The 57,518-nt window shown below is 67.0% G+C and overlaps 1 protein-coding gene across 9 annotated transcripts; it reads right to left on the bottom strand.

Moving 5' to 3' along the window:
- Positions 1-288: 288 nt before the first annotated feature.
- Positions 289-45,222, bottom strand: KCP (kielin cysteine rich BMP regulator). Of its 9 annotated transcripts, none has more exons than XM_075124583.1 (45): positions 44,649-45,221; positions 40,427-40,983; positions 39,720-39,792; positions 37,204-37,376; positions 35,192-35,375; positions 31,311-31,387; positions 30,085-30,255; positions 29,630-29,726; positions 27,465-27,547; positions 26,570-26,663; positions 25,507-25,589; positions 24,652-24,745; positions 24,112-24,191; positions 23,125-23,210; positions 22,762-22,852; positions 22,198-22,297; positions 21,507-21,592; positions 21,104-21,197; positions 20,590-20,742; positions 19,426-19,532; positions 18,203-18,296; positions 17,375-17,548; positions 16,827-16,909; positions 16,182-16,275; positions 15,706-15,888; positions 14,633-14,803; positions 14,282-14,458; positions 13,289-13,371; positions 12,922-13,095; positions 12,275-12,457; positions 10,176-10,269; positions 9,692-9,859; positions 8,803-8,897; positions 7,339-7,459; positions 6,751-6,833; positions 5,739-5,838; positions 5,077-5,165; positions 4,403-4,505; positions 3,677-3,819; positions 3,170-3,342; positions 2,652-2,763; positions 2,350-2,451; positions 1,950-2,114; positions 1,125-1,419; positions 289-626 (listed from the first exon to the last, which is right to left on the bottom strand). In XM_075124583.1, the coding sequence occupies exons 1-45, from the start codon at positions 44,758-44,760 to the stop codon at positions 409-411; spliced, it is 6,072 nt and encodes a 2,023-aa protein (XP_074980684.1). In that variant the 5' UTR covers positions 44,761-45,221; the 3' UTR covers positions 289-408. The 9 variants fall into 9 exon arrangements, with proteins under 9 accessions (XP_074980684.1, XP_074980682.1, XP_074980683.1 ...); XM_075124581.1 differs by having other exon boundaries at positions 37,204-37,454; positions 44,649-45,220; XM_075124582.1 differs by having other exon boundaries at positions 8,803-8,885; positions 37,204-37,454; positions 44,649-45,220.
- Between the last annotated feature and the right edge of the window lie 12,296 nt (positions 45,223-57,518).

Genomic DNA, 57,518 nt, shown 5'->3' with positions numbered 1-57,518 from the left:
GCGTGGCCGGCCCCGGGGCCATGGCGGAGGACGCGGGCGTCCCAGGGGCTGTGGGAGGGAGCGTGGCCGGCCCTGGGGCCATGGCGGAGGACGCGGGCGTCCCAGGGGCTGTGGGAGGCAGCGTGGTTGGCCCCGGGGCCATGGCGGAGGACGCGGGCGTCCCAGGGGCTGTGGGAGGGAGCGTGGCCGGCCCCGGGGCCATCGCGGAGGACGCGGGCGTCCCAGGGGCTGTGGGAGGGAGCGTGGCTGGCCCTGGGGCCATGGCGGAGGACGCGGGCGTCCCAGGGGCTGTGGGAGGCAGCGTGGTTGGCCCCGGGGCCATGGCGGAGGACACGGGCGTCCCAGGGGCTGTGGGAGGGAGCGTGGCCGGTCCCGGGGCCATGGCGGAGGACGCGGGCGTCCCAGGGCTCAGAGGCTGTCGTAGATGACCCGGGGACAGGCCTCGGGCAGGACGCAGTGGGCCTCGTGCTCGACCCACCCGGCGGGGCACTGGCACCCGGGCACGCAGGGCGTGAAGCAGCGAGACTCGATGGCCCCCAGCGGCGCATCCTTGTTGTAACACGTCTTGGGGCAGGGCGGGCCGCACTCGTCGAACACGTAGCCCCGGTCCTTGGGGCAGCCGACAGCTGGAGGGAGATGGAGGGGTCAGTGCCAGGGCTCGGGGGGGGGGAAGAGGCAGTCCTGGGACCTGCCTCCCCCCTCAGCCCAGGCTCAGCCCCGAGGGTGAGAAGCCAGAACTGCCCCCGTGGCCATGGGGCTGGCCTGAATTTCCCCAGGGGGTTGGGGCTGTGCCCACCACCTGCCCCTTCTGCACCCCTGCATCTGGGCTAGCATAGGGCCTGCCCCCCTGCAGGGCTCCCCCACAATCTGAGCCAGCACAGGGCCTGCCCCCCCCCAGGTCCTGCCCCCCCCCCAATCTGAGCCAGCCCAGAACCTGCCCCCCAGGGACTCCCCCCACTGATCTGAGCCAGCCCGGGACCTTCCCCCTCCCCGGGGCTCCCCCGCTACCCCGATCTGAGCCAGCCCAGGGCCCGCCCCCCGACCAGTGGGGGTCATGGCCGGGCCCAGGGCTGCGAGGGTCCGGGTGGGAGGAGTGGGAAGCCCTGGCCCCCACCCCCCCTCACCGCAGAGCGTGGGCGAGCGCCAGCTCAATGCCAAGCCGGCCCGGCGGCACAGGGCGGCGTAGGCCTCCAGCGCGTCGCACAGGCAGGGCTCGGCCCCGGCCCCACACAGGTCGTAGACGCAGGCGGCGAAGAAGGGCTCCGGGGGCACCAGGGGGTGGCAGGGCTCGAACGCCCCCGACTTCAGCACCTTGCAGCGGGCGTTGGCCTCCTTGCGGGCGCGGTAGCCGGCCTCCTTGCAGGGATCCACATCCCGCCCGTCGGCACACGGCCCGCCTGTGCCGTTACCGCTCAGCACCTGCCCCAGAGACGCCATCAGCGCGGGGAGGGGGGATCGCCCCCAGCACCCACCCAGCCTGGAGACCCAGCAGAGCCCGGGGGCTGCAGGGAGGGAGGGAGGGAGGGCAGGGGCTGGGGGGCCAGCGCCCTATGGCGGTGATAGGGCGCGCTGTCCTGCAGTAAGGGGGGGGTTCAACAGGGGGCGTTCTCCCCTGGCAGTCAGTGCTGGCCCCAATGCCCTGGTGTGGCACTGGGGGGCGCTGCAGGGAGTAGGGCAAGGGGGGCTGCCCATGTCCTGGCTACCTCCTCCTCATGGCTGTCTCCCTTCCGCATACAATTCCCCCTAGTTGGGGGTCGCAGCCCTCACTCCAGGGCACTCGGGGGTCATGATGGGCACCCCAGAGGGATACCGAGGGGGAAGGGAGCCGGCTGGGGGGTGTGATGGTGGAGAAGGGAGCCGGGCGGGGGGGAAGTTATGGCGGGGAAGGGGGCTGGGCTGTGGGCAGCCGGAGGACCTGGCTTGCTGTCCCTGGGGTGGCCCCCGCTCACCCTCCAGCTGTTGCCGAAGGCGGCCTCGGAGCGGGCCAGCTGCCCCGAGCGCAGGCGGGTGTCGTCCTGCGGGTGGCCGTTGAAGTTGCCACACAGACCGCACGTGTGCCCCTTGTAGGTGCCGGGCACGCTGACCTCCAGCTGCGAGCGCCCGCTCCACAGGACCTGGGGGGAGAGGGGAGATGGGCAGCACCCCCCCAACGCGGGGCACAGGGCCCAGCCAGCCGCCGGTCACAGGTGCTGCTCTGCCTGCCAGGCCCCGGGCTGGATCACCAGCCAGGAGCGGTCTGAAATGCCTGCGTGACAATGCCCTCCCGCTGGCGCAGCCTGGATTGGGGGCCTGGGGGCGGCACCCCAGCGGGCAGCGGCAGGGCAGAGGACCCCCATGCCCAGCGGTTACCTTCACCCCGATGTTGGTGTTGAGCAGGACGGTGTTGGTTTGGCGCTCGACGTAGAGGTGGGGCTCCTTGAGGAAGGGCAAGGTCACCACCTGGCCGTCCACCTGGGAGGGAAGGGCAGGGGTTCAGCGGGCACCGGAAGACACCGGGGTCCCACCTGTGCGGCCTGGTTCCCTCCTGCCTCCAGGTGACCTCCCATAACCGCACCAGGGCCCTGCCCAGTGCAGGCTCCAGACCTGGCTCCGCCATGGGCAGAGGCTCGGGGTGCAGTGGGCGTCCGGCCTGGCACTGTTGCCCGTCTCACCCTGACCAGCCAGTCCTGCAACAGCTGCACCACGGTGTCCCCGACTCGCACTGTCACCTCCTTGGTCCAGGCCACACCCGGGCGCCCCCGGTCGTCGTTGGTCACGTGGATGCTGCGGGCAGGAGACGGGCACAGGGTTTGTGTGTGGGGGGAGGGCTTTCCTCGGTGGGCTAGGGACAAAGCTGGGAACAGAACCCAGGAGTCCGGGCTCCAAACCGCCAACCACTAGACCCCATTCCCCTCCCAGAGCTGGAGATAGAACCCAGGAGTCCTGGCCCCCAGCCCCCTGCTCTAACCCACTAGCCCCCACTCCCCTCCCAGAGCTGGGATAGAACCCAGGAGTCCTGGCCCCCAGCCCCCTGCTCTAACCCACTAGATCCCACTCCCCTCCCAGAGCTGGGATAGAACCCAGGAGTTCTGGCCCCCAGCCCCCTGCTCTCACTACTAGGCAGCCTTTCCCTTCCCCCCAGGCTCCCCTCCCTGGGGCTGCTGCCCATGTCTGCTGCGCCCCCTCTCACCTGAAGTCCTCCCGCTGGCAGTCCTGGGCCAGGACGTAGGTGCAGGTGCCCTGGAAGTGCAGGGTGCGCCCGTCGAAGGTGCGGTAGTGTGGGTCGCCGAAGGCCAGGCAGGTGGCGGGGCGGGGCAGGCAGCGAGGGCAGCAGGTGCCTGGCGCCAGGGCAGGTGTCTCATCCTGGGCACACAGGGGCCGTTACGGGGATGCGGGTGCCAGCCTCTGCCCCCGTAATGCCCACGGCTGGCTGCCCCTCTCCCATCCCCCTCCCGGCTTCCACCCTTCCCACCCTGTAACGCCCGGCGCTGGCTGCCATCCCCCCCAGCATGGCTATGGGACACCTCCCAGGGTAACGGGGTGGGCGCAATGGATCCTGGCAATGGGACAGTACTCACCCCCCAGTGGCCAAGGCAAGTCCTCAGGGGGGCCCCTGACCTGCCCCCCCATGGCTCAGCCAAGGAGCTCGACCAGCGGGGAGAGGGAGGGCAGGGGCCTAGCTGGGCCCCTCACTCACCGCGGCGCAGGCGGCCGGGGGGCAGGGCTGGATCTGGCAGTGCACCTCCCCGGAGACGCAGGTGCAGGTCGTACAGGTGTCCACCTGCCAGCGCTCGCTGGCCGGGTACCGCTGGCCCTGGTAGGAGCAGGAGCCCTCTGGGTCTGAGGGCAGAGGATGGAGCCAGCATTGTGGGGATCCCCCAGGCCCAGAAGACAGCGGCCTGGGGGCAGGCGCCGGGTCCTGCCAAGGTGGCAGGACTGGCATGGCGCAGGCAGGGCGCCAGGTCTGGCCCGCCCAGCGCGGGGCCGGTGTGCCGCCTGCCAGACGGTGCGGGAACGCGGAAGGCAGCGTGGCTGGTGATTCGAGCAGGGAGAATCAGGGGAGCCAGGACTCCTGGGTCTTACTCCCAGCACTGGTCTCTGTGCAGCGTGCAGAGGGCCCCCTTCCCCTGCTCGGTGCCTCAGTTTCCCCACCTGGGACGGAGGGCTGACACTGATCAGCCTCACCGCACAGGCTGTGAAGTTTGCCCTGTGCAGACTGGCACCTTCTGTGAGCAGCCCCTTTAACCTCTTCCGTGCCATCTTCCGGGATCTGCCAGCGAGGGGGTGGCACCGTACTGGGCACCCGCCCGGGGGAGCAGCACGCCCCTAGGGAGCCTGCCATTGCGGAGTCACTGGCCTGCCACCCCTCCCCTCCTGTGGCGTGGGCCCTGCACCCGGCCAGCCCGCCAGGAGCAGCGCCTACCTTGGCACTCGTAGCAGCAGGAGCCGGGCATCCGTACCCTCCGCAGGCTGCCCTGGCACTCGACGGGCTCGCACGCCGCGACGTGGCACTCCACGTGGCCGCGCTGCGTGGCAGAGACAACGGAGAGGAGTGGGAGCCCGGCTCCACCCGACAGCCCTCCGCCCCTCTCCCCCCAGCCGGGCAGCCCCAGGCACAGAGGGCACCGGTAGCCAGTCTGCACACGGCACGCCTGGAGCGGGGGGACTGATCCATCCTTTCCACACGGAGAGCCCTGCCCTCTGCCCCCCAAATGCAGCCCTTGGCCTCGTTGGCACACAGGTGGGCCTGCCCCCCGCCCCCCTGTTCCGTACCCCGCGCCCGCTGGCCCGGGAGGGGGCAGCCCAAGCAAGGTGCCATATGGCCTGTCCAGGGATCCCTGCCACAGAGCCAGGACTCCTGGGTTTCCCTCCAGGCCCTGCTGTGGGGCCCCAGGCGAAGCCCCTCCCTGCCCGGCGCCTGGGGAATCGCCGGTTGTTTGGGAAGCACTGGCTGGAGGGAGAGGGGTAGGGACACAGTCACGCCAGGCTGGGGGTGGGAACGGAGCCCCCAGGGCACAGACACACCAGGTGTGGGGGAGGGGATGCCCCAGGGCACAGCACCAGGCTGGGGTGGGGGCTGCCCCCGCTGGGGCTTACATGACAGGTGCAGCTGACACAGTCGTCCTCACTGTCCATCCAGCTCTCACCGTCCGACACCCGGCGCTCTCCAGCCTCTATCACACACTCTGCAAGGGAGGGTGGGGGTCAGCCGCTGCCCCAGACCTATGGGGATGGGCGCTGGGAACTGCGTGGGCAGACAGCCGCCCTGTGACCAGCAATGCCAATGATGGCGCAAGACAGTTCCTGGGGGGGCCACATGATGGGACAGGGGGGATTCTCACACAGTCAGCCCTGTGCTGACCGGCAGTTTGCCATCACTAGGCTTCAGAGTTATTAGCTCTGATCTAGCACTGTGCTGTCTGTCTGCAGGGACGGGTGCTTGACAGACAGACAGACCTGGGGGAAGCTAACCCAGCGTCACCGCCTCGGGGTCCCCCTCGCCCGCTTGGCCTCTGCTGCCACTGAAGGGACAACTGCCCTGTGGCCTCTGTGCGTGGCCAGCTCCGAGCACCCCAGCCACAGGGCTCCGTGCCCAGCTGGGTAGGGGGGGACTTGCTGCCTGGAACGCAGGGATCCCCAGATCCCAGCCCCCCGCTTCTTGGTGCCATGCCGCTCCCCCTCCCCCCCACAATGAAGCGTGCTCCAAGGGGCCCCTCGGCGAGGCCTCCGGGTGCGAGCAGGCGCTGGCCATACGTCACCGTCACAGATGGGGCAGCAGGCGCCCTGGGGGGTGAACTGCTCGGCGGGAGGGCAGCTGAGCTGCGGGCAGCCCTGGTGCACGCACACCCAGGTGAGATCCTGCAATGAGAAGAGCGGGGGCCGGGATGCAGCCAGGGCACAGGGGGCAACCCGGGATGGCAACATGGGCGCACAGAGACCCATGGGACGGGGTCGCGACTTGGGCACAGACACATGGGACGGGGCGGTGGCACGCCCCCCCCCCCACACACACACACCAGGGTCAGCTGTGGGTATGGAGGCCAGTGCCCGGAGCTGGGCACCCCTCACGATTCTCTCTCGGCCAGGCCTGCTGCTAATGGGATGAGAGGAACCTGGGGGGCCCGGAGAGGGGTCCAGCAGGGGAGCCATGGGGCGGACAGGCCACACCCAGCGTGCTCTCCATGGCTCCAAGGGGCCAGCCCCTAGAGGGTCACTGGAGGGAGAGCTGGAGCCTTCCCACTATGGGGGGCACCCTGAAAATCAAGGGCCATGGACTCCCCACTTCTCCCTGCTGGGCTCTGGCCCCACTTCACACCACGCGGGGCTGGCCCTGGTCACTCTTTGGATGGGAGACCTCCAAGGGAGGCCCAGGGTGCTGCAGGGAGCGGGGTGGGGGCCCAGCAGGGGGCACTCTCCCCTGCACTCTGCGCTGACCCGATGCCCCAGGGCGGTGGTGGGGGTGACATTAAACGTGGGCCATGGGGGGCAGGCCGTGGGCACACCCCAAGGCGCCGTGTGCGTCAGAGACGAGACTCTTCGTTCCCGGAATGACTGCGCCGTTCCACGGCTGCCCCGCCCCACCACAGAGGGGGCTGCACGGCACAGCCCGGGGGCGCAATCTTGGGACGCGAAGGGCTGAGGGCAGGAGGCGTCCGCACCCCCCTGGAGCAGGCGCCGGCATGGGGGTCTGATCACACAGCGGGGTCAGGCTCAGCTCAGCCCGGCAGCCGCTGCCCAGCGGAGGGACAGAGCCGGCCCCAGGGCTCGTACCTTGCACTGGCAGGTGTAACACGGGTCGTCAGCCGCCTGGAGCTCGTTCCCGGCCAGCTCGGCCGTGCAGTTACTCAAGGCCTCTGCAAGCCACAAAGGCAGTGGGGTGAGGGGTGGGGTGATGGGCCAAGGCACAAGGGACAGCCCCACCCCACCCTGCCCCGCCCTGCCGGGGGGAGCCAGGGCCAGACACCTGTGTGACGGGAACGGACTGACCAGTGAGACAGCCCAGCTCCGGCCTTGCCCGGAAGGGGGCACTATGGGGAGCAGGCGCTGGCCATGGGGGAGCTCCCAGCTGCTCTAGCCCCGGTCTGGCCCAGCAGGGGCTGCTGTGGGGAGCGCAGTGGGAGAACTGGCCGTGGGGGCACTCGCAGCGACTTCAGCCCCGGCCTTGCCCAGCAGGGAGTGCTGTGGGGAGTGAGGTGCGGGCACTGGCCGTGGGGGGAGTTCCTGGAGACTCCAGCCCGGCCTTGCCCAGCAGGGGGCACTGTGGGTTGTGTGGGGTAGGCACAGGGCATTCCAGAGCAATGGCCGCCCCGTGCCAGGCCCTGGCTGAGCAGCCCTGGCGTGTGCCCGCAGGGTACTCACGGGCACAGGTGGGGCAGCAGTGCTGTGGCCCGGGCGGCTGGATCTGGCTCCTGGGGCAGCCGACCAGGCTGGGGCACTGCCTGCGGTAGCAGCGCACATGAGGCCCCCCGACCGCCAGCCGCTGGAACGAAAGGCAGAGACCAGGCTGGTTACTGCCCCGTCCCCCCGACCCCTCACAGCACAGACCCTGTCACGTTATTGACAGAATCTGGGACCGTACAGATCATTGGTGCAACCAAGGTCCTATAGTGGCACCAAATCTGGTACAAAGGAGGTCACGTGGGGTGTCTCAGACAAGGCTGTGATTGGCTGGGTAGGATTATGCTGTCTGCATGTGTGTGTCATTTCTGTAGTTGAAGTTATGAACATTGGCTCTCTACTGTCTGTAGCTCAAACTTGTGCTCTGCTTCTGGGGGACACCCCGGACACGCTGGTGTCAGCTCTGCCTAGCCGGCCGGATGGCCCATGAAGGACCATCAGCGACACACCTGACCCACTGAGAGAAGGCAGATACGCCTTGCGACTCAGCCAGGCACGCAGGGACTTGCCCATATGACTCTAAACTCCATTTTGCTGTAATTTTCCACAGTACGAACAAAGAGGGGACCTGCCACCTGGAGGAGACTATAAAAGGCTGATGCCTCATCTCCACATGGTCTTCAGTCCTGCTTCCTGCCTCTGGAGGGACCTTGCTACAAACTGAAGCTCTGAACCAAGGACTGAACGACCCATCCCAGCTGGGGACGTTCTCCAGAGACTGGATTTGAACCTGCCGTTTATTCCATCACTGCCACAAGCCTGAACCAAGAACTTGGCCATCACTGGATGTCATTGATTCCATCTCACCGATTCTAGCTCTCGTCTGTATCTTTTTCCTTTTATGAATAAACCTTTAGATTTTAGATTCTAAAGGATTGGCAACAGCGGGATTTGTGGGTGAGATCTGACTTGTATATTGACCTGGGTCTGGGGTTTGGGTCCTTTGGGATCAGGAGAACCGTTTTCCTTTTTCTTTCACTGGGGTCTTGGTTTTCATAACCATTTGTCCCATAACCAGTGGCCTGGTGGTGATACTGGGGAACTGGAGTGTCTGAGGGAATTGCTTGTGTGACTTGTGGTCAGCCAGTGGGTGAGACCGAAGTCCTCTCTGTCTGGCTGGTTTGGTGCCTTAGAGGTGGAAAAACCCCAGCCTGGGGCTGTAACTGCCCTGTTTTCAGCAATTTGTCCTGAATTGACACTCCGTTGGGTCCCGCCAGATCCAGCATTGTTACATCCTGCCAATCCAGGGGCAGGGGTCAGAATAGCCCCCCTCCCTGATGAGTCTCCCACAAGACTCCAGATGGGAGAGCAGACCCCCAAAGCCGCGGCACCCCCAGGACGAGTGCACAGTGTGGGAGGCCTGGGGGTGTCCCCAGCCCGCCGCCTGGGAGGAGGGGGAGCAGTGTTTGCTCCCTGTCCGCTTACCTCACAGGTGCAGATCTCACAGGGATCCAGTGACGGCTGGAAGCTCTCCCCGGGGCTGTACGGCTGGCCCTCGAACATGCAATCTGGGGAGAAACCTGTCAGGGCAGTGGGGGGAGTCCCCATTCCTCTCCCAGAGCCGGGGACAAACCCAGGAGTCCTGGCTCCCAGCCCTGCCCACTCTAACCACGAAACCCCACTCCCCTCCCAGAGCCGCGGAAGAACCCAGGAGTCCTGGCTCCCAGATCAGCCACCAGTCATAGAAACAGTAAATGTAGAATCACTGTTGATAACACCTGCAGCCGACGCAAAGCCTGGGGGCGGGGAGGTAAATAATGCTGAGGAGGGGCCGTCCCATGGTGCCATCTGCCCTGCCTGGCATGCTGGGCCCGTTCAACCAAAAGGGTTCAGTGCAGCCGAATGCAAAGTCCCCCATGCAGGACCGAGGGACGCAGGTGCACAGAGCAGGGGCCTGTCCCCCGCAGAGCAGAGACGCTGGGTGGGATCCAGGGCTCGCAGTCGATAAGCGACTCCACACGTCCAGTGCCAGGCTGTGATCCTTGGGCACACACAGGGCCACCGGGCGTGAGGACGTCCCTCAGACACTAACGGGTGCACGGCCGGACACTCCCGTCGGAGCTCCGGCCCCCGGGGCCTCTCTGGGAGGTGCTTTGGTCGCAGGTCTCTGGGCTCGATACAGGGGTAACAGGGGCAGTTCTCTGGCCTGTGCCAGGCTGGGGGGGTCAGACAGTTCCGTCCAGCCTTTGACCCTACAACCCTACGGCTCAGCCCCGTGCCCTCTTCTGCAGCAGCTGCCCACCTCTGAGCCCCCTGTGCCCGCTCCCTTCCCCGCCCCCGTGTGGGCCTGGCAGAGCCGCACCCGCCCTCGCACCTGCGCACAGTGGGCAGCATTCCCCGGGCACCTGGACGGGCTGGAGGCAGGAGCCGAGGCAGCGGATCTGGGCGCAGGTGGCGATGCCGTGGGTGCACAGGCAGGACACGCAGGGGGAGGAGAACCAGCTGGTGCCATCGGCGTGCTCCTGCCCATCGTACATGCAGCCTGCGGGAGAGCAGCGGGTCAGACTCACACCAATGTCATGCCTGTGCTCTCTGCACGGTCCATCATACAGGTTGATATGGACCCGTGGGTGCCCACTACGCAAGGCCACAGCCTGCAACTGCCTGACTCGGGGGGGCACTATCGGCCCAGTATAGACCAACAGAGGTCACAGACCCCACATGCTAATGAGTCACTATTGACTGACATGGACCACTTGTTTGGGGCGGAGTTATGTAGATGGCCCGCCTCTCTTAAAGGGATAGGCCCTCTGTCCCCTGGGGGATATTGGGCGGGCAGCGGCCAGGGTGGGTCGTACCTTTGCAGCGGGGGCAGCAGTCCCCGGGCTCTATCACCTGGTGGGTGCACGTCAGTGGGGGGCACGGGGCCATCACGCAGAGCACGTCCCCGCCCTGAGAGGGGAAAGGCAAAGCCGTCAGTGTGGGGGGACCCCCGGCTTGGGATACGCCCCCTCCACCCGGAGGGAAGCCATCCGGAGCACGAGCAGGGGCTGGAGATCAGGGCTGTGGAGTGGGTAGATGGGGCTCTCGCCCCAGCGGCGGGTGCCGGCACCCAGGGTCGAAGGTCGGACACTCTTCGTCCGGACCGTGTCTTCGCTGACCAGCGGTGTTATGGGTGGAGAATTTACACCAAATCCCCGGTAGCAGCCACTGAGTGAAAAATATCCAGCAAACCCACCCCAGCCGGGGGGCCTGTCGCCAGGCCCCGGGAGAGCGCCGCTTTGGGGGTTCTGACAAACACTTGCAAAATGTGGCAAACCAATAAAATCCTGAGACCCACACTGTGGGACCCACACATGCCCAGGTGGGGCCAGTACACCCGAGGCACAGCGAACGGTCCATGGGGGGCTCTCCCCAGAGCAAAGAATTAGCTGGTGCTCATAGGCATTGCCCCAGGCCCATTGCACACACCGTCCCCGCCCCAGCCCCCCAGGAACCTGGCGGCCCCAGCCCATGCGATGTTAGTGCCCGGCTCCCTGGGGAACGGGGTGGAGGTCGGGGGGATCTGGGTGGAGTGGGGTGTGGGTCAGAGTGGGAATGGGGTGGAGGTCGGGGTGATCTGGGCAGAGCGGGGTGGAGGTCAGAGGGGGAACTGGGCGGGTTTTGGAGGGGACCTGGGCGGAGCACGGTGGGGGTTAGAGGGGGAACGGGGTGGGTGTCGGGGGGACCTGGGCCCGGCACGGTGGGGGTCAGAGGGGGAAGGGGGTGGAGGTCGGGGGGACCTGGGCCCAGCAGGGTGGGGGTCAGAGGGGGAACGGGGTGGGTGTCGGGGGGATCTGGGCCCAGCACGGTGGGGGTCAGAGGGGGAACGGGGTGGAGGTCGGGGGGATCTGGGCCCAGCACGGTGGGGGTCAGAGGGGGAACGGGGTGGAGGTCGGGGTGACCTGGGCGGAGCAGGGTGGGGGTCAGAGGGGGAACGGGGTGGAGGTCGGGGGGGACCTGGGCCCAGCACGGTGGGGGTCAGAGGGGGAAGGGGTTGGAGGTTGGGGGGACCTGGGCGGAGCAGGGTGGGGGTCAGAGGGGGAACGGGGTGGAGGTCGGGGGGGACCTGGGCCCAGCACGGTGGGGGTCAGAGGGGGAAGGGGGTGGAGGTCGGGGGGACCTGGGCCCAGCACGGTGGGGGTCAGAGGGGGAAAGGGGTGGAGGTCGGGGGGACCTGGGCCCAGCAGGGTGGGGGTCAGAGGGGGAAGGGGGTGGAGGTCGGGGGGACCTGGGCCCAGCAGGGTGGGGGTCAGAGGGGGAAGGGGGTGGAGGTCGGGGGGATCTGGGCCCAGCACGGTGGGGATCAGAGGGGGAACGGGGTGGAGGTCGGGGGGATCTGGGCCCAGCACGGTGGGGATCAGAGGGGGAACGGGGTGGAGGTCGGGGTGATCTGGGCGGAGCAGGGTGGGGGTCAGAGGGGGAACGGGGTGGAGGTCGGGGTGATCTGGGCGGAGCAGGGTGGGGCTCAGAGGGGGAACGGGGTGGAGGTCGGGGTGACCTGGGCGGAGCAGGGTGGGGGTCAGAGGGGGAACGGGGTGGAGGTCGGGGGGACCTGGGCGGAGCACGGTGGGGGTCAGAGGGGGAAGGGGGTGGAGGTCGGGGGGACCTGGGCGGAGCAGGGTGGGGGTCAGAGGGGGAAGGGGGTGGAGGTCAGGGGGACCTGGGCGGAGCAGGGTGGGGGTCAGAGGGGGAAGGGGGTGGAGGTCGGGGTGACCTGGGCGGAGTAGGGTGGGGGTCAGAGGGGGAACGGGGTGGAGGTCGGGGGGACCTGGGCGGAGTAGGGTGGGGGTCAGAGGGGGAACGGGGTGGAGGTCGGGGGGACCTGGGTGGAGCAGGGTGGGGGTCAGAGGGGGAAGGGGGTGGAGATCGGGGGGCTCGGGCGGAGCAGGGGGGCACTGCGGGCCGGCTCGCTCACCAGGCAGGTGCAGGTGGAGCAGGGGTCCCCCCCCGGGGGGCGGAAGGGGGCCCCGCTCTCGTAGAGGTGGCCCTGGTAGCGGCAGGAACCGGAGCACTGTGGGCAGCATTGGCCGGGCAGGGCGACCAGGTTCCGGCAGGGGGCGGGGGAGCACGGCGCGGGCACACACGTCACGCTGCCATTCTGCGGGGCAAGAGCCGCTGGCATCACACCTGGCCGGGCTCCTGCCCTGGGCAGGCAAGGGACCGAAAGCCCCCCCCCCGAGCCAGCACCCCGTCCCTGGGGCCGCCAGCCCCCGCGGTGCCCGGAGGCAGGGCCAGGCCAACACTGGGAAATCTGCGGGGAGGGGCTAGATCTGCAGGGGCACCTCCCCTGGCACTCAGCGCTGGCCCCAGGGCGGCACGACTGGGCACGGTCCCGTGGGAGAAACTGCTTGAGCTAAGCCCACGGTTCCGCCCATCTGCAGCTGTTACCGGCCTGCTGGCTCCTGGCACAGGCCCTGCCCGCTGTCCCGGGCCAGGCCCCGGGGTGTCCCCTGCAGAGGCAGCTGGCCCCAGGACTGTGACCCCCGTCCCCAGCACCGTGGGGTGCTGTTTGCACCGGGGCCCCTCCCCAGAGCTGGCTGCTTTTCGGGGGTGGACACTCACCAGGCAGGAGCAGAGCTGGCAGGCGTCGTGAGGGTCGGGGAAGCGCTCCCCGTTGCTGCACGCTCGCCCATGGAAGCTGCAGCCGTTGCACACGGGGCAGTCGCAGGGGCCCACGGCCGGGTGGGGACACGTCACCCCAGGGCAGGGCAGGGGCCCGCAGGACACCTCTCCCCGCTGCAAGAGGGCAGGGAACGGGGGTGAGCAGGGCAGGCCCCCAGCCATGCTGAGCCCCCCAGCGCCCCCGCTCCCCTTGGGCTCCATCCCCCTGGCACAACCCTAGCCCTGTGCCAGCTCGGCTCCCTGTGCCCCCTGGGGCTGTGCCCAGTCCTCTCCCCACAGGGCCGGCCATGCCCCCCCGGGCACGTACCAGGCAGCGACACTGCTCGCAGCGCCCGCCGGGGGCCGGGAAGGTCTCTCCGTCCGCGAGGTCCTGGCCCTGGAAGTGGCAGCCTGGCACCGGAGGGGAGGAAAGACATTGAGAGCAGGGGAGAACCAGCCCCCCACATCCCAGGTGTCCCCCCTCCAGCACCCGCCAATCCCAAGCCCCCTCCAGCACTTGGGAGATCTGGCCCCGATCCTGCACCCAGCCCCACGCCCAGCACCGTCCCGCCGTGGAGCCAGCAACGCCCACAGACCAGGCCTGGGCCTGCTCTCGCCATAGGCACCGCTCCGGGGGCAAGGCCAGGCTGGCATGGCCTCAGGCTCCGCTCCGGGTGGGGCAGGCTGGGCTGGCGTCACGCTGGCCAGGCCGGACGGAGGTTGAGGCCCAGAACCTGCCCAGGGTCAAGCAGGACGTCGGCAGCAAAACCTGCCTCCTCCTCCCCACGCGAGCGCCCTAACCACTGGACCACCCTCCCCTCCCCTGGCACCTGGGTCTGTCATGGGCACTGGGAATGGCCAAACCAGCTCAGCCCATCGGTACCCCGCCCAGGCCTGCCTGCGGTGCCCGTGAGGAACAGAAATGCTGGAGCCATCGATTGGCTCCACCCTGCCTCCTGGTTCTGCCCAGAGCTGGGCTAGAAGGGGGCTGCAGGTCGGGCGTGAGGGGCACCAGTGGGGTTGGGGAGGGACAGAGCTGGGTTGGGCTAGCAGGGAGCTGTGGGTCAGGGGCACCAGTGGGGCTGGGAGGGGCAGAGCTAGGACAGCAGGGGGCTGCAGATTGAGATTGAGGGGCACCAGGGGGAGCCCAGGGCTGGGCTAGCAGGGGGCTGTGGGTCAGGGATGAGGGGCACCAGCGGGGCTGGGGGGCACTGGCCATACCCCTTCATTTTAACAAGGCCTGAGGTTCCCCAGCCATGCCTGGTGGTGGCGGAGAGTGGCCATGCCACGCGGTGCCCACCCTCCCCCGAGCCCCACTTACCCTGGCACACGGGGCAGCACCGGCCTGGGGGGCTGGCGGGGTGGCGGCAGCCTGGCGGGTCACAGGGCGTTTTGGTGCAGGTGACGAAGCCGTGGAGGCATGCACAGCGGCCGCAGGCGTCCTGGGGGTCCGGGAACTCCTGGCCATCGAGGTAACCCTCGCCCAAGTACTCGCAGCCTGTGGGGGCCGGACAGAGTGAGCCCGGTGCCAGGCACTGCAGAGGAGGCCAGGGCCCAAGACACCCCCCATGGGCTGACCCACCCCCCAACCCTGGCGCCCCAACTGGTGGAGCCCAGCAGTCCCCTGGGCTAGCCCAGCCCGGCCTCCGCCCGCACCCCATGCCCAACCCACCTTCGCAGACCTGGCAGCACGGCCCCCGGGCAGGGAAGGGGCACTGGAGCAGCGGGCAGGCCCTGGGCTGGCAGGAGACGCTGCCCTCCCAGCAGGTGCAGACGTGGCACGGCTCCGCGGGGTCCGGGAACTGCTCCCCGTTGGGCAGCTCCTTTCCCTGGTACAGGCAGCCTGGGGGCAGAGCGGATGATGGCACTGGGCACAAGAGTGGGGCAGGAGCAGAGCCGGGGGCTAGGGGGAAGTGTTCCTGCTGCAGAGGGGCTGGGGGTGCAGCGGGGGGTTTGGGGGCCCAGGTCACTGGGTGGTTTCAGGGGACCCAGCGGGGGGCTGGGGGGCCCAAGGGGTATCGTCACAGAAATGGCAGCAGCCCTGCTGTGAGGGTACGTGCAAAGCCCAGGAGTACTGGGGGGGAATGCTTAGTGGACCCAGGTGGGATTCGAGGGGCTGAGGGGGGCTGGGGAGGCCCAGGGAGGGGGTTCTGGGGACCCAACAGGGGGTACCATCACAGGAGCAGCAGCAGGGGGTGGGTGCAGAACATAGGGGCTCGGGAGTCCATCAGGGGCCTCAGGAGGCCCAGTGAGGCCCGTGGGGTGCCCAGTGGGGGGCTCAGCGGGACCGGGGGGCCCAGTGAGGCCCGCGGGGTGCCCAGTGGGGGGCTCAGCGGGACCGGGGGGCCCAGTGTGGCCCGCGGGGTGCCCAGTGGGGGGCTCAGCGGGACCGGGGGGCCCAGTGTGGCCCGCGGGGTGCCCAGTGGGGGGCTCAGCGGGACCGGGGGGCCCAGTGAGGCCCGCGGGGTGCCCAGTGGGGGGCTCAGCGGGACCGGGGGGTCCAGTGTGGCCCGCGGGGTGCCCAGTGGGGGGCTCAGCGGGACCGGGGAGCCCAGTGTGGCCCGCGGGGTGCCCAGTGGGGGGCTCAGCGGGACCGGGGGGCCCAGTGAGGCCCGCGGGGTGCCCAGTGGGGGGCTCAGCGGGACCGGGGGGCCCAGTGTGGCCCGCGGGGTGCCCAGTGGGGGGCTCAGCGGGACCGGGGAGCCCAGTGAGGCCCAGTGGGGGGCTCAGGGGGTTGGGGGGTACCGTCACAGGAGTGGCAGCAGTCCCGCCGCAGGGGGTGGGCGCAGAGGGCGGGGGCGCAAGGCTGGTGCTGGCAGGTGACGGTCCCGTTGGCACAGATGCAGAGGCGGCAGGCGTCCGAGGGGTCGTAGAATCGCTGCATGGGCTGGTAGGAGATGCCCGCGGAGAGGCAGCCCGCCGGGGGCTCTGGGAGGAGACAGGGGCGGTTGAGGGGGGCGCCGGGGACAGAGCGCCCGACTCCCCCAGGCGCTCCCTGCCCTTGGCCATGGCAGGGGCGGGTTTCAAGGCGGCAGAGGGTTTAGCTTGTGGGGTCAGTGCTGGGGGGCACCTCCCGGGAGCCCAGATGGGCTGGGCTCAGCTCGGCCCTGCCAGCAAACAACCCCATGGTGCCTCCCAGCCCCCCCCGCCCCCAGACAGATGGGGGGCAGCTGCGAAGGGGCCGTGACCCCCCCAGACCACTGCCCCGCGCGCTGGCCTACCTGGGCACTGGGGACAGCACCCGCCGGGCACCAGGAAGGGCTCCGCGCAGGGCAGGGGCGGGCAGCGTCGCAACAGACAGTGCACATGGCCGTTCTGCAGGGGGGAGAGGCAGGTCAGAGCCAGCCGGGCACTGCCGGGGAGAGAACCCAGGAGTCCTGCCTCCCAGCCCCCACCCCACCCTGTGCCCCAGCTCAGCATCCCACCCATCCCGTGACCCCCGCCCCAGACTGTGCCCCCAGCCTCCGCCCTCAACCCCACCCAGCCCCCACCCAGCCCAGCGTGAAAACCACCGTCCACTGTGACGCCCCGGCCCCTCGCTGTGGCCGGGACGGGGTTAAATGCGTCCCTCCCTCGGGAGCAGTGGCTCAGCCATTGGACTGGAGCCCTGGGCTCTAGTCTCAGCTCTGCCGTGCTTGCCTGCTCTGTGCCTCAGTTTCCCCACTTGTAACGCGGGGAGCAGGCAGAGCGAGGCCGGCGGGGGCGCTGGCTGCACGATCGGTCCCCCTGCCATGGGCTAACGAGACGCAACCGGCCCAGCTTCCCCCAGCAAGGCAGCAGCAGAGCCCGGGCTGGGACCCAGGTGTCCAGTAGGCCACGCTGAACCACCCTCGGGCCAGGGGCCCCGCTCGCCCCCCGGCACTTACGAGGCAGTGGCATTGCTTGCAGCGGTCCGTGGGGTGCGGGAACTCGGCTCCGTTGGGGTACTCTTTCCCCCCGTAGCTGCAGCCTAGGGCAGACGGAGAGGGGACACGGGGGGGCTAACGGAGGGGACCCCGCCTCTGCAATGCATGCTGGGAGGATGGGGCAGACAGCGAGGGCCCCTGAGGTGCCGCCCAGGCCCCGTCCAGTGGGTCGGGGCCCAGTGCAGCAGCGCCCGATCCGCCCCCAGCCCCAACAGAGCCGTGTCCACTGGGGCTGGGGAAACTAGCCCAGTGGGGTCCCCCGTGGTCGGGGGATCGGGGTCGGGGGGACTGGCCCGTGGACCCCATGGGCAGGGGTCCAGGGTTGGGGGGACTGGCCCGTGGCCCCCACGGGCAGAGGGTTGGGGTAGTGGGAGACCGGGCACGGGCAGGGGGCAGGGGGACCGGCTCGTGGCCCCCGCGGGCAGGGGTCGGGGTAGTGGGAGACCGGGCACGGGCAGGGGGCAGGGGGACCGGCTCGTGGCCCCCGCGGGCAGGGGTCGGGGGGTCACCGTTGCAGTTGTTCGGGCAGCAGGAGCCGGGCAGCGGGCGGGCACACAGGGCACCGGGGCAATCCCGCGCCGAGCAGCTGACGATCCCGTCGGTGCAGACACAGAGCTGGCAGGGGTCCCGCGGGCTGGGGAACCGCTCGCCCGCCTCCACCGCGCCCCCCTCCACGCTGCAGCCTGGGGGGGGGGCAGATGTCAGCGACCACCGACCCCCACCCTGTCCTGCCCCCCAGCCCGGCCCCACCCTGTGCCCCCCTCCCATCTTGCCCCCCTCCCTGCCCTGCCCCCCAGCCCTATGCCCTCCCTCCCATCCTGCCACCACCCCTGCCCTGACCCACCCAGCCCCACCCATCCTGCCCCCCAGCCTAACCTGTCCTGCCCCCTAGCCCTGCCCTGTGCCCCCTCTCCCCCCAGCTGGGATCAGCCAGCTGCTCAGTGTGACGGGGCCTCAGGCCCAGCCCCCCAGGGTTGGCTCCCTCACCCCAGCCCACCCCGTTTGCAGCCCCTGAGGAGGTGCCCCTGCCTCCTGTGCCCCCAGGGAGCCCCGAGGGGGCCGCCAGCCCTGGGCCCCTCCCCCCAGGTCCGCTTGGCCGGTCCGGCGATGGACGGGGGCATCGGGGGCATCGCACGTCTGCCCCAGGGCAGCGCCCCGGGGTCACAGTGCCCTCTGGGGGCCACTCACTGCCTCTGCAAGGGGCAGCCGAGTCCTATGGGGGGATATGGGGAGGCGGGGGGGGGGCTCAGCGTCATCACCCCCGTTTGGGGCAGGGCCTCACCGGCAGAGCTGGGTGGGGAACCCAGGAGCGCCCAGCCCCTCAGCGGCACACTCACCCCGACATGTGGGGCAGCACTGCCCAGGCTGGCTCTCCGGGCGGGGGCAGCTGGGCGGGGGGCAGGCGACGGGCGAGCACTGCACGGTCCCATCCTGCGGGCAGGGGGCAGGTCACCGGCCGCTCCCGAGAGCCCCCCCGACCCACCCCGCAGGGCCTCCGGGCCCACCCCCACCCTGCTCTGCCCCCAACCCCGGATCCCCCCAAGGCCTGCGCGCCCAGCCCCCCCCCCGACCCACCCCGCAGGGCCTCCGGGACCACCCCCACCCTGCTCTGCCCCCAACCCCGGATCCCCCCAAGGCCTGCGCGCCCAGCCCCCCCCGACCCACCCCACGGGGCCTCCGGGCCCACCCCCACCCTGCTCTGCCCCCAACCCCGGATCCCCCCAAGGCCTGTGCTCCCAGCCCCCCCCGCTCTGCCCCCAACCCCGGATCCCCCCAAGGCCTGCGCGCCCAGCCCCCCCCCCGACCCCCCCCCCGCAGGGCCTCCGGGCCCACCCCCACCCTCCTCTGCCCCCGACCCCGGATCCCCCCAAGGCCTGCGCGCCCACCCCCACCCTGCTCTGCCCCCAACCCCAGATCCTCCCCGGGCCTGCACTCCCAGCCCCCCGCGACCCACCCCGTGGGGCCTCCAGGCCCACCCCCACCCTGCTCTGCCCCCGACCCCGGATCCTCCCCGGGTCTGCACTCCCAGCCCCCCCGACCCACCCCGTGGGGCCCCCCCGCCCCCCAGCCTGCTCTGCCTCAGACCCTGGATCCCCCCAGGGCCTGCTCTCCCAGCCTCCCCCAACCCACCCCCCATGGGGCCCCCAGCCTGCTCTGCCCCTGACCCCAGATCCCCCCAGGGCTTGAGCTCCCAGCCTCCCCTGCCCCACCCCATGGGACCCCCAGGCTGAGCATGGCTCAGACCCTGCCCCATTAGTTCCAGCCCCCCGCTGGGCTCCTTACCCTAGGCACAGGTACCCTTGGGGAGAGCCGCAGGGCAACCCACCATGGGGGCATGCGGATGCAGCCCGGCACTGGGGGGGGTCTGTGCCGGCACCCCAGGCGGGACCCGGGGGCAGCCCCGTGCCCACACCCTAGAGAGGACTGGGAGGTCCGGCACCATAACCCTGGCAACCGGGGAGAGCGTCCCCACTGCCCCCCAGCGGGGAGGGGCGGCTCCGGGGGCACAGAGGCCCCGGTTGGCCGCCCGCCGCGGTGCCCCGCGGGCCGGCCCCCTCACCAAACACTGGCAGCGCTGGCAGGGGCTGTGCGGGTCGGCGAAGGCCTGCCCGTTGGCGTAGAGGTGCTGGTTGTAGGAGCACTGGGCACAGGTCGGGCAGCAGTCCCCTGGCCGAGGAGACAGCAGGCGGGTTAGCACAGCGGGGCGCCCCGATCGGCCCGTGGCCACCCGCCCCACGGCCCAGCCCCAGGGCAGGCGGGGCCTGGGCCAGCAGGAGGCACTGAGGGCTCACTCCTGGTGCCCGGCCGGCTCTACGGGCTGCCCCCGCTGGATGGACCCACGGCGCCCAGTGTCTGCCATGGGCCCGGTGCCACGCAGACCCCCGGAGCTCAGGGGTGCGGAGCCAGGGCTGGGGGGGGGCATGGACTGTACCGGGCACTGAGCAGCCACCACCGCATTGGGGGGGACCACAGAGCGGAGGGGGTGTGGCCAGGTGGGCACCCACAATTGAGCTGGGTGGAGTGGGGGGAAGTGAGGGATGGGGGCAGTGGGGGAGGGTCAGTGCGGGGAAGGGCACTCACCACTCAGGAGGGCGGGAGCAGGGGGCAGTGTGTGGGGGTGGGTCGGGGGGGAGGGGCACTCACCGCTCAGCCGGGCGGGGTGCTGGCAGGCGAGGGGCGGGAGCAGGGGGCAGTGTGTGTGGGGGTGGGTCGGGGGGGAGGGGCACTCACCGCTCAGCCGGGCGGGGTGCTGGCAGGCGAGGGGCGGGAGCAGGGGGCAGTGTGGGGGGGGGTCGGGGGGGAGGGGCACTCACCGCTCAGCCGGGCGGGGTGCTGGCAGGCGAGGGGCGGGAGCAGGGGGCAGTGGGGGGGGGGTCGGGGGGGAGGGGCACTCACCGCTCAGCCGGGCGGGGTGCTGGCAGGCGAGGGGCGGGAGCAGGGGGCAGTGTGGGGGGGGTCGGGGGGGAGGGCACTCACCGCTCAGCCGGGCGGGGTGCTGGCAGGCGAGGGGCGGGAGCAGGGGGCAGTGTGGGGGGGTGGGTCGGGGGGGAGGGGCACTCACCGCTCAGCCAGGCGGGGTGCTGGCAGGCGAGGGGCGGGAGCAGGGGGCAGTGTGGGGGGGGGTCGGGGCACTCACCGCTCAGCCGGGCGGGGTGCTGGCAGGCGAGGCGCGGGAGCAGGGGGCAGTGTGTGGGGGGGGGGGTCGGGGGGTCGGGGCACTCACCGCTCAGCCGGGCGGGGTGCTGGCAGGCGAGGGGCGGGCACGGCAGGGCCCCGCAGACGGGCTCTCCGGCGAGGCAGGTGCAGGTGGTGCAGGGGTCCCCGTCCGGCTTCCACTGCGCCCCCTCCTCGAACTCCTCGTCGGCCAGCACACACCCTGGGGGATGCAGGCCGTGAGGGGGGGGCCTCCCTGCCACAGCCCCCGGGGACCCCCAGACGGCTCACCCCTCCTTCCCCTGGGCCCTCCCAGCCCCCCAGCTCCCGCCCCGGGGCCCTGCCCTCCCAGCCCCCAGCTCCGGGCCCTGCTCTCAGGTGTGGGGCGGGTCTGTTCTCAGGGAGCGAGCAGCCTTCCCCACCCGGCCGGGGGCTGCCCCAGGGCTGGCGAGCCCAGTCAATGCCACGGGCCAGCAGCACCCAGCGCCCCGCCCCGGCGACGTCCCCGGCCCGCGCAGAGGGCATCGGTGCCGCACGCGGGCGCCGTCGGGCCGGGGCTGGCCCAGAACCGGGCGTTACTCAACCTTTGCAGAGGGGGCAGCAGCGCTGGGGGTCCCGGACGGGCTGGGCGCAGGACATGGGGGGGCAGCTCTCTTCCTGGCACTGCACGTGCCCAGCCTGCGGGAGAGAGCCGGTGTCAGTGATGGGCGGGCACAGACCCGGGTGCGCCGGTGTCCCCGCACAGCCCAGCCTTGGCACCCCTCGGCGGGGCTGCCCCGCCCCAGTGCCGCCCGCCCCCAGCCCAGCAACCCCCCAGGCCTCCGTTGCTCTGCCCTAGCTCGGTGCCAGGGACCCACGTCCCCTTCTCCCTGTGCCCGCATGGCTGGGCACCCCTGGGCACAGGAAGGGGCTGGTTACGTGGAGGTGAGCCCCCCCGGCCCCCCCAAACCACGTGTGACCGTCCCAGGAGTCCCCCGGGTCACTCACCGCACAGGTGCACTGCACGCAGGGCCCGCGGCCCGGGGGCGTGAAGGTCTCTCCGTGGCGGTAGGGGTGCCCCTCGTACTCACACGCTGCCCGCGGAGAGAGACGGGTGAACAGCCCCGCACGGGGGGCAGCCTGCCAGCCCCAGCCGCCAGCTGAACCCCCGGAAACCCCCAGGCCGGCTCAGAGACCCCAGCGCCCCCAGAGAGCCTCTACCGCCCCCCACCCTGCTCAGAGACCTCGGAGACCCCCCCCCCCCTTTCAGAGACCCCAGCTCCTCAAACTCCCCCCACCTGCTCAGAGTCCTGGCTCTGACCGCCCAGTAGCCCGGGGGGGTCTGGCAGGGGTCTGGATGGGTCGGGCCCCGTGGGCCCCCCTCCCAGCGCAGCCGAGCGGGACGGGCACAGGGAAGCACCAGCCCTGCCCAGAACCCAGCAGGAGGGACGCCCAGACCTGCTTGGGCAACGCTGGAGGCCGGCCCAGCCCGTAACCTGGGGGGTTCTTGTGCCCCGTTTCGCCAGGCCCTGTGCCGGGGGATGCAGGGGAGGAGCTGGCTCTGCTGGAGGCCCTGGGGGCACCCTCCCGCCCCCATGCCCTGCTGCCAGGGCTAGGGGCTCTCCGTGGGGCCAGCAGCTCCGGAGGCCCCTTGCTGGTCCCTCCCCCCAGCCCTCCCCTCACCCCGCCAGCTACTCACCATGGCAGGCTGGGCAGCACTGGCCCTGGGCAGTGCCAGGGTGGCTGCAGGGCACGGGTGGGCAGCTCTTCTCCAGGCGCTCACACGACACCTCCCCGGCCTGCGGGCATGAGCCAGAGCACAGCCGGGCATCGGTGAGGGGCCCCCGCTCCCGCCCGCTGGCACAGAGCCTCCGCCAGCATGGCACAGCCCCATGCCCAGCCGCCCGGCCCCCCCTCAGCCCGTGCCCCGGCCCCCCCGCAGCCAGTGCCCTGGTCCCCCCGCAGCCAGTGCCCTGGCCCCCCCGCAGCCCGTGCCCTGGCCCCCCCGCAGCCCGTGCTTGCTGCCCCGCCTGCTGCCGACCCTGGCCAGGGCAGGCCTGGCACTGTCAGGCCTCCGGTGCTCTGCAGCATGCATGGGGAGAGCGGGGCAGGAGCAGGGGGCGCCCGTGGTGAGGCTGCCAGGCCAGCGGCCCGCCCGGGGCACTGGCATCCCTTGGGCAGGGGCTGTGCCATCTGCATGGCCTATGGAGAGGGCTCCCGGGGGCGCTAACCCCACGGGCACCTGCCCCTGTGCCCGGCTCACCTGGCAGCGGCAGCTCAAGCACGGCTGCTGCGGGGGGGTGAAGGTGGCGCCGTCCGGGAAGGGCTGGGCATCGTAGAGGCAGTCCTGGCACCTAGGGCGAGGTGAGCAGTGGGGGTGCAGCCAGGGCACCCGGCCCCTGGCATCGCGGCCGTAGGGCAGCGACGCCACGGGTGCCCCCCAGCCCCCTGCTGCAAACAGGCCCCCTGAACTCCCCGAGCCCTCCCCTCCCCCTGGCTACCTGCCCAGGCCCCCCACCCGCTCCAAGCAGTGTTCCCCCTTACCAGCCCCCCGCCCCAGTCACCGTGAGCAGTGTCCCCCCCAGCCCCACTCACGGTGGGCAGTGCCCCCCCCAGCCCCACTCACCGCGGGCAGCACTCGCCGGGTCTCAGGACGGGCTCCGGGCAGGGGGCAGGCGGGCAGGCGGTGGGTTTGCACAACACATTCCCTCTCTGCACGACACATGTGCCCCCCACTTTAGCAGTCGCTGCCCCAGCCTGCCCCCCCACCCGCCCTGGTCTGGGGGAGCCCCAGGGCCCAGCCCCATATGCTGCCTTGAGACCCTCCCAGCCCTGCCACCCAGGAGCCCCTGCCAGCCCCGGCCCAGCCCCCCGCCCAACGGAGCAGCAGGGGCCCCCAGCCCTCTGGGGCCCCCGATGTACAAAGTGGGGATTTTCCCTTGTTATGTTGTATGTGAGTCTTACTGTTTTGCATGAATGCTGTGCGTGCCTCAGTTTCCCCGTGTGTCGCACCAATGTCTAGGTGGTGGGAATAAGGGTGTGTGACCTTTGCGGGGGTTGCTCCAGCTGCCTGCAGGGATGCTCTGGCCGCCTCTTCCTAACTGGAGACCCAGGAGGGGGCTTGGCCCGGGAAGCGAGACAAAGGCCGGAGGAGGAGCAATGGGCAGGGCAGGGGCCGGGGGGCTGGAAGCGAGTGAGTCTCGGCTGGCTTGGGGCGCAGGGGGAGGACCAGAGCCCTGGCTTTGCCCTGCGCCGTGTTCCCGTCGACTAATAACCCGGTTGACTGCGGGGTTGGGGGGCAGGGCCCTCTGGCTGCCCCCGGGGCCCGGACTCGCTGCGGGAAGCGCACAGTGGGGCAGAGGAGACTGAATGCCCCGGGGTCAGGCCCAGGAAGGGGGAAGCTGGGGAAACTTCTTGCCCTGCGGACAGGCTGCTCCCCGGAGGAGGCTTCCCCAGAGTCCTGGCTGGGTCATAGGGAGCAGCCCCAGAGCATCGCCCCGGGGACGCCGGGACACCGGCCAGCCCCTCCCCGGGGGTGCCCGGGGGAGACAGGCCCCAGCCCCTCTGGTGTGCAGACGGGCAGTGCCAGGCTGCCCCCGTCCGGAGCACGCACCGTGCAAGCACACTGGGTGCAGGGCTCCCCGCTGGGCACCGGCTCCCCGCTGGCAAACTCCCGGCCATCCAACGAGCAGCCTGCAGGGAGAGAGGGCAATGCATCCTGAGGGCGCGCCCCCCCGTTCCCCACCCCTGGACACAGCCGCAGCCCCCAGCCCAGCACCAGCCCCCTGGCAGGGTGGGACGGGCACCCAGGTGGCCTCCTCCCGAGGGCACTGGGCCGGCCCCACAGCCAGAGCATGCAATAAGTTTTCTGGGCCTCAGCCCAGTGCCCACCTCACCCCCCGCCCCGCCTGGCACCAGCTGGGCCCTCACTGGCAGGCCCTATGCAGGGACCACGGAGCCCGCGCCCCAGGGCTGGGAGGGGGGCACTGACCCTGGCATTACCTGGCCTGGGCCCAATAAGACCAGCCATCCAGCAATGACGGGGGGCCCAGCGGCCCAGTGGGACAGACCCACTTCCCCATCGACCCCGCCCTGCCCCCCCACGGCCCCAGGGAGCACAGCCCCCACCCCCCGCGAGAAGCCCCTCACTCACCGTCACAGACGGGGCAGCAGGTGCCCGGCCGGGGGCTGGCAGGGTGGCGGCACAGCCTGGCACATTGCCTCTTCCTGCACACGGCGCGGCCCTCCTGTGGGGGGGGGCAGGGGGGGTCATAGACTCACAGATTTTAAGGGACCATTAGGATCGTCTCGTCCGACCTCCTGCACATCGCAGGCCACAGAACCTCACCCGCCCCCTCCTGTCACAGACCCCGGACCCACGTCTGGGCTGTCCCAGTCCTCAACTCGGGGTTTAAAGACTTCGGGGTGCAGAGAATCCCGCGCCCGACGCTGCAGGGGAAGGCGAAAGCCCCCAGGGCCGCTGCCAGTCTGCCCTGGAGGAAAATGCCTTCCCGACCCCAAATATGGCCATCAGCTGATCCCTGAGCACGTGGGCAAGACTCCCCAGCCAGACCCCCAGGAAAGGATTCGCCGTCGTAACCCAGATCCCACCCCATCTGGCACCCCACCACAGGCCATTGGGCACGTCTACCGCTAGTAGTCGAATATCAGTGACTTGCCCATCGTACCACCCCCTCCACAAACTTAACGAGCTTAGTCTTGAAGCCAGAGATGTCAGGGCCTCCGGGGGCCACTCACAGGCCAGCAGCTCCCATCCCAGGGCGTTCCCACCCCACCCAGACCCCCAGACAGACCCAGGGCCCCCCTGGAAAGGGTCCAGGCAAATAACGGGCGGGGCGGAGCCTGGGCTGGGCTGGGGGCGGAGCCTGGGAATAGAGCTCTGCCCTGGGCAGCGGGGAGCGCCGGCAGGGGGTGCCCTCAGGCCTGGGGCCAGTGGGGATGGGGGCCCCCAGGCCCTGCCCAGTGACACGGGGGGGCGTGGCCTTACCAAGCAGCGGCAGCTCTGGCAGGGGTCTGCGCGTGGCGCCCACTCCTCACCGTGCGCCCGCTGGGCGGCTCCGTCCACACAGCCTGGGTGGGAGAGAACCGGCATCAATCGGGCCCCTGGCCATCACTGAGCCCAGGCCACGGCTAGCAGGGGCAGGGAGAGCGGGGCTGCAGGTCGGGAGTGAGGGGCACCAGCAGGGCTGCGGGGGGCTGGGGGAGCCCAGGATGGGGATAGCAGGGGGCTGCAGGTCGGGAGTGAGGGGCACCAGCAGGGCTGCGGGGGCGGAGCCCAGGATGGGGATAGCAGGGGGCTGCAGGTCGGGAGTGAGGGGCACCAACAGGGCTGCGGGGGGCTGGGGGAGCCCAGGATGGGGATAGCAGGGGGCTGCAGGTCGGGAGTGAGGGGCACCAGCAGGGCTGCGGGGGCGGAGCCCAGGATGGGGACACCAGGGGGCTGCAGGTCGGGAGTGAGGGGCACCAGCAGAGCTGCGGGGGCAGAGCCCAGGATGGGGATAGCAGGGGGCTGTGGGTCAGGAGTGAGGGGCACCGGCAGGGCTGCGGGGCAGGGGGGGGGTGAGCCCAGGATGGGGATACCAGGGGGCTGCAGGTCGGGAGTGAGGGGCACCAGCAGGGCTGCGGGGGGCTGGGGGAGCCCAGGATGGGGATACCAGGGGGCTGCAGGTCGGGAGTGAGGGGCACCAGCAGGGCTGCGGGGGGCTGGGGGAGCCCAGGATGGGGATAGCAGGGGGCTGCAGGTCGGGAGTGAGGGGCACCAGCAGAGCTGCGGGGGCGGAGCCCAGGATGGGGATAGCAGGGGGCTGTGGGTCAGGAGTGAGGGGCACCGGCAGGGCTGCGGGGCGGGGGGGGTGAGCCCAGGATGGGGATACCAGGGGGCTGCGGGTCAGGAGTGAGGGGCACCGGCAGGGCTGGGACGTCTCCTGCAGTGGAAGGTTCTTGTCTCCTGTTAAAAGGGCCTGATCCTGCCCCCCCAGCACCCCCCTTCCCCCACATTGTCCCCTGCCTCCCCTCCCTCCACTCACCCAACGGTGCCCCCCCAGGCTTACCCTGGCAGTGGGGGCAGCAGGCCCCGGGCAGCTCCTCCTGGGTGGCGCAGTGGAGCTGCGGGCAGACGAGTCGGAGGCACTGGACGTTCCCATCCTGGGCAGGAGAGACGCAGCCGGTGTCCGACCCCACCCCGTCCCCTGGGGGGTCCCGTCCCCACCCCGTCCCCTGGGGGGGTCCCAGCCCTTGGGGGTTCCCAGGGGTTCCTGCCCCAATCCATCCCCTGGGGGGTCCTGTCCCGATCCCGTCCCCTGGGGGGGGGGATCCCGACCCCATCCCATCCCCTGGGGGGATCCCGTCCCCATCCCGTCCCCTGGGGGGTTCCCAGCCCTTGGGGGTTCCCAGGGGTTCCTGCCCCAATCCATCCCCTGGGGGGTCCTGTCCCGATCCCGTCCCCTGGGGGGGATCCCGTCCCCATCCCGTCCCCTGGGGGGATCCTGGCCCTACAAACCCGGCACCCCAGGGACCTGGACGGGGGAGGGGGACTCTCTTGGGGGGGCTAAGGATGCCAGAGACGCAGAGCCCGACCCTGGGGGTCACTGTGGCCTGGATGGTGCCTGGCGCTGCAGCCCCAGAGGATCAGGATATGGGGTGGCAAGGCCACATGGCCGACCTGACGGGAGAGTGGGACCCCCTGGGGGTCTGGCCCACAGAGGGGCCCCTCCAAGGGGCTGTTCTGGAGCTGAGGGAGCCCAAATCCTGGGGACCCCAGCTCTGCCAGTGCCTCTCACTCCCAACCCGCAGCCCCGTTAGCCCTGCCCCAGGCTCCCCTCACCCAGCTCTGCTGGTGCCCCTCAGTCCTGACCCACAGCCCTTGTGACCCCCGCCCTGGCCCCCCCCTGGTCTGCCCTGTGGGGGCCCTGGACAAACCCCTGCCCCTGGAGTGCAGGGTCTCACCAGGCAAGAGCAGTTCATGCAGGGGTTGGATGTGGCCAGGAAGACGTCTCCGTCCTGGTACCTTTGCCCGTCGTACTCACAGCCTGGGCACAGGAGAGCGGTCGGGTCACACGGACACCCCTCCTTTCCCCTGGGCTGCAGGGAGCCAGGGGCTCAGCAGTGGGCGCTGCGCTGGGGGGTGAGTGGGGCAGCGGGCGCTGAGCTGGGGGGAGCGGGACAGGGGCTCAACGGGGGTTGTTGTGCTGGGCGGAGCAGGATGGGGTCTCAGCAGGGGGCTCTCCCCTTTTAATGTCGGCTCCTCTGCAGTCCCTGAGACGTAGCTCCTGGGGTCCCGGATCCAAGTTCCTGGCCCGAATCCATAGAATCATAGAAGATCAGGGTTGGAAGGGACCCCAGAAGGTCATCTAGTCCAACCCCCTGCTCAAAGCAGGACCAATTCCCAGTTAAATCATCCCAGCCAGGGCTTTGTCAAGCCTGACCTTAAAAACCTCAAAGGAAGGAGATTCTACCACCTCCCTAGGCAACGCATTCCAGTGTTTCACCACCCTCTTAGTCAAAAAGTTTTTCCTAATATCCAATCTAAACCTCCCCCACTGCAACTTGAGACCATTACTCCTCGTTCTGTCATCTGCTACCATTGAGAACAGTCTAGAGCCATCCTCTTTGGAACCCCCTTTCAGGTAGTTGAAAGCAGCTATCAAATCCCCCCTCATTCTTCTCTTCTGCAGACTAAACAATCCCAGCTCCCTCAGCCTCTCCTCATAACTCATGTGTTCCAGACCCCTAATCATTTTTGTTGCCCTTCGCTGGACTCTCTCCAATTTATCCACATCCTTCTTGTAGTGGGGGGCCCAAAACTGGACACAGTACTCCAGATGAGGCCTCAGCAATGTCGAATAGAGGGGAACGATCACGTCCCTCGATCTGCTGGCAATGATCCTACTTATACATCCCCAAATGCCATTGGCCTTCTTGTTGACTCATATCCAGCTTCTCGTCCACTGTAACCCCTCGGTCCTTTCTGCAGAACTGCTGCCTAGCCATTCGGTCCCTAGTCTGTAGCTGTGCATTGGGTTCTTCCGTCCTAAGTGCAGGACTCTGCACTTGTCCTTGTTGAACCTCATCAGATTTCTTTTGGCCCAATCCTCTAATTTGTCTAGGGCCCTCTCTATCCTATCCCTACCCTCCAGCGTATCTACCTCTCCTCCCAGTTTAGTGTCATCTGCAAATTTGCTGAGTGCAATCCACACCATCCTCCAGATCATTTATGAAGAAATTGAACAAAACCGGCCCGAGGACCAATCCTTGGGGCACTCCACTTGATACTGGTTGCCAGCTAGACATGGAGCCATTGATCACTACCCGTTGAGCCCGACAATCTAGCCAGCTTTCTATCCACCTTATCATCCATTCATCAAACCCATACTTCCTTTAACTTGCTGGCAAGAATACTGTGGGAGTCCGTGTCAAAAGCTTTGCGAAAGTCAAGGAACAACACGTCCGCTGCTTTCTCCTCATCCACAGTTATCTCATCATTAAATTAGTCAGGCATGACTTGCCCTTGGTGAATCCATGCTGACTGTTCCTGATCACTTTCCTCTCCTCTAAGTCCTTCAGGATTGATTCCTTGAGGACCTGCTCCATGATTTTTCCGGGGACTGAGGTGAGGCTGACTGGCCTGTAGTTCCCAGGATCCTCCTCCTTCCCTTTTTTAAAGATGGGCACTACATTAGCCTTTTCCCAGTCGTCCGGGACTTCCCCGGATCGCCGTGAGTTTTCAAAGATAATGGCCAATGGCTCTGCAATCACAGCCGCCAACTCCTTTAGCATCTGAGGGGCTGCCCTGGATTCGGATGACCTGGGCTCGGGTGCCCCGGTTGTGCTGCCCTGTACCAGGCTCTGGCAGCCACGTGACAAATGCCCATTGTTAGTTTTAACAAAGACCCTTCCCACCATCACGGTCCCCCCCAGAGCTGGCTGCACTCCTCCAGCACCGCCCCACGCAGCCTGGCGGGACAGCGAACCCCAGGGTCCATGCCCACTGCCTCCCCTCCCCTGCAGACACAGCGGGTCTTGGGACACGCCACTGGGCCTCTGCCAAGGGGTGGGAACAGGGGCACCCCAGAGCCAGCCTGACCCAGGTTCCCGCCCCAGCAGCACCTCACCTGGCCGACAGGTGGGGCAGCACTGCCCAGGCAGGGTCTCGCGCTCCAGGCAGGAGAGCTCCGGGCACACGGTCTCCTGGCACCGCACGGTCCCAGCCTGACAGGGAGCAAATACAGTTGGCAGGGGCAGCCAGACTGCGGGATCAGCCCTGTATGGCCAGCGGGGGGCGCTGCGCCCTGTGAGTCCCTCTCCCCAGGTACAAGGCGCCCATGCCCCAGCGACTGGCACCCCCAACTCCCCAAATCTACTGTGCCCTGCTATTCAGCCCTGACCCGCAGCCCCCTGCCGGCCCAGCCCTGGGATCCCCCCACCCCCTCAGCTCTGCCGGTGTCCCTCAGTCCTGCCCCGCAGCCCCTGCTAGCCCAGCCCTGAGCCGGGGGCAGTGGTTCTGGGTTTGAACCTCAGGCAGTGGGACCCACTTGCCCCCCTTCCCCTCCTGGTGCCCAGGACTCACCCTGCAGGTGCAGGTGCTGCAGGGCCCCTCCTGGTAGCTCTGCCCGTCCCTCAGCTGGTGCCCGCTGTACAGACAGCCCGCACACTCGGGACAGCACTTCCCCTGCAAGGGGAGCGGGTGCTGGCAGGCGGGCGGCGGGCACTGCTCCGTCACGCAGCGGGCTTCCCCCTCCTGGGCACACGGCACACGCCTCAGCACAGGGAGACGGCTCCACACGGGCACACGCCTCCACACGGGCACACGCCAACATCTGCTGCACTCGCTCGGGCAGTGAGACATATGGGGGGGCCAGGACTCCTGGGTTCTATCCCAGCCCTGGGAGGGGAGTGGGCTCTGGCGGGTTAGAGCAGGCGGGGCTGGGAGCCAGGACTCCTGGGTTCTATCCCAGCCCTGGGAGGGGAGTGGGCTCTGGCGGGTTAGAGCAGGCAGGGCTGGGAGCCAGGACTCCTGGGTTCTATCCCGACTCTGGAAGAGGAGTGGGCTCTGGCGGGTTAGAGCTGACCACCTGGCACTCTGAACCCCAAAGCACGCGGGCTCAGCCTGGGATCCCCTTCACCCACATTAGCCTCCTTCCTCTCTAGCATTTCCACAGGGCACTTTGTGTCCCCGCAGGGGTCCCCCCCAGCACTGAAATGCAGCTGCCCCTGGGGCAAAGGGCAGCAGCCCCCGACCAGCCGGTGCCAAGGACAGGATGGGACGAAGAATCGGGCCCCCAACGGGAGCTGAAGAGGGGCAGCGAAGGAGGCAGGAGCACTCTCCTAGACGTAGCACCGGCCCGGACTCCGGGGTCCATCCCCAGCTCTGCAAAACAGTGCTGGGACCACACGGGGGCCAGGCCCCTGAGAGACACTTCCCGACTGCCAGGGAGAGTGTCCCCTACTGAGCCCCTGTCCTGCTCCCCCCAGCACAGCGCCCCCCCGCTTTCCCCCCTGCCCCCCAACCCCCTGCCCCAGCCCTGAGCCCCCTCCTGCACCCAAACTCCCTTCAAAGCCCACGTTGGGGTGTCAGCCCCCAAAGTGCCTGGGTCCATGTGTCCAACCCCACCTCCCAGTGCCCGTGTCCGTGTGCCCAGCCCCCCAGTGCCCGTGTCTGTGTCCAGGCCCCCCCCGGTGCCCATGCCCATGTGCCTGCCCCCCTAGTGCCCATGTGCCCACCCCCGCAGTGTCCGTTTGCCCAGCCCCTCCAGTGCCCATGTCTGGGGGCCTGGCAGGGCTGCGGGCGCTCACCCGGCAGCGGCAGGTGGTGCAGGCGTCCCTGCCGAAGGCGTCCCCGTTGCTGTAGAGCTGCCCTGCATAGCTGCAGCCTGGGAGGGACACGGGCAGAGCATTAGCATGGTAGGTGGGAGATCCCCGCCCCTGCCCAGAGCCCTGCAAGGGCCCCACCCCACAGCCGGCCAGGGGAATGAGCGGGGCAGGTGCCGAGCTGCAGCCAAGGGAGACTCCAGCTCCCTGCATGCACCGGTGTGCTAGCTGATCCATGCTCAGGGCATGGGGCACCAATGCATGCTGGGACCTGTAGTCCCCGGGAGCTCCACCAGTCCAGCTGGGCTCACCGGGGCAGGGTTCAAACCGTGACCTTCAGCCTGTGGGCACAGCAGCCCTCGGCAACCCCCTGTGATGAAGCGGGACTGTTGTTAATGTTTCCTCTGAATATTGTGGGGATGCCTCAGTTTCCCCTATGCAGTCTTAAGTATCTAGGGGGTGGGATAAGGGTGTATGATCATTGCAGAGCCCTAGAGGGCAGGTGTGTGCAGGGGTCTGGATGCAGAAAATGGCCGACACCCTGTTTCCTGGCAACTGATGGCCTGGGCCTCCCCCCTGCAAGGTGAGAGCTGAAGGGTTGGAGAACAAAGGAATCAGGTGCCCTCCTGGTCCGGGAAAGGGACAAAGCCCAGGGGAGGAGGGGCTGGAGGGAGTTTCAGTTTGGGGCTGGCTGGGGATGAGGAGTGAAGTGCAGACAGGGTTGTCTGGCTCACGGCCCCCCAAAATGGACCCAGCTGGGGGGTCCTGTTCTCTGCACCTACAAGCTCTGTTTTAGACCACGTTCCTGTCGTCAAATAAACTTTCTGTGTTACTGGCTGGCTGAGAGTCCCGTCTGACTGCAGAGTCGGGGGGCAGGACCCTCTGGCCCCCCCAGGACCCCGCCTGGGGGACTTGCTGTGGGAAGCGCACGGAGGGCAGAGGAGGCTGAATGCTCCGAGGTCAGACCCAGGAAGGTGGAGCCGGGGGAGCTGTGTGTCCTGCAGACAGGCTGCTCCCGGAGAGGAGGCTCCCCCAGAGTCCTGCCTGGCTTCGTCGGGAGCAGTCCCAGAGCAGCACCCCGGGACGCCGGGACACTGCCCCACAGCTCTTCTGACCCACCGGGCGCCTGATGGTGTTGGAGACGCCCTGGGGCAGCTGGAGGTGGTGGGTGAACTGGGCAGCCGGGGGGGGGCACGGAGCCGGAAGATGCACAGGCCCCAGCCACGGCTGCTCCCTCTGCCGACTGCACCGCGCTGCCCCGGCTGAAACCCACTGCCCCAAACCTCCCCACCCCCACGTCAGGACCCCCTGCCTGGGGCGGTAGGAGTGCAGACCAGCCCTGCGCCCGGGGGCAGGGAACTGGCCCGCAGGACGCCAAGAGAAGACACGTAGGCACGCACACGACCCTCATTCCCATGCAGCGGCACGGCCAAGAGCTCACCCTCCCCAAACGCCGTCTGGCTCCAGGCTGGCAGGGGGCAGCGCAGGCCGGGAGGGGTGAGGCACGGGGCAAGCTGCTGGGAGCCCAGAGCAGGGCTGTGGGCCCGCTGGGGGGTACGTGTGGGTGAAGTGCCCCTGGTCCAGGCACTGGCAGAGGAATCCAGAGGGCTCAGTGCTCAAGGCCTGGCACAGCCCCCATTTGAACACAGGCTGGGGGCAGAGAGCTCTAAAACAAAACCAGACCGTTCACACCACCCACAGGGACATGGCAGCACCCACGGGCCAGCCCGGTGCCCCTCCCTGCGGCATTTGGTCAGATCTCTGGGCCCGGCCACCTACCCGTGTGACCCGCCCCAGGCAGCCCCGCGCCCTCCTCCCCCTCTGACCCGCCCCAGGCAGCCCCGCGCCCTCCTCCCCCTCTGACCTGCCCCAGGCAGCCCCGCGCCCTCCTCCCCGTGTGCCCCGCCCCGGGCAGCCCCGCGCCCTCCTCCCCCTCTGACCCGCCCCGGGCAGCCCCGCGCCCTCCTCCCCGTGTGCCCCGTCCCGGGCAGCCCCGCACCCTCCTCCCCGTGTGCCCCGCCCCGGGCAGCCCCGCGCCCTCCTCCCCCTCTGACCCGCCCCAGGCAACCCCGCGCCCTCCTCCCCGTGTGCCCCGCCCCAGGCAGCCCCGCGCCCTCCTCCCCCTCTGACCCGCCGCAGGCAGCCCCGCGCCCTCCTCCCCGTGTGCCCCGCCCCGGGCAGCCCCGCACCCTCCTCCCCATGTGCCCCGCCCCGGCAGCCCCGCGCCCTCCTCCCCGTGTGCCCCGCCCCGGCAGCCCCGCGCCCTCCTCCCCCTCTGACCCGCCGCAGGCAGCCCCGCGCCCTCCTCCCCGTGTGCCCCGCCCCGGGCAGCCCCGCGCCCTCCTCCCCCTCTGACCCGCCCCGGGCAGCCCCGCGCCCTCCTCCCCCTCTGACCCGCCCCGGGCAGCCCCGCGCCCTCCTCCCCGTGTGACCCGCCCCAGGCAGCCCCGCGCCCTCCTCCCCCTCTGACCCGCCCCGGGCAGCCCCGCACCCTCCTCCCCGTGTGCCCCGCCCCAGCAGCCCCGCGCCCTCCTCCCCCTCTGACCCGCCCCAGGCAGCCCCGCACCCTCCTCCCCGTGTGCCCCGCCCCAGCAGCCCCGCGCCCTCCTCCCCCTCTGACCCGCCCCGGCAGCCCCGCGCCCATCTCCCTGTGTGACCCACCCCGGGCAGCCCCGCGCCCTCCTCCCCCTCTGACCCGCCCCGGGCAGCCCCGCACCCTCCTCCCCGTGTGCCCCGCCCCGGGCAGCCCCGCACCCTCCTCCCCGTGTGCCCCGCCCCGGCAGCCCCGCGCCCTCCTCCCCGTGTGACCCGCCCCGGGCAGCCCCGCGCCCTCCTCCCCGTGTGACCCGCCCCGGGCAGCCCCGCGCCCTCCTCCCCGTGTGACCCGCCCTGGCAGCCCCACGCCCATTTGAGTTATGAGGAGAGGCTGAGGGAGCTGGGATTGTTTAGCCTGCAGAAGAGAAGAATGAGGGGGGATTTGATAGCTGCTTTCAACTACCTGAAAGGGGGTTCCAAAGAGGATGGCTCTAGACTGTTCTCAATGGAGCAGATGACAGAACGAGGAGTAATGGTCTCAAGTTGCAGTGGGGGAGGTTTAGATTGGATATTAGGAAAAACGTTTTCACTAGGAGGGTGGTGAAACACTGGAATGCGTTACCTAGGGAGGTGGTGGAATCTCCTTCCTTAGAGGTTTTTAAGGTCAGGCTTGACAAAGCCCTGGCTGGGATGATTTAACTGGGAATTGGTCCTGCTTCGAGCAGGGGGTTGGACTAGATGACCTTCTGGGGTCCCTTCCAACCCTGATATTCTATGATTCTATGATCTCCCCGTGTGCCCCGCCCCGGGCAGCCCCGCGCCCTCCTCCCCGTGTGCCCCGCCCCGGCAGTCCCGCGCCCATCTCCCCGTGTGCCCCGCCCCGGGCAGCCCCGCGCCCTCCTCCCCGTGTGACCCGCCCCGGCAGCCCCGCGCCCTCGTCCCCGTGTGACCCGCCCCGGGCAGCCCCGTGCCCTCCTCCCCGTGTGCCCCGCCCCGGGAGCCCCGCGCCCGCTGGCGCTGAAGGGGGAGCTCCCCCCACCAGCAGTACGAGAGCCGTTACCCCGCGGCAGTCGCTCAGGCAGAGGGACGAGAGCCGCAGACGGCTGAGCTGCCCTGACGGCGGCAGAGGGGCAAAGGTCGGTGCCAGCCAGGCGCTGGGGTGAGAGCTCAGCGCATGGCACAGCCGCACCCAGCCCTGCCCCGCGCAGCACAGGGCAGGCTGGGCACGATGCCCCCGGAGCACCGGCAGCCAGGCCAGCCCTAGGCATGGCCGTGATGGCTGAATGGCACAGCGCCCCCTACAGGAGCCAGGGCCCCGGGCCCCTGCTCACCGAGGCACTGGGGCCGGTCCTGGCGTGCCGAGCACCGCACCTCCCCCTGCAGGCAGATGCAGGCGGTGCAGGCGTCCTTGTCCCAGGTGGCTCCGTCCTCGTGCCGCGTCCCCTCCCACACGCACGCCGGCCTCCGGCACTCACAGCGCTCCAGGGACTTCACGCGGGCCAGCAGCTCCCAGTTCTGCAGGAGACAGCGGGCGAGCCGTGAGCATGGGCTGGGGGTCTAGTGGGCGGGGGGGTCCTGGGAGCCAGGACTCCTGGGTTCTATCCCACGTCTGGGGGAGCAGTGGTGTCTAGTGGGTGAGAGGTGGGGCAGGACTCCTGGGTTCTATCCCTGGCTCTGGGAGGGGAGTGGGGTCCAGTGGTCAGAGCAGGGGGCTGGGAGCCAGGACTATTCCTGACTGGGAGCCGGAAGGGGGCTGAGTCTCATAGAATCAGGGCTGGAAGGGACCTTGAGACGTCACGTACAGACCCCTGCGCTGAGGCAGGACCATATGGACCTGGACCAGTCCTGCCAGACCCCTCAGTGTCAGGGATCCCATGATCCCCCGGAAGCCTGGTCCAAAGCTGATCGACCCTGAGAGCAATAACGTTTCCCCTCCTATCCAACCAAAACAGGCCCTGCTGCGGATTATGCCCATTCCTGCCTGTCCTGCCTTCTGCGGAGAAAACCGGATCCCTGTCCTCTGGAGAACAACCCGTGAGATGTGAAGACTGTTCTCAGGTCCCCCCTCAGTCGCCTTCTCTCAAAACTAAGCAGGTCCCGTTTTTTAACCTCTCCTCCGAGGTCAGGTTTTCTAAATACGCCCCAGAAGGAGCGTAGCCTTCTTCACACCTGCCAGACACGGCTGACCCACACTCAACGTCCAATCTGCTGTAGCCCCCAGCTCCTTTTCACCAGCGCCACCCCCTCGCCGGCCGCTCCCCGGTTTGCAGCTTTGCCTTTGATTTCTCCTGCCTCCGTCTGAATTGAATCTCAGCGTGTTGAATTCAGACCAATTCCCCCATTTGCCCAGCTCACGCTGAATTCTAACCCCACCCCGCCAAGGGCTGGCAACCCCCCCAGCCGGGTGTCACCTGCCACCTTTAGCAGCGTATTCTCCACGCCAGGAACCAAGTCAGTAATCCAAGTATTGACTCGTCCTGGACCCAGCCCTGACCCCTGCGGGACCCCACCAGACACGGCCGCCCCACTGGCCAGTGAACCCGGGTAACGACTCTCGGAGAACCGTCTTTTAATGAGTTTCACGCCCATCTTATAGTAATTTCATTGCGACCACATCTCTCGAGGGAATGTCACACGGGACCGTGTCCAAAGCCTTATTAAAAATCAAGCTACATCAGACCTACAGCTTCTCCCCCACCCCCCAATCGCACCCACTTGGCCAGCAACCCTGTCCCAGAAGGCAATTAGGTTGCTTTGGCATGCTTTGGTCGAGGCAATCCATGCTGGCTGTCCCTGCTGTCCCCTATGTGCTCACAAGCCGATCCTTCCCTAGCTTCCAGGCTGAGGGGTCTCTAATCCCCCAAGTCCTGTTTGATCCCCTTTCTCAAGAAAGGTGCTGCGTCTGCCCCTCTCTCGCCCTCTGGTCCCTCACCCGGTGGCCAGGTCTCAAAGATAATCGCTACCGGGTCTGGGATGGCTTCAGCTAGTTCGTTAAGCATCAGAGGGTGAATTTCATCAGGCCCTGCCGACTTGAACACATCTCACCTCTCTAGACGAGCTTTCCCCTGGGCCTGGCCTGTCGGGGCCGGCATTCCTTGCCCCGGTGGTTCATATGACCTGTGTGAAGTATCCGCTCACCATTTACTGCCTTAGTGAAACAAACCATGGGTGAAACCCGTCAGCCTTCCTGGTGCCGGCCGTTAGCAGCTCCGCGGCCCGGCTCCTTCCCACGGGGGCAGTCTGCAGTGGCCCCTTTCTTATTGTCTCGGAGGAACTGCCCGCTCTCCGGAGTGCCTTTTCCCCGGAGCTTTGCCTCCCGCTGGGCCGCGTCCCCGGGTCCTACCTGCGCTTTGACCATGTCCAGCATGGCCCCGAATCCATCCACCAGCTCCTCCAGCCGCTGCATTCTGTCCTCCAGGGCGTCCGGGTGGGGCCGCGCCAGCCCCGGGGGGAACTCAGGCTCGCCGGGCTGCTGCTGGTAGTTGCGGATGTCGGCGAGGGCCGGCGGCTCCGGGGCTAGGGGGGATCCTTGATCAAAGGGGGGCTCGGCCAGGTACCCCTCCTCCGCCAGGGTGTACGGCACGGGGAAGGGGTCTGCAACACACCGCAGGCAGGGCGTGAACGGGGGAGATGGTTCCGCAGCGCTGGTTCCAATCCCGCCAGGGCTGGCATGTGCCCGTCCCCGTGGGAACGGGGATCTTGTGCTACCCATGGATGCCTGGGGGCTGGATACGAGGGGTTTGCTGGGGGGAAGCCTGAGTCCCAGGGAACTCTGCGAACCACCCCCCAACTGGTGCCACTTCTCCCCTGGCTCCGCTGATGGCCTGGCACTGCGCACCCCCGGCACCCGCTCTGGAGCCCAATGACTCCAGCCCCTGGGATCTTGGGGGTACCTGGAGCAGTGGGGAGGGGGGAAGGGATAAATGGGAACCCCATGTACCCCAGCCCTCGCTGCTCCCCTGGGGAACCCCTCCCCTACTCGCCCCCCCCCCCCAGACATCTCAAAGCCAGTTCCCAGCAGCCAGTTCCCAGGGTGCCAGTTAGATGGCTGGTGCACAGCGCCGCCCTCTGCTGGACGGATGCAGAGCTGCCTTGATGTGTGTCATGGGCTCAAGACTGCTAATAGTGGGGATTCCCCTTCCAAAGGAGGCCTATTGTCTGGGAGCCAGGACCTGCACCTGCCAGGAAGCTGGGCAAAGCCCTGGCCATGGCGGGCAACATCCACGGGGCCTTTGGTGACTGCAGCGGGGACAGCCCGGGAGACGGTACAGAGACCTTCCCCAGACACCTCAGCCGGCCAAGCCCACCTCACCTCCATGCTGCGGCGGGGGGTTTGATACATGGGGGCCCCTCCCCCCGATAAACCCCATCCATGCTCAGCTCACACGTGTTATGCACACTCATGCCCATCAACCTGGGGCACCGAATCCCACCCTGCACCCAGCGCCAGCCAGCCGAGCCGAGGGTGGGCCCAGCACCCAGAGCGTAGCCAGAGGAAACAGCTGATTCCCCCTGGCCCAGCAGCCAGTGCCAAGGGCAGCCGGTTGGCCAGCCCCGAACTGGCACCGGCCACGGTGAGCACAGCTTGGCCCCATGTGCCCGGCCGATAGCTGGTTCCAGGCTGGTCTCTGCACCTTGCTGGGCTCATATGGGGGAGGGGGGATGTGCTGCAGATCAGAGGGGGCAGGGGAGGATGGGGGGCTGCCCAGGATGGGGGGCGCCTGGAGCACTACGCGGCTGCCAGGCCCGGGGACTTGAGCACATGGGCAGTGTCTGAGGGGCAGCGTTCAGAGCCGGGCCCTGCCCGTCTGTCCCACATCCAGCCAGGCCCCAAACTCTCCGCTCCCCACCCGCTGTATCTCCCCAGATCCTCCTTGTCCTCCGGCTCCTGGGGGCTGGCCTCAAGCCTGCATCTATGGCTGGGGGCCCGATTCCATCCCAGACTGACTGCCCAGGGAGGGGGGCGCCGGTGGGGGGAGCGCTCAGGAGGGGGGTTAGCCCACATGCGGTGGCCAGGAGCCTGCACCCAGCGCAGCTGAGGGCCCATCCCCCCAGCCTCAATGGGGGCGGTGGAGCGGAGCCAGCCCCAGCAATTAGCGCCGGAGGCTGCCCGAGGCCCTGCTCGTTAGCGGATGAGGCCGGGGGCAGCCGCGGGGCAGCTGTTGTTATGGCTGCCAGGGCCGGAATTGAGGCCAGTGGGGAGAGACGGGGGGCGGGAGAGGAGAGGAGCCCAGGGAGGGGGTTGGTGGGGGGAGGAAAGGCCGGGGGACAGGGCCAGGACTGACTGCAGCTGCAACGCTGAGAACAGAGACCTGGATCTATTCCAGCTCTGGGAGGGGAGTGGGGTCTAGTGGTTAGAGCAGGGGGGCTGGGAGCCAGGATTTCTGGGTTCTATCCCCAGCTCTGAGAGGGGAGTGGGCTCTAGTGATTAGAGTGGAGGGGAGGGGTCCAAGGGCCCGGAGCAGCCAGGCCCCCGGGGAAGGGCTTGGGGGGCCATCACATGGCCAGGCCCCAGCCCCGGTGACCGGCCGATCCAGGATTCCCAGAGGAGAGCGCCGGGTCTGCCCAGCTCTGTCCCAACCCAGGGGCAAGTCCCCTTCCTCACCCTAATCGCCCCCCATTCTCAGCTTCCCCACGTGTCCCCCCCAAGACCTGCCAAGCGCCCCACAGGAGGAGGAGGGGAAAGCAGGATTCTGCGGTGCCTGGCACTCTGCTAAGCAGGGGCAATGCTGATTTATTCAGATCTCTCCCTTGTGGGACCCCACCCAGCCCGGGGTGGAGCTGGATGTGCGGGGTGGTCTGGAGATGCACCCCCCATCCCAGCCCCATCCCAGCCCCATGGCCGTGGCTGGCTCCTACCTGCCAGGTTCTCGCAGTGCCACGGCCGGCGTGGGAATCCGCTGGGGGAGATCTCAGCCGTCTGCCAATAACCCTGCAGCGAGAGCGAAGCCCGTCAGGCTCCGGGCCACCCGCCAGCACCAGGGGCGAGAGCCCAACGTCACTGCACCCATGAAACTGGGGTGTGCACGTGTGTCTCTGGGCTGCTGTGTGGGGTGCTCAGAGCTGGGGTAGTAGGGGGCTGCGGGTTGGGAGGGAGGGGCACCGGCAGGGCTGTGGGGTGGAAGCCCAGGGTGGGGATAGCAGGGGGCTGCAGGTCGGCATTGAGGGGCACCGGCAGAGCTGTGTATGGGGGACCCCCAGGGCTGGGATGGAAGGGGGCTGCGGTTCGGGAGTGAGGGGCCCCGGCAGAGCTGTGTATGGGGGACCCCCAGGGCCGGGATGGAAGGGGGCTGCGGTTCAGGAGTGAGGGGCCCTGGCAGAGCTGTGTATGGGGGACCCCCAGGGCCGGGATGGAAGGGGGCTGCGGTTCGGGAGTGAGGGGCCCCGGCAGAGCTGGGAAGGGAGACAGTCCTGAGCTTAGGGGGGAGAAGGCAGTGGGGGGGACGGGACCCTCCCGCTGCTGCTAGGCCCTAGCTCGGGGAGGACACTGGCAGAGCCCCACGGAGGGCTGCCCGGGTCCGGAGCCGGGGCGGGCAGGGGCAGCTGCCTGTGGGCGCAGGGCTCACCAGGAACTTGCTGGCGGGGTCCCCGGGCAGGCTGGCGAAGGTGATCTGCAGGTCAAGGGGCAGCAGCAGGCTGAGCGCGTCCCGCAGGCCGCCCCTCTCCAGGAGCACGGCCGGGCGGCAGTCCACGAAGAGCGCCAGGCGGTGGGGCTGCAGGTCGAGGGCCAGCCGGGCCCAGCGGCCCAGGGCGAAGGGGCTGCCGCCGGGGAAGAGCAGCGAGGCGGGCTCCATGCTGGGCCCGGCGCGGTAGTCCAGACGCAGCTGGTTGGCGCGGGTGCTGGACGCCAGCTGCAGCAGCGGGCGCCCGTCCCGCGCGGCAGCAGCCGGCGACACCAGGGAGATGAGCGTGCCCGCCGAGCCCTGGCTCTGCCTGGCCACAAAGTGGAAGCCCAGGGCGCCCTGCGAGCTGGCCAGCAGGTAGACGGCGTAGTCCCAGGGCAGCGTCAGGTGGGGCACCCGCTGGCGGAACTTCCAGGCCGGGGCGCCCGGCTCGGGGCCCGGGGCCCTGCTGACGCCCTGGACGGAGCGGGTGACGTTCAGCGCCTCCAGCAGGTCAAGGACTGCGAAGCAAGCAGGGGTCGGGGGGCGGATTTAGCAATGCGCATCTCTCCCGCCCCCCGGGTTCTCCCCCGCTCCATCTCCGTCTGCAGAGCCGTCATCCCAGGCGGGACGCGGGGATCTCTGCTGGGACCCCCCGGTCCCCACTTTCATGCTGAGTCCCTGGCTGGACCGATGCCGAACCCCAAGGGGCCCGATCCTGACCCTGAGCAAAGGGGAGCTGGGGACCCACACGAAACTTGTCCCCAGCCAGCCATGGGCCACTGGCCCTGTGCACAGAGACCCAGTGGGAGCCGAGAAGTGGAAGAAATGGGAAGGAAGAGCCACCCCCCCTGCCCCATCCCCTCACCCCAGCGTGGGACTTGGGGGGGGTCTGGAACCTGCAGCTCTAAAAGCCTGGGGATCTGGATCCTGGTGCTGGTGCCCCTGAGCACAGAACCCACTGGGCTGGGGAGCTGGATCCTGTCACTGATGCGCTCGGGCACAGATCCCACTGGGCTGGGGGGTGGATCCTGGTGCTGGTGCCCTGGGCACAGACCGTCATGGGCTGGGGGGTGGATAGCCAGGGGGTCGCCTGAGGATTCTCCCCGGCTGTCCCTGACAGGTCTGTGCAGCTGTGCTGCGGATGGCATGCCAGGCACTGGCCCACGGCCCAGCCAGGGGCTGTGTTCACATGCAGCTGGCAGGAGCCTGGTGCGTGGGAGCCCTGCTGAAGAAGGTGGAGGGGGGCAGAGGGAATCGGGGGGGCTGCCTGGGGGGCAAGGGGAGGAGAGGAAGAGAGAGAGAGACCTTGGATCTCACTGGGATTCACTCAGCCCCCCCCCGCCCAGCGGGGTCTGTGCCCGGGGGCACCAGCGGCAGGATCCCCCGCAGCACGTCCATCTCCTCCTGCCAGGCCTGCGGCTCTAGAGACCGGGTAGTGGCTATGGGCAGCCTGAGCCATGCAGCCGTTCAGCCCCTCTCGAGTGCCGCCCCCAGGCGCCAGGCCTGGTCTCCTGCTCCTCGTACAGGGGGTCCCCGCACCCCAACCTCTCTCAGCCTGGGCCTCCGGCCTGCAGCCCCCTGCTGCCCAGCCGCGTTAGCCACACGGCCCCCTCCCCAGCTCGGTCCCAGTCGCCTTCCCCCCGGTGCCGAGGCCAGCGACAGCGTCAGCCACACGAGGTGCCCAGAGCCGAGGCCTCACTGCCCACATGCCCCAGACGGCTGCCACCAGCTCCCCTCCGCCACGCGGCCCCACGGGGCAGGGAGCGGTCGCCGGCTCCGGGCGGCTCCATCCTGCTCTGGCAGCGCGGGGAGACCGGGCCGAGCCCGCCCAGGCTTTGCGAGCGGGAAGCTGCAGCCCCGCGGGCTGCACCCCAAGCCCTGGCTGATGGGGCAGCTGGCGCGGCTTCATGGCCTTTGGTGTCCTCGGCTCTGCCCGGGCTGCTGCCACAGGCCCATGGGCAGTGCGGCCCATGGCAGGCCGGCAGCGTTCCCTGATACGCCGGGCAGGGGCTCTGCCCCACGCCCGCCTGGATGGAGCTGGGGGGGGGGAATTCCCCTCCTGACAGCCCCCCTCATTTCGGTTTCCTGTGGGGCTCCCCATGGCACCCTCCTGGCTCCCAAGCAGGCTGATACCAAACTCCAGAGGGGAGGGGCTGTGACACACATGACGCCCGCACCCCACCCCGGGCGGTTACCAACCAGCGCCAAGGAGCAGGCAGAGCAGGGCGGCGTGGATGGGCGCCGCGGTGCAGCCTGTCTGTAGGGGGCGCTGCGATGCCTGCAGGGAGTGTTTTCTCCTGCATGCAACACTCCTGGTTCTGCCAGAGCATATGAGCCAGCAGGGGGTGCGTCTACTGGTTTGGGGGCGTTCCCCCCAAAAGGGCATGTCCCGGTGCCACAGGGTGGGGGCCGCGCCCCAACTTCATACAGACTCTTGGAGAACCCCCCCGTTTCTGCCCCGTCTCTCTCTGCCTTCCCTAGGCAGTACCAGGCACACCAAGCTGGGTGCTGGGACCAGGAACCAGCGGAGGGGCCCCAGGAGTGGGACTCGGGTAAACCCAAAGTGGGGTGAGCAGCCGGCCCGGCAGACCCCCACCGCGGGATCACCAGGACTGGGGGTGCAACACTTGTAGGGAATCAGGCCATCAGCGGGCAGGCTGCCCCAGGCTGGATGGCACAGGATTTGCCCAGGGCAGGGGAGTGTCCAGCTAGGGCTGATCCTTTGGAGGGAAGCATCCACCAAGCCTCGGGGGCACAGAGGGTGGGGACAGACGGGCTCCCACTCCCGGTATCAGTACCCATGTCCTCTTGGACCCACCTGGGCTCAGACCCATCTGACCCCCAGAGGGAGCAGAAGGTTAATGGGGAGACATTGGTGGGGTGGAGACTCGGAGGAAGGTGGATTCATGGCCCTCCTCGCTCCCTGCAGACGAGGGGGACGAGGCAGTAGCAGGACCCCAGCCCCGTTTCAAACCCAAAGGGTCTGGGAGGGCAGGGCCACACAGCAGCTCCTCATGTGCCACGGAAGAGGCCGGACCTGGTGAGCCAGGTGCTGTGAGACCCCTAGGGTCGGGAGAGACCCTGGGGCACCGGTGGGGCCAAACTTCCCCAGGCCACTGGTTAAAGTGACCCTGCTTCAGTTGGAAGAAACGTGATACAGTGGGAATTTTCTGGAATATTTTTACGATGCCTGAGTGTGCCTCAGTTTCCCCTTATCCGTTGCGTGGTTCCCCAGCGTGGGAAACGGGCTATGGTTGCAGGGCAGGATGGGGTGGGGGTCACCTCCCTGTTGGGCTGGAATGAAGAGTCCTTAAGAAACTGGCTGAAACTGACCCAGATCAACAAGGGGGCCAGAGAGACAGAACTCCTTTAGTACGATAAAGGGAACGGGCCAGCTGGATCCTGGTGTCAGAGACACCGATTTTACCACTCCCACCACAGCTGGGTTTGGCCCTTGTATCTTTAGTGACCCCACATCTGGTGAGATCCCAGAGTTAGGAACATCTGGAGATGGCCCCGGGAGGGCGTGGGAGGCCCAGCTGCAGAGAGTGCCCGCATTCTCAGCCACATATCGCCGGGGGCACCCGGACGCCGGGGTCCCAGCCTGCAGGCCCTCTGGAGTGAACAGGCCCCAGGAGAATCATCACCTGGGAATCCAGCCCAGGCCAGGCCGCAGGCCCTGGGGCTCTCGGCCCTGGTTCATGTCACGCTCTCCCTGCCCCGTCCCCACACCAAACCAGCACGTGGAGCGGAGGGAAAGAAGGGGCCCAGCCTGACCCCAAGGGGAAGAAGAACCGTGACTAGGCCCAAAGTGCTGCCGGGCGCCCCAAGGAAACACGCAGAGCCCAGGGGTGGCTCATCCCCTCCTTGGCCAGTGCCAGCCCCATTCCAGTGCCAGCCCCAGGCCCTCCAACAGGGAACCCCCCTAGGTGCCCCCAAAGCCAGCCCTGGGCCCCCCAAACCGAGAACCCTCCGGGCAGGTCCAGCAACCCAGGCTGTGCCTGGCCCCGGGCCCGCTCCAGCAGCGGAAGCCCGAGCCCAGGGGGCTCCGCGCCCCGCCGGCGGGGCCAGGGCTGGGGCCGCCGCGGGGCAGGGGATTCCCGACGCCGGGAAGGAATCTGCGCGGAGCCGGGCGGGGCACGTGGGTCCCCTCGGCCCGGCCGTCGGAGCGGGGCTCACTCACCGTTGTCGCCGTAGTGGAGCGGGGGCAGCTCGGGGCCCGGCTCGCCGCCCGGCGGGGCCTGCAGGGAGAGCGCCGCCAGCCCGAGCCAAAGGGCCAGGGGCAGCCGCGCCATGGGCCGAGCGCCCGGGGCCAGGCGCACGGAGCGCGGGGAGAAGGGCGGCCGGATCGGGGCCGGATCGGGGCCGGGGGTCCCGCCCTGTACAGTTTAGCTCGGGGAGCCCCCGGGGCAGAGCCAGGCAGCAGCACCGGCCAAGGCGCAGGGCGCACGGGGATGGGGGGCCCCGCGCCCCACCCCGCAGCGCAGCCGGGCTCTGCCTTGGCCCGGAGCCGGAGGTGCCGGGGACCGCGCCCGTCCCCTCTGGGGGCACAGCCGGGGCGGCCCGCGGGGGAGCGGAGCTGGTGGGGCGCCGGCGGGGGGAGCAGCAGCCGGGCGCGCTCCGGACTCCGTGCGCCCCTCGGTGCAATGCAGCGGCGGGATCCCCTTGCGGGGAAGGGGGCCGGCGCCGGGACCCTCTGGGGGCCGGAGCGAAAACCCGGAGCGGAGCCGGGCGAGAGGCAGCGCGGAAGGGACCCGCTCAGAGCTGGGCAAAGGGGGTGTCTCGCCCCCAGAGGGGGCAGGGGACAGCTGGGCCCGGAACGCGGCACCGCACCGGCATCGACTCAGCCCAGCCCCGGGCTGAGGGCCCGAGCCTGCCCGGGCAGGGTCCAGAACCCTGCGGGCCAAGCGCCGGCTCCTTTGAAAATCTGACCCCTGGCTTCCCTGCTTCGGTTCTGGGTGTGAGATGGGGTGTCAGGGATCCCCAGCCCGGTGCTCTGGGACAGGCCCCGGACCCCTTCAGTCGCCAATCCCCGCAGGGGCACACGCTCCCCTGGTTCACCACCTCCTGGGTCCCATCCTCGGCGCCGCCAGCCCCCCTGCGTCCGCCGGGAGCTCCCTGCAGCGAGTCCTCCTGTCTTGGACACCCGGGGAGGACACCCCCCCCCCCCCCGCGCCTGCTGGGACTCAGCCAGCGGGGACAGGCAGTCGGGTTATTAGATGTCTGGACACCGCCTAGAAAGCCCTTGGTTAGCCAAGAGAACGGGCAGTTGCCCCCTGGCTCGGCCCCAGCCCCCTGAGCCTGCCTTAGTCCCAGGCCAGGAGCGTCTCCTCCTTCCAGCCCCTTGGTCCCCAGCTGGTCGCACCCCACTGGCTTCCTGGGGGGGGGGGAAGGGCTCCACGGGCGTTAGTTGCCAGGGGCCAAATGTTCCCTTGGAGTGGCCACTGTCTTCTCGGACTCTCCACGGGGCCCGGGGCCCAGGGCCCAGGCAGGTGGTGTCAGTCACACCTGGGTCTCTGCAGAGAGTCAACAACCTTTGCCCACCGTGCCCTGTGTGAGGTCCTGAGTGTACTATGAGCCGGTACGACATCCTGCATCCACTACGGGAAAGGGACCGAGAGACTTTTCCATTGGACCATATGAACTGGAACCATAAACTCACGGAACATTAAATCCCACCAAATGAGGGTAGATCCATCCTCATCATCCTATCCACTCATTATACTCCACACCTGAACATAGCCATGATGTGGACAACACACCCCCATAGCTCAATGTCTGCACTTTGACCCGCTAAACTTTTACCCCCAATCGGGGAGATTGCAGATTATGTATCCCTTACGCCACCCGCTCCTACACCGAATTTCGCACCCCTTGATAATCTGTACCTTATTCCCTGATAACCAGAAACTTCTATGCTTAAACTCTGTACCATTTTCTTTTTACTTCAACATCATCTTAATAAAATTATTAATGTCCCATTGAAAGGTGACAGGGCCGGAAAGAGTTAATTACCTCCAGCCTGACCTGACTGGCTTGGCAGATCTGGAAATGAACAGTGTCACGGAGTCCCTGGGCGATGCTCTGGAACTGCTCCCCATGAAGCCAGTCGGGACTCTGGGGCAGTCGCCTTTCTGGGAGCAGCCTGTCTGCAGGACACACAGCTCACCCGGCTTCCACCTTCCTGGGTCTGACCTCGGAGCATTCAAAATCCTCTGCCCCTTCGTGCGCTTCCCCCAGCGAGTCCGCTCAGGTGGGGTCCTGGGGAAGCCAGAGGGTCCTGCCCCCCAACTCCGCAATCAGACGTGACTCTCAGCCAGCCAGTAAAACAGAGGTTTATTAGACGACAGGAACATGGTCTAAAACAGAGCTTGCAGGTGCAGAGAACACGACCCCCCAGCTGGGTCCATTTTTGGGGGGGGGGGGGGGCAGTGAGCCAGACAACCAAGTCTGCCCTTCACTCCATGTCCCAGCCAGCCCCAAACTGAAACTCCCTCCAGCCTCTCCTCCCCTGGGCTTTGTCCCTTTCCTGGGCCAGGTGGTCACCTGATTCCTTTGTTCTCCAACCCTTTAGCTCTCACCTTGCAGGGGGGAAGGGCCAGGCCATCAGTTGCCAGGAAACAGGGTGTCGGCCATTCTCTGTGTCCAGACCCCTGCACACACCTGCCCTCTAGGGCTCTGCAATGATCATACACCCTTACTCCACCACCTAGATACTTAAGAACTACATAGGGGAAACTGAGGCACCCCCACAATATTCGGAGGAAACATTAAGAACAGTCCCACTTCGTCACAAACAGCGCTGTGACATGCGGGGCATTGTGAGAGAGAGAAGGGGAGCTGTGTGCTCAGGGCTTGGGATGTCAGCAAACGAGTCTTGTCTATACTATGGCTTTGAGTCAAAGATCAAAACAGGAGTATTAACATTTAGGAATAGGTTTCAGGGTAGCAGCCGTGTTCGTCTGTATCCGCAAAAAGAACAGGAGGACTTGTTGGCACCTTAGAGACTAACCAATTTATTTGAGCATAAGCTTTCGTGAGCTACAGCTCACTTCATTGGATGCATTCAGTGGAAAATACAGTAGGAAGATATATATATATACACAGAGAACATAAAACAATGGGTATTACCGTACACACTGTAACGAGAGAGATCAGGTCAGGTGAGCTATTACCAGCAGGAGAGGGGGGTGGGGGTGGGGACCTTTTGTAGCGATAATCAAGGTGGGCCATTTCCAGCAGTTGACAAGAATGTGTGAGGAAGAGTGGGGGGTGGGGTGGGGGGGAATAAACATGGGGAAATAGTTTTACTTTGTGTAATGACCCATCCACTCCCAGTCTCTATTCAGCCTAAGTTAATTGTATCCAGTTTGCAAATTAATTCCAATTCAGCAGTCTCTCATTGGAGTCTGTTTCTGAAGTTTTTTTGTTGAAGAATTGCCACTTTGAGGTCTGTAATCGAGTGACCAGGGAGATTGAAGTGTTCTCCGGATGGTTTTTGAATGTTACAGTTCTTGACGTCTGATTTGTGTCCATTTATTCTTTTACGTAGAGACTGTCCGGTTTGGCCAATGTACATGGCAGAGGGGCATTGCTGGCACATGATGGCATAGATCACATTGGTAGACGTGCAGGTGAACGAGCCTCTGGTAGTGTGGGAAGACACTTGAGTGAAATAGCCACGGCATAGAGATACAGATTGAGGGGTGGTCAGTAGTCACTGCACCCCACTATTGAGTTCTCTGTGGCTAATACCCCTCCCCCTGTGCCCCGCCCCAGCCCTCAAAAGTCACTCCAGCAGTGCAAAAGACACTCTGATCCCATGGTGAGAACAGGGGGCTGGAGGGCAGGTGCCAAGCTGGTCTGTGACTCAGTTTCCCCACCTATACAATGGGGCTAGCAATGCTGTAACAAAGCGATGGTGGTCACTGTGCTGCCCAGCTGGGCCTCGCAGAGCTGCATGAGGACAGTGGGGGGTAGAGCTTGGTGTTCTCCCGTTCCAGAGCCCCTGCTACTGAGCTAAAGGAGAATCTCCATAAGCAGTATAGGGCTTGGGACACAGCTGAGCTGTTCTGATTGCAGCCACTCGAGGGCAGTAGGGCACATGTACACCAGCCAGTTGGCAGCAATCCTTGGCTGCTGCCCAGCGGGGCTGGGACGACGAATGAAGCTTTGCAAAGCGGTTGGAGCTCTCGGGGCCTCGCTACAGGACAGGCAGCTCCGTATCTTGTTAGCTGAACCAAGAGAAGGGCCAGGGTGGCTTGACCCCAGTCTGTGAGTATTTATGAATGGGCTCTGCAGCCTCACAGAGGAAGGTCTAAGGCAATCCCATGGCTGGTCGCTGAAGCTAGGCAAATTCAGACAGGAAATAAGGTGTAAATTATTAACAGTGGCAGGACATTGGGAGAATGTATCAGGGTCAGCACCTCTGCTCTAGCCACTAGACCCCAATTCCCGCCCAGAGCTGGATATAAATGCCTCACGTCCCCAACCCACTCTACGCCCCTCCCCGAGCCCGAACCCAGGCGTGCCTGCCACTCTAACCCTTCCTGCCTGGCTCGATTATGCCCCCGAGCGTCTGCACTAACCCTTCCCACCAAAGGCCCCAGGACTGAGACCTTGATCCGAACTCTGCACGAAGCCACAGCCTTCAGCAGGTGTGAAACAGCAGAGCAAGGCCAAGCTGCCCTACAGAGGGCGGGGGGCTTGCCAGAACCTCTCGCCTCTGACATAACCCTCCGGGAATGCAGGCGGCACCTGGCTCTGGCTGGGTATCTCCTGGCGGGGTCTGAAGGAAACAGGCTGGGGCTTGCCCACAGAGTCAGTCTGGGGTAGCGATCAGGGTGTATTTGCTACAAGATAGGACCTGTTCTGATGGGTGGATCCCACTGGCCCCCTAACAGCAGGATCGAGGGGTCCCGGCACATCCCTGCTTTGTCCCCCTTTCTTGAGAATCTTGCCCCCAGATGTGATTCGGGATCCCCCGCCCTATGGCACCTCTTCTGATGGGTTTTATGTTGATCTTCCTTCTGCTGTAATCTCGGGCAGTCAGGTCCCCCAGGGTCTACCTGGGTAGTGGGCCTGGACTCCCCTCCCACCAACAGACCTGGATCCAATGTCTCCTGGCAGGTGGGACAGCTCCGGGCCAGGGGGTCCAGAGGAGAATCTGAAGGGGTTTGATTAACTTTTCTGCATGTTCTGGTTCACCCTTACTGGGGGGAACAGGGTGCTGGCTGTGACGTGAGTGATGCCGCAGGTATCCACAAACCTCTGAAAGGTCTCGGGGGAAACTGAGGCCCATTGTGGGAGCTGATTTGCTCTGGAGGGTGGTCTCCCCTCTGCAGCTGTGCTCAGCATGGTGTCGAGCCACCTGGCAACTTCGGTGACTCCTGAGAAACCATCAGACCTCGGACGATGGGGTGTCAAGGTGCCCTGACTGCCGGCCCTGGCTTGGCTGGTGGAGCGGAGAGCTGAGAAGGAGCCGGCGGCTTGGCTCTCATGCAAGCCCATATGCCTCAATTCTCAGCTCTCTGTTTAGCTGTTTGCCCAGCCCAGTCCACTGCTGGCCCGCTCAGCTCTGGCCCTGCGTGCTGTATCCACGCGGTGCCCCGCAGGCAGCCTGGCAAAGAGTCCATGTTGCACTGAGGCCAGGGTAACTCGTTGGGACCCCTTCAATGACAGGCCTTGGTGGGAGCCCCGGAAAGCACCCGGCGTGGTGTCATAGAAACCTTCTGAGCTGACCGCCTCACACGGAGTCGTGCCATGAGCTTGGCACATGGGCACAGACAGGACTCAGGATCCCTCCACTCTGCCCAGGCCTGAATCGCTGCATGTGGTGAGGGGTGTCATGGACTCACAGATTGTGCCCACTCTTGGCCCCATGCGGTCTATGGGGGGGGTGACGTTGTGTGTGTAATAACGCCACCCGCTCCTAAACCGAATTTCGCACCCCTTGATAATCTGTACCTTATTCCCTGATAACCAGAAACTTCTATGCTTAAACTCTGTACCGTTTTCTTTTTACTTCAACATCATCTTAATAAAATTATTATATCTCATTGAAAGGTGACAGGGGCAGAAAGAGTTAATTAACTCACAGACTGACCGGACACAGGGCCGAACTTTAAAGACTGGTTAGGGAGATCTGGACATGAACCGAGTGGTGAAATGCAGCCAGTATTGTTAGCGGTAGAAGGGGAGATGTTGGCTCAGGTCTTGTGATGTCAGCAAACGAGTCTTGTCTATTGCTATGGCTTTGATTCAAAGATCAAAAAAGGAATATTAACATTTAGGAAGACACTTGAGTGAAATAGGATTGTTGTCTGTATGTCTCTTTGAAGGTTGGGATAGCCTGTGTCTGAACGGTTTAATGGATAAATGACCCTGTGCTAATTGCCAGGATGTTTGGGAGAAGGAAAGTTAAGCGTATTGTTTTCTCAGGCCAAATGGCTGCAGGAAATGTATAAAAACCCTGGGACAGGATCCTTCTTCATCTCAGATCTGCTTTGGGTTCAAGAGGGGGAAACCCTGCGCCATAAGGATAGAGATCCCCAGTCACTGACCGGAGTCACCCTGAATATGGACATTGGGCTCTAACCTCTGGACTATTTCTAAAAGGACTTTTGGCAACTACGAGCTCATCTCTGCTCTGTATCTGGACCTCAAGAATTGAACTCAAGTATTTATGTATCTTGAGCTTTTAACCAACACGCTCTCTTTTCTTTTTTAATAAATGTTAGTTGAGTTAGTAAGAATTGGCTGTAAGCGTGAATTTGGGGTAAGATCTAAGTTATTATTTGACCTGGGTCTGGGGCTTGCTCCTTTGGGGTTGGAAGGACCTTTTCTTTTATATGATGAAGTCAGATTTCCAGTAACCGTCATCATATCTGACGTGTGTGTCTGGAGGGAGGCCAGAGGCTGGGCACTTGAAGGGAACTGCCTTGTTTGGACTTCTGAGTAACCAGTGAGGTGTGAAAGAAGCTGGTTTGGTACATCTAAGTACTGGAATATCCCCCAGCCTTTGGGGTTTGTCTGCCCCGTTCTGTTTCCAGTTCACCCTGATTGAGCGACCTCCACTGGCTCCCACAGGAAGCACCGTCACAGGGGGTGCCCCTTTCAGTGAGACAGCCCTTCTCCCGGGGGTCCACTCTCTCTCGGGGGTTAAGCCCCTCCAACTCCTGGAGCTGCACCTCTCTGAGCCTTAGCACACCTGTTTCCCACTGTGGGCCCCCTCAGAGAGTCCACTTGCTCTGGACCCCCGGGGCCTCCACCCCCCTGTTCTCTAGCCCAGAGTGACCCTCAGCCAGCATAAAACAGGAGGGTTTATTGAGCGTTGAACACAGCACGGGAAACTCTCAGGGCCTCAGGCCTGGCCTCCCCCAGCACAGCACATCCAAGTCTCCCCTGCATCCAGGTGGGCTCTGCCTGCTCCCTCCCTCCAGCCCAGAGCCCCCGTGCTTCCCAGCTGGGCATCTGAGATCACGGCCCCAAGCCCCACTGTGACGAAGTGGGACTGTTCTTAATGTTTCCTCTGAATAGTGTGGGGGTGCCTCAGTTTCCCCTAGGCAGTTCTTAAGTATCTAGGGGGTGGAGTAAGGGTGTATGATCATTGCAGAGCCCTAGAGGGCATGTGTGTGCAGGAGTCTGGACGCAGAGAATGGCCGACACCCTGTTTCCTGGCAACTGATGGCCTGGGCCCTTCCCCCCCTGCAAGGTGAGAGCTGAAGGGTTGGAGAACAAAGGAATCAGGTGACCACCTGGCCCGGTAAAGGGACAAAGCCCAGAGGAGGAGGGGCTGGAGGGAGGTTCAGTTTGGGGCTGGCTGGGACATGGAGTGAAGTGCAGACGTGGTTGTCTGGCTCACTACCCCCCAAAATGGACCCAGCTGAGGGGTCCCGTTCTCTGCACCTGCAAGCTCTGTTTTAGACCATGTTCCTGTCGTCTAATAAACCTTCTATTTTACTGGCTGGCTGAGAGTCACGTCTGACTGCGAAGTTGGGGTGCAGGACCCTCCCAGCTGGCGAGGGGGGGGAGGGAAGAGCCAGGAAGTTGGAAGCTGTGTGAGCTGCGTGTCCTGAAGACAGGCTGCTCACAGAAAGGCGACTGCCCCAGAGTCCTGACTGGCTTCATGGGGAGCAGTTCCAGAGCATCGCCCAGGGACTCCGTGACACCCACCTCTGTCCATTGTATTCTGACAGGTAAACAGAGTCGCCTGGGCCCCCCTCCTCTCTTCGCAGCCCATTGTCCTCCCACTGGCCAAACCCGGCTGGGACTCCTGAGCTGGGCTCCGGGTCACCAGGTCACCAGTTTTGGGGTCTCCATTCTCCAGCCAGTGGCTGGGGTCCCAAGTTCCCTCGCCGGTCCTCTGTGACAACAAACTCCCTCTCCCATCACCTTGTTAAACCCGTAGCACCTAGGGAAACTGAGTCCCACCCCCTCTGCATGCAAACCATAGGAAAACCAAGAAAATCCCCCATAGGAAAGAAGGAAAAACAAGAAACTCCCCCACTTCATCACACAGGGGAGGAGAATCAGAGTTGGGATCATGCTGCTCTTCCTCTGGGGCCTGGGAAGGCTGTGTGTCGGGTGTGGCGGGGGCTGGGATCACCGTGCATGGGCCTGGGGGCGTGGCAGGGCTGGGATCACCATGTTTAGGGCTCAGGACGTGGCGGGGGCTGGGATTGCCATGCGTGGGGTTGGGGGTGTGGAAGTGCTGGGATCACCGTTCGTGGGGCCAGGGGTGTGGCAGGGGCTAGGATAGCCGTGCGTGGGGCTGAGGACGTGGTGGGGGCTAGGATGACCTTGCTGGGGGCTGGGATCGCCATGCATGGGGCTGGGACATGGTGGGGGCTGGGGTCGATGTGCATGGGGCCAGGGGCGTGGCGGGGACTGGGATCACCCTGCATTGGGCTGGGGCAATCGTGGGGGCTGGGATCGCCCTCCGTGGGGCTGGGGCCGTTGTGGGGGCTAGGATCGCCGTGCGTGGTGGGGGCTGGGATTGCCCTGCATGGGGCTGGGGCTGTCGTGGGGGCTGGGATCACCATGCGTGGGGTGTGGTGGGGGCTGGGATATGACAATCAGGACCTCTCGCTACCCACTGGGGACATTTCTCTCCCCCTTCAGGGGGCAGGGGCAGGGGGCAGCTTAGCAGCAGAAGAGCCTGACACCCCTGCTTGGTGCGCCCAGCAGTTACACAGAGTGTGTCCCCATCTCTGCGGGACCAGGGAACGTCCTGGGAATCAGGGGCAGGCTGGGATCCTGAAGGGATCCATTCGGGGGAACATCTGGGGCAGCTGGCAGACCTGTTCTGGTCGGATACAGAATCCTGTGGCTGCGTGTCATAGGCCCCATCCTGCTAGCGGAGATTCTCCTGCAGCTCAAGGGAGAGGGGTTCAGGGGTCCTACCCGCACTGGCATGGCCAGGGGCTCAGGGGTGTTGCTGACTGACTGTTGTGAGCTCAGTTTGCCCACGGATCAGTCGCTGTCGGGCAAAGACGGGGCCAGCGAACTCACGCCCAGCTCCAGCTCCCACTCACCCCAGGTCGCAGGGCCGACACAGCGGGGATAGGGGAAGGTGGGTGCCGGGCACCGCCGTGGGCGAAGCAGGCTGGAAGGAGGGGTCCGGAGGAGACGGGGGCGCGGCTGGTCCAAGGGCAGGGAGGATGGAGTGGGGGAAGGGCTGAGGGCCCCAGTGGAGGGGTGTCTGCTGGGATCCGCTCTCCCCGCGGGGTGCACCCCAGTGCGGCCGGTAGCAGAGCCCCCTTCGGTCTGTGCGGGGTCACCCCTCTGTGTCCAGATGCTGCAACTCCCGCCATGAGCCCCCTGTGCCCTGTGGACCCCCGGGGCTGGTTCGAGACCTGGCTCCATCCCTCCTCCACCGGCCATGCAGGAGCCAGGCGAGTTTCACCTGCTCACCTCCCCGCCGGGCTCGCCCACTAACCCCCCGCTGGCCCCCTTTATCCCGGGGACGTGTCCCACCCCGCCGGCCCTCCAGCTGCTGGAGCCCTAATCCTCTTTGTCCTCAAAGCTCATTAGCGAGAGATCAGGGCTGGTCAGAATGGACACAGCTACTAATAATGCTCTTCCCCCGCTGCAGGACGCCCCCCGCCCCCCCCCCCCCCCCCGCCCAGGGTCAAGGGGCCTGGAGTCGGCGGGGAGGGGCTGGATGGTGGGGCCCAGCCGAGGGGGCAGGAGTTCCAAAGTGTCCCCGTCACCCCCCGCCCCATTGGGAGCTGAGCTCCCCTGCCCCTCACTGAACAGAGGGTTCGAGCCCGTCTGGCAGGAGGTGGGATAAGAGGCCAGGTACCACGGTGAGGGGTCCAGTAGCAGCAGGGCGAGACAGCCAGCCCAGCTGACTGAGCATCCCAGGGGGTGGGAAAAGTCAAAGACTCTGGGAACAGGACACACCTCTGTTTGTGCCGTCAGCGGAGCCCGGCCCCCCGGATCAGCCAGGCTGGGGGGCACTCGCACCCGGGACCCTGGAGACAGCTCTGCTTTGCTACAGGGTAACAGCTCTGGGCGCCTGGCAGGAGATTCAGACCTGAGATGCTCCAAAACTGTCTGGGCCTGACGGGTGCCGCTCCCCCGGAGTGCCAGGAGGTACCCGCGGCTGGCGGTGCCCCGGCGGGAGCTTGGGGATTATTCAGCGTCGGGCTCGTCCCCTGTGCCGGCCCCACTGGGCACTGTAACTGGCACCAGTCCAGCACCTCCCGTGCTGACCCTCCCCAGGGGACCCCCCCTCGGCATAGGGGGCAGGTACTGAATGGGACCCACCGCCTATACAGTCAAACCGGCCCAGACACAGACCAGCTGCAGTGCCAGGGCTCCCGCCGGGCCAACTTCCCGAAGCTCTGGGCTCATCGGGCCAAACTCATCCCTGCTGTAACTCCACCGGCGTTTCTCCTCCCCCCTCCTCGGCCTCGTTAAGCTGCCGTGGCGTGGAGCTGTGGGGGTTGGTTTGTGGGTGCTCCCCGCATCGCAGCGTGGAGCTGAGGGTGACGCAGAGGGCCCTGCGGCCGGGCGAGGGTACTGCCCGGGGGGCTGCAGGAGCGGGCGCTGAGGGTGACGCAGAGGGCCCCGCGGCCGGGCGAGGGTATTGCCCGGGGGGCTGCAGGAGCGGGCGCTGAGGGCGACGCAGAGGGCCCCGCGGCCGGGCGAGGGTATTGCCCCGGGGGGCTGCAGGAGCGGGCGCTGAGGGTGACGCAGAGGGCCCCGCGGCCGGGCGAGGGTACTGCCCGGGGGGCTGCAGGAGCGGGCGCTGAGGGCGACGCAGAGGGCCCCGCGGCCGGGCGAGGGTATTGCCCCGGGGGGCTGCAGGAGCGGGCGCTGAGGGTGACGCAGAGGGCCCCGCGGCCGGGCGAGGGTATTGCCCCGGGGGGCTGCAGGAACGGTCCCGCCAGGGGCCATCATCCTGCACGAGCGTCTGCGAAGGGCCTGGTGCCCCTGAGCATGGCGTGCCCTGGCGGTAGCATGGCTCTGTCCTGCCGGGGAGCTTGGGGCAGGGGTCCCAGACCAGGCCGAGCTGCCCTTGCTCCTGCAGGCCTGCACAGGTGGAGCTTGTCGTGCACGGCTGTTGTTTTTCTCACTTGACTCTGGCTTCTCCAAGCCCATGGGCTAGGTCCAGGCTGGGGAGGAGGGAGCAGGCCCGGCCCCCGCGGGCTGCAGGGGGGCGGAAGAGCTGAACCTCACCCCCGGGGAGGCCAAGGGAAGTTGAAGCCGGTTTGTCTGTTTCCTGCCGACTACGTCTCTGGCTGTGGGACGAGCCCGCCCGAAGCAGCTGCTGCGTAGAATCGCTCCCAGCTTGGCACATGTAGCCCCCGTGTGGGTCTAGTCCCACTGCCGGGGCATGCGCCCCCCTCCCCTGCTCCCCCAGGAATATCTCCTGAGGCGGCTGGACACGGACCCACCCTGGGGTTCTCTCTAGGCTCACCCAGCCCGGGCTGCCCCGTAGCCCCAGGTGGGGTCTCCCAGTGCCTGCGCCAAGTGTCTTATTATGGGCCTATGCCGCTCTCCCCCCGACCCCAGCTCCGGTGATCCAGGGCCCGGGTCCAGTGGGTTCAGAGGGGGCAACCCTGGGGGAGTGCACCCGCTCCTGGGGGCAGGTTTCCTTGTGCCTGTTGATGCCCAGACACAGGGGCCCCCTCTGAGCATGGCCACCTGGGGAGCCCGATTGACGGGGCTTTGCTTCAAAACTTGCCCTGACCCTAGCAAAATTTGCTGGGGCTCCAGAATGGCCCATGGCTACTGCAGGAGGCTTCTTGGCTACGGGGTCTCACTGGCCTTTGGGGGCCTGCAGCAGGTGGCCATGAAAGGTGTTGATGGGCCAGCTAAGGACAAGGCAGGTGAAGCCAAGCCGTAGATTTGGGGCATTGGGGTTGCCATCCCAGCATGGAGTCCCCCCTGCGGGGACCACCTGTCGTCGTTTGCCCCAGGGGGCCCAGCGGGGGTGAACGCTGAGCTGTGCCCAGGGTGGGAGCGGCCCAGGAGACGCCAGGCAGGGCAGCCCCGGGGGACTGGGGCTGTTGCCGGCATTTCGAGCAGCAGCAGGAAACGTGGAAGAAGATTTGAGTAAAACCTGGCATTTGCAAACACAGCGCGGGCCCCGGGCCCCATCCCCTGCCCCCAGAACTACCAGTGGGGTTGGGGAGAGAAACACCACGCAGTTCCCACTGAGGTTTCCTGAGATCCTTTGTGGGGGCAGGGCTAGGCCATCTTTTGCAGAAGTTATTGTCCCCCAGACCTGTGGGTCTCAGGGGACCCTGCGCCCCAGGAACGGCTCCTTGAAGGGGCCAGGCTCTGCACAGGTCCCCCCGCAGCGGGCAAGGAGGAGTAAACCCGCCGGGACTCCGCTGGGCTCCTGGCTCGCGGGGCGGCCCCGGCTCTTCAGCTGCACCCGTGGAGCAGCATCTGCCACACCAGCACCCTTGTGAAGCCAGGAGGGGGAGCTCCTGGGTGGGGTTTTGGTAGGACCTACACAAACCATTGTTAGTTCTTTCCTTCTGTGTCTCTCTCAGTGGTGGAGTGGAAGTTTCAGGCTTTAAGAAGCAGGAGCAAA

This window comes from Caretta caretta, chromosome 1 (assembly GCF_965140235.1).
Source record: "Caretta caretta isolate rCarCar2 chromosome 1, rCarCar1.hap1, whole genome shotgun sequence".
Taxonomy (NCBI): domain Eukaryota; kingdom Metazoa; phylum Chordata; order Testudines; family Cheloniidae; genus Caretta; species Caretta caretta.
Note: the sequence above shows the minus strand (reverse complement) of the source record. Positions and strands in the feature narration are given on the sequence as shown.

Coding starts and splice junctions, on each gene's coding strand:
- KCP (XM_075124581.1), bottom strand. CDS start 44,760: ATGGCGCGGCTGCCCCTGGCCCTTTGGCTCGGGCTGGCGGCGCTCTCC. Junction 37,455..39,719: donor GCACTGCGAGAACCTGGCAG/GTAGGAGCCAGC, acceptor GGTGTGTTGCAG/ACCCCTTCCCCGTGCCGTAC. Junction 6,834..7,338: donor CTGCTGCCCCACCTGTGCCC/GTGAGTACCCTG, acceptor TGTGGCTTGCAG/AGGCCTTGAGTAACTGCACG.